The sequence below is a fragment of the Trifolium pratense genome, linkage group LG5 (assembly GCF_020283565.1).
Source record: "Trifolium pratense cultivar HEN17-A07 linkage group LG5, ARS_RC_1.1, whole genome shotgun sequence".
Taxonomy (NCBI): Eukaryota; Viridiplantae; Streptophyta; class Magnoliopsida; order Fabales; family Fabaceae; genus Trifolium; species Trifolium pratense.
In genome coordinates this window covers 29962457-30034545 of record NC_060063.1, presented here as the reverse complement: position 1 = coordinate 30034545, position 72089 = coordinate 29962457, and the positions used below count along the sequence as shown (strand labels likewise).

The following is a 72089-nucleotide window of genomic DNA, read 5'->3' as shown; positions in this document are numbered from 1 at the left end:
ATACATCAATCGAAATCTTTACATATTCAATTTCGCTAAAAACTAATAAGGATGAATCTGTAAACAGGCTCACAACATCCGAGTTAATAGCATAAAACGGCTTAATGTCTATGACAAAGCCTACAATTGATATGACAAACTTCAAATGTTCGGAATAATCATGTATCTGGATATGCAACTTTGATGATGCTAAAGTCATTGAATCTGCACTGAATTGAGATAGAAATAAACATGCAAATCTGAACAAAAATAAACACCTTACCAAGACGAAACAAACGCCGTAGTAAGACGGGAAATCAAAACAAAGACTCCACACTAAGACGGGATTAAAACAACATCAGATAAAAAAATATGGAAAGAAAAAACTTGAATAAAATCTAAAAAGTATGTGGATATCACTTATTTAAATAAGGGTAAAAGCCTATTTACCCCCAGCAAAATTAGAGATTTTTCGTTTACCCGCTGCGCAATTTTTTTTCTCTTTACCCCCTGCAATGTGAAGATTTTTTCATTTTGCCCCCTAGATGGCCGTGGGTATCTTGTTGGAACAAGGTTGGTTCTGCAGCTATCTAACTCAGGAGTTTTGATGATAACAAAATATGGAGAGAACAATTTTATGCACTAACATGTTTGTTAAGTGTGCAGAAAATATAAGAAATTTGTATCTGAAGATGCTGGAAGTAGGGGTGCGGTTTGCTTCGGTTTTGCATGCGGTTCGGTTTGGTTCGGTTGGTTTTTAAAAAGTCATCCAAACCAAACCAAACTAAACCAAACCAATGCGGTTAGGGTTGGTTCGGTTTGTGCGGTTTATCGCGATATAAAAAATATGATGATATTACCAACTTGTTACAAAATAACATTAGAAAATTTTAATTTATTTTAGTGTTTACATGATATAATATGCATATACAGAAATTTCCTATACATAAAAAATTATTTTTAATACCAATAATATAGTTTTGAATCGCATTAGATGATATGTTTTGACAACCTATTATTTTATGGACTCAATTTGGGTTGGGCTTTCTAAGTTGGACTAGGTAATATGTTGATTGCTTCTAGTTGATAGATCTAAGTTAAGTATTGCGGTTTGGTTTGCTTTGGTTCGATTTACTAAAATGGAAACCTCAAACCAAACCAAACCGTGCGGTTTAAAAGAAAAATCATTCGTGCGGTTTAAACTAAATGTGGTTTTTTCGGTTTCGGTTTGGATTAGTTCAGTTTGCGGTTTTACTTTTGGATTGGTTCGGATACGATCACCCCTAGTTGGAAGGCCACATATAAAGGACGCTGAACGAAGTGAGACTCTGACTCTGAACTATGTGAAGACTCTGAATGAGTGAAGTTCGAGTGCTGTCACTAGTGTTGGATTTCAGACACTATGCGAGATGTTCAGTTAATAATCCAATTAATCTCAGACAAGAGGAAACGACCAATGACTTGACTACACTTCAATGATATTTTCAACTAAGTCAAATGATCGAAAGAACGTTGGAAGAAGATCTTTTCCATCAATGCAAAAATGAAGTATTTCCTTTTATGAAGCATCAGACAAGGAAATCAAATATGGAAAGCTTTGCAACAGCAACGCTAAAATCATGGCAATCAACATTGAAGAGAACGACACTCCTAATTCAAATTCCAACGGTCTACTTCCTCACACATCTATAAAAGAAGATCAAATGATTCAAAGAAAAGTGCAGAAGTACATATTACATACACATACATACTTGTACATATATTCTTTTATTCTTTGAAAATCTTCTCTAAATACTTAGAAGAAAAATACTAAGTATACGAGCTCAAAAAATCATTTGTGTATTTGCTTTCAAGAAGCAACTTGTAAACACAAAGAGATGTTGTTAACCTTTCTAGGTTAAAGGGTTGAATATCTTCTTGGGGGACTTGTCGAAGTCAGAATTCTCAAGAAGTCATTGACAGGTAGTCAGTGTTATTATTGTTGTAATATGTCTAGATTATTGGATTAAGTCCTTGAGGTACAAGGCAAACTCACCCGGGTGAGGTGGACTGGAGTAGCCTCGTTATAGATGAACCGGTATGAAAATCAACCGTGTCATCCTCTATCCCTTTACTCTTGTTTGTTTCATTGTTGATTAAATTTGATTATCAAGAGTCTATCTGCTCAAATTCAGAGTATTGTTTTTTAAGAGTCCTATTGGTTGCGATTGTTCACAATCAACGCTTTCTTTGTTAAGTTTGTTTTTGGGCTTTTTCAAAAAAAAGTTTGTTTTTGGGAATTGCGAAAAGATTTTTAAATCTTAAGAAACCCAATTCAAACCCCTTTTCTTGTGTTTCTCGAACCTTCACATTAGACTGTGCATCTTTGCTAATGTGGCATGCACACATAGAAATACATTAAATTTATATTTTTTTTAAAAAACCACGTTAGTTAATAAATTATTTTAAACCAAGAAATAAAAAACAAACAAGAGGGGTGATTTCAGATCAAAATTGATCCTAAACCACCCCTCTCTAATCGATAAACCAAGACAAATCAAAGAAAGAAGTGAAGAAAATTTGCTGAGGAGAGAAAAAATTAAATTAATGATGAAATTCTGGCACGCTACTCTCTAGTATCACGATGTTGAACTCAATGCTCCAACACTGTAAGAGGATATATGATGTTTGATCTGATGATCCAACACTACGTCAACACAGTACTAGATGAACAAAAGGAAACATAAATAACAAGAAACAATATAACACAATTATTTGTTAACCTAATTCAGCATAATAGCCTACTCTTGAGATACTAATCCAGGAGTGAATCTACTATGATAGTATTAGTTCAAAGCCCTCAATAAACGCCCCGTTTATGACTTATCACCTAATCACTACCCGTGCTATACTCTACCTAGGCACTTCTAGATATGAGGTCCCACCTCACCTCCTCTCAATCACACACCCTGTGATCATAAACGTTACAGATTGTAATGAAGTCACTCTTCCAAACACAAAACAATTTCGTACTTCGAAGCTTATGAATGGTTTACAAGTTACAACTCTACTAAACACAGTCCTTAGTCTTGTATCAATGCAATACAAGAAAAGGCTCACAACAAACAATACTAAAACCCTAAACACACGCTTTGTAAAACATAATTGCGGCTTCAGTGGTTTGCACAAGATTCCAGTCCTCCTTCACGGGCTAGGTCTTGAATTGGGCTTCAAAAATATAGCAAGTCCGAAAGTTCCATCAAGGAATATTCTTGAATCAAATATTTTGTTTCCTAAAATAGTTGATGCATTCTGAAACAAAACTAGGTCATGGTTGCCTTCTAGAACATTAGGAAAAGCGCTACTTGGCGCACAAGTAAAAGGACATGGATTCCATAAATAGAACATGGCGCGAGAATGAGAAAACGAGAAGTCTCGGCCCACTGGATGTTGTATCCAATTTTGAAACATTCCATCCAACATCTTGCCTGAATATTTGTTTTAGCAAAATGAGGCCAACACAAATCTACAACAAATGAAACAAAAGTTAAAAATTAAAATTGGTGTAAAAACTTAGTTTTATTAAAGCATCTCCAATAAAACTATCAAGAAGAGTTTCATAAACTAATGCATACTCAGCAAGTTGATGTGTCCTCAAAAATATGTCAGATTTATTTTTTTGTCAAGTTAACTGCCAAATTTAACATCGTGGACCAAACTGACTAATACAATGCAGAATCAGAGACTAATATTTGGTAGTTTTTCCTCGGTCAGGGACTAGAATGACAACGAGTTGCACATTAACTGAGGGACCAAAATGGTTGTTTCCCTTTTTTTCTATCATTGGAGTTGTACCGGGCCATGGACCAGGGTGTGATTTGTTAAGGCCCAATACGAAAAAGCCCAATGGGAGCATCTAAAGGAGAAGTGTGAAAACAACCATGAAAAACACATGATAAGCGTGATCCACCATGACTTGGAAAGGAAGGAAGAAACTTGGAGAAGAAGGAAGAAGCTTGGAGAAGAAGGAAGAAGCTTGGAGAAGAAGGAAAGTAACCGCCCACTACCCATGAATTCCTCTCCAAGCAAGGCGGTTATCAAGCAACAAGAGGGAGATGTTTTGCCTATAAATAGGATCTTCTTCAAGAGAACAAGAGAACTTTTCACTGATTCTACATAGACTCACTCTCATCATGAGAAACCACCATATTTTCATTCTTGTAAAGAGATTCAATTTCTTCTCCGACATACTTGTATCAGTTATCAATCTTGAATAATACAAACCCCTATGTTCTGATCGAATTCTGACTTATAAAACTCTCAGGGTTATTGGGATTGAACTGAGTGTAATCACACCATTTAATCAATAATACAAACCCCCTTGTTTTTTACCAGAACATTTTGGCGCCCACCGTGGGGCTGCGGTAAAATCATTTGATCCCAGCCTATCACAGCAACTAGACGAAAAATCAAACATCTTCACATGGCTGGAGAGCATGGAAACAACGATAATTCTAGCGTTAACACCTTGCAAGCCGCCGTCGTAGAAATTCGGCGTTTGCAGACTCACATTGCGGCCATCAAGGCTTAAAGGGCAGATGAGAAAGAAGCAGAAGTTACAACTTGACATCTCTTTTGGATATATCTCTATGTTATTATTATTATTATTATTATTATTATTATTATTATTATTATTATTATTATTATTATTATTATAGTTTTGATCCGGAGGATTTTGTTTGGCTCCACTCATCAATAAAGAAAGAAGCGTGTATACGGAGAATCGCATCGCGTCCTCGTCTTTGCATCGCCATGCATCTGTTATCACACCATCCAAGAACCGCCACGCCGCCACTAACACATTGTTTTCTTTACGGCAACTCTGCTCTCAATCCAGGCGGAAACAATGAAGGCGCCATCGCCGCCGTTATATTCGTTAAGAAATCGCCTCCGACGTCAGTTGTGGAGAAATTGTCATCGCTGCGGTCGGTTATGGAGGAATCGCCATCTCACCGTCGGTCGTTCTGTTCATCTCGATCAGGTGTTAACGTTCTTTTCTTGCAACTTACCATTTAATCATATAGTTCTCACTCCTTCTGTTTTGATAATATGTTATTTGTACTTATAATTAACACAAAATGCTTCTTAGTTATTCAAGGAAATTGTTAGAGCACCACAAAAATAAACTGCATAGCAACATGAGATCATGTTGCATTCTATTAGTAGGGTACTGGATAAGTTGAAACAATGAAACTATTAAGCGTTGAACTCATATCATCCCTTCCTGCATTGTCCCATTTATTTGCCATGCAACTTGATCAATGTGATGAACAAATTGATGTAATTAGTGATAGTAATGTACCAATAGAAAATGAAACTAAGGACAATATTTGGAGTGGGACATTATACTGTATTGATATAGCGATTATATGCTTCTGATGCTAGAACCTCAAACTACCAAAAGTTCTATGATGTTTGGTGTTTAATCTTTTAATTTCTCGATAGTATAGCTGTTGATTATTATAGAGAACATCTGATGCATGATACTGTGATAGTTTTATTTCCTTTGTACCTAACAAAGTTATCAAGTTGATCATAGCACAGGGTAACGAACAAATGTGGAAAATTGAGATGAAAATTCAGTAATTATCACTCGGCGAGATAGAAGCCGCCAACTAATATTTCAGGTTGAAGCATATTCCGCGATGACTACCGCAATGGAACTCAGTCTCACCACGCCAAAACATAATTGTTTTTCTTGCTAGGCGAGGAGCGCCGCAACAAACCACCCATGGCGGTATCATTTTCGTTTGTTTTATTTTTCATATATTATTATTGTTGAACCTAATGTATCAAAGCTTATTTGCAGCGATCATGATTAAGTTGCGGGCTCTGAACCAAGAATAAATGAAGCCAGCCGGCTCTAGACCAATAAAGGTTAACCGGTGATGGAATAAAGGTCAACCTGATTAAGTTACGGGCTCTGAACCAAAAAAAAAATAAAAAATAAAAAAAAATAAAAAATGGTTATCTCAAACTTGAGCTCTGAATCTTTATTAAAGATCAACTCAGATGTGAGCGCTGAACCAAATGTAAGGTTGAAAGGCCTTGGCGTTACCTGTAAATCTTACGAGTTGGGGGCGTCAGAAAAAGAAAATAAAACAAGGTTGAAAGGCCTTGGCGTTACCTGTAAGTCTTACGAGTTGGGTACGTCAGAAAAAGCAAAATTAAACAAGGTTGAAAGGCCTTGGCGTTACCTGTAAGTCTTACGAGTTGGGTACGTCAGAAAAAGAAAATAAAACAAGGTTGTAAGGCCTTGGCGTTACCTGTAAGTCTTACGAGTTGGGTACGTCAGAAAAAGCAAGGTTGAAAGGCCTTGGCGTTACCTGTAAGTCTTACGAGTTGGGTACGTCAGAAAAAGCAAGGTTGCAAGGCCTTGGCGTTACCTGTAAGTCTTACGAGTTGGGTACGTCAGAAAAAGCAAAATTAAACAAGGTTGCAAGGCCTTGGCGTTACCTGTAAGTCTTACGAGTTGGGTACGTCAGAAAAATCAAAATTAAAGCAAGGTTGCAAGGCCTTGGCGTTACCTGTAAGTCTTACGAGTTGGGTACGTCAGAAAAAGCAAGGTTGAAAGGCCTTGGCGTTACCTGTAAGTCTTACGAGTTGGGTACGTCAGAAAAAGAAAATAAAACAAGGTTGAAAGGCCTTGGCGTTACCTGTAAGTCTTACGAGTTGGGTACGTCAGAAAAAGCAAGGTTGAAAGGCCTTGGCGTTACCTGTAAGTCTTACGAGTTGGGTACGTCAGAAAAAGCAAAATTAAACAAGGTTGCAAGGCCTTGGCGTTACCTGTAAGTCTTACGAGTTGGGTACGTCAGAAAAAGCAAAATTAAACAAGGTTGAAAGGCCTTGGCGTTACCTGTAAGTCTTACGAGTTGGGTACGTCAGAAAAAGAAAAATTAAACAAGGTTGAAAGGCCTTGGCGTTACCTGTAAGTCTTACGAGTTGGGTGCGTCACAAAAAGAAAAATTATACGAGGTTGCAAGGCCTTGGCGTTACCTGTAAGTCTTACGAGTTGGGTACGTCAGAAAAAGATACAGCAAAGAAAGGTGAGATTATCAATACCGCCAGAAGAAGCTTATACACAACCAAAACAAGGCGATTCATTATAACGCCAAAAGACAACAGGTATAAAGTTATTTTTATTGATTTACAATTATTATAGAAAGTCGAAGATGTCGCAGGTGCAAGGACAAAGTTTCCTAGGCGAGAACGACAAAAGGCGTTACCTCACAGCGTAATGCAAAATTCATCCGCAAAATTATGAAGAAAGAAGATCATTGCAAATAAAGGAATTAATAGAAACCCAAATAAGGGTAAATTGTTCAAGCCACGAAGGGGCATACAAATAGTTACAAAAGTCATAGAAGGGCGTACAAATTAGCTAAGAAATATCAACAACAAAAGGAAGGAAAAGGCGACAAGCAAACAAAGAATATGAGTCAGCAACAAATGGGCGACATAGAACAACATCGAGGCATAATAATTGCCAAGTGACTTCATTCAAAAGCACTTCGCCTTCTTGAAGCCTCGTGCTTGGGGGGCTGTGTACCGGGCCATGGACCAGGGTGTGATTTGTTAAGGCCCAATACGAAAAAGCCCAATGGGAGCATCTAAAGGAGAAGTGTGAAAACAACCATGAAAAACACATGATAAGCGTGATCCACCATGACTTGGAAAGGAAGGAAGAAACTTGGAGAAGAAGGAAGAAGCTTGGAGAAGAAGGAAGAAGCTTGGAGAAGAAGGAAAGTAACCGCCCACTACCCATGAATTCCTCTCCAAGCAAGGCGGTTATCAAGCAACAAGAGGGAGATGTTTTGCCTATAAATAGGATCTTCTTCAAGAGAACAAGAGAACTTTTCACTGATTCTACATAGACTCACTCTCATCATGAGAAACCACCATATTTTCATTCTTGTAAAGAGATTCAATTTCTTCTCCGACATACTTGTATCAGTTATCAATCTTGAATAATACAAACCCCTATGTTCTGATCGAATTCTGACTTATAAAACTCCCAGGGTTTTTGGGATTGAACTGAGTGTAATCACACCATTTAATCAATAATACAAACCCCCTTGTTTTTTACCAGAACAGGAGTTTCATGACATGACATAGAGGATATATCAAATTGATGATGTGTTACCTTATTTAATTGTACTGTATCATCAATTTAATATTATCTTTTTGATTTAGACAAAGTTAAAAAAAAAATAAAAAATAAAGAAGTGATCACTTGTTAGTAATGATATCCAAAGTGGGAGAATGGATTCTCTCCATTAAAAAAAAATTGAGGAAATAATATTTTAATTAGAAAAAAAATGAAGAAAAAGTAGTCCATGGTTAAGATGTAACAATTAAGAAAACTTGAGGAAAAAAAAATTGAGAGGATTCTTTTTCCCAAAATGTTATCATCATTGAAACAAAATATGTATGAGTTGCATAAGTATTAATTACATGATATTATATGAACCACTTGTTAGTAATGTATGATACATAAAGTGATACTATCATTGGAGATGCTCTTATTAAACTGGAATTAAGAGGTTCAAGTCGAGAAAAATTGGATGTAATATTAAAAGGGCAAAATTACGCAGATCCTTTATCTTATTTTTTTGTAACACTTTGATCATTTATTTTTTTTTTAACAATTTGGTTCTTTATTTTTTTTATAACACTTTGATTTATTTATTTATTTATTTATTTGTAACACTTTATTAGTATTTTTTTGTAACACCTTAGTGAGTTTAGTCCTTATCTTGAATAAATGCTAGACAAGTTGGTTTCCTGGCGCAACAAATCTGGGAGGATTGGCATGCTGTATGTTCGGTTGGCAGGCAAGCAGAACATCAAGTTCATGTGGATGCAAATATAACATGGCCAATTTAAAATGTAATGTAGATGCTAGTTTTTTCAATAATGAAGGTGTATGTGGTTGGAGTTGGTGCATCCGTGGGAGCAATGGACAATTTATTCTTGCAGGCTCAAACGTTCGTTATGAAAAACTAAACATCATTGAAGGGGAGGCGTTGGCGATTAAAGAAGCGGTGTGTGAAATAATCCTTAGAGGCTTCACCCAAGTCATGTTTGAAAGTGATTCAAAAGTGATAGTTGATGCAATTCTTTCTAGATACGTGTCTCTGGATTTTGTTCAATAATTTCTAGTATTCAATTCTTGTTATTACTATATCCTAACTTTGAGGTAAAGTCTATCAAACAACAAACGAATAGTGTTGTTCATACCTTAGCAAGAGCGACCTATTCTAAGACTAGTTGTTATATTTATGAGTTAATACCTCCTTGTATGAACAATGAACAATATTTTGAATAATAAAATGCATTAAGTTTTTCTTTGTCAAAAAAGTATTCGACAATAATAATTAAGTTAAGTAGTATAAGGTAATAAATCAAATTTATGCTTTATGTTTTCTTAAACGGCTAAAACTAGTAATTAGTTGTTAGTGTTAGTTTTTACATTTCGGTAGGACTTAAACCTCTACCTTTACCCATTTTACCATTAACTTAATTCGGTTGAGCTACCCGACCTTGGCCAAATCTATGCTTTATTATTTTCTAATGAATCATAGTCAATTTTTATTATTATTATTATTATTATTATATATATATATATATACTCCCTCCGTCCCGAAATATAGGCAAAAAAAACCTCTTTTTGATGTCCCAAAATATAAGCAAAAGACATCCTTTTTAATGATAAAGTTACAATATAACCCTTGCGTTTGATTTGCTAAAAAACAGGGGACTGGACAGGACAATTTTGTTGTACTCTGTTTGATTTGAAATTTGTTATGGGACTGGACAAATTAGATAGCAAGGGACAGGACAAAAACAAGATTTTTTGTCCCTCACTAAACCACGGGACAACTTTTTGTCCACAGTACAAATATAAAAAATACGAAAATACCCATTTTATTTTCGAATATAAAAATATTATCGTCCTATATCTTTCCAGTACAAGTTTGTCCTGTCTTGTATTATCTTGTTCTGTCTGTACTGTTCTGTCCAGTCCTTGCTGTTTTACGAATCAAACGCATCCTTAGTAATACTACTACTCCAATTCATTACTTGTAGAGTTTCCCAATAAATTCTTGAGTTCCTTAAAAAAAATAATAAAAAAAGAATTGTTGTATCCCAATTCAATCTGGCGTGCAACACTGCATAGTAGCAACTGTCCAACTTCTAATCTCATTAAATCCACCAATTGTATTCTCAATAAAAGGTTGTTGTTGTTTCTCCCCTTTTGACTTTTTGGCTTCTATCATCATAAAGTAAAAGTAAGCTTCTTTTTCCATTACCAAGAAAGTTGCATTTACTTGGACAGTTGATTTTATTTTCATTATGATAAGGGTAGTTTAGGCAACTCAATTGCTTATTTTGGTAAAATTTAGAGTTTCTTAATAAGCGTGATTTTTTTTTGCCTATATTTCGGGACGGAGGGAGTATATATATATATATATGTTCGAGTGTGGGATGTGTAGCTCAACTGGTTAAGCTAGTTGAGCTAGAGGTTATGAAGTTGGAGGTCCAGGGTTCAAATCCTGACAAGGAGAAAAAAAACTAACATAACATTATAATATATTAACAACTAACAATTTATCATTAAAAAAAAACTATAATATATATATACGAAATTTCGATAATCATTAACGATGTTGAATGTCCATTTAAATATCTAAAGAGTACACAAGGTAAATTCTATTCTCATGTATCTAAACTTTTGACTAGACTCGATCAAATAGACGAGTCATGATTGATAATTCTATTTTTTTTCACCGATAGAAATCAAACATTAATAGTATATATTTTTGGTTTAGAAAAATAGGAGGAAAGAAATGATGTGAAAGAAAGGGATATATAATAAAAATGTAAAATTTTTCTATTTATTGTTTGGATAGGAAAGTGAGGTAATAATAATTTACATCATTAACAGCGATGGAAACATCGTACAAATATTATCGTATTCTAAGAAAGAAAAGTGAGGTAAGAGAATTTTTATATATTTTTTTGGAATGTTCTAAAGGAAATTATTAACCATTTAACCTTAATATCTTGGTTAGCCGGAGGAAGTAATTTTTTTTTATGGGACACGAGAGGGGTAGTCAGGGGATCATCCATATTGCGCTTAAAAACAAGGGTCTTGTTAACATGTGCCCTTAGGGCACAAGTTAAGATATACTAAAATAGAAATTCAACATTTAATGATACAAGAAATTTAATGCTTCAAAAGTCAAAATGCACAAATTAGCATTTAATAATTTCTATTTTTGCTTCCTTAACATGTGCCTTAAGGTCACAAGTTAACATTCTCCTAAAAACAATTATACAAGTGAGGTGGACACACTACTTTTACCCAAAACCTTAAGGCGTTAGGTTTATGGGTTCTCCCATTTTCTAAGCTATGTGAGACTTAACTCACACCTTGATGACCTATTCGCAAGTGTACGAATTGCCACGTAGTAATAAAAATGAGTTGTCGATCCACAGGGATTGCGTGACTAAACAAGTTCAAAAGTGTCTATAAACATCATGCAATAATAAAACATAAATTGGGGATTTGTTTGAGTGATTGATCGGTATGAAAAACGTGCTTTGTAATAAGTGGAAAAGCGAGGTAGAATCATCGGAATCGCCTAGTCTATAGCTTAATCACATGCAATCTGATGAAGTATCAAAGTAAGTATATAATTATCGTATCCACAGGGATTGTTCCGAATCAAATAGGGGTAAATTGGTATCATACAAGAGTAATTTGCAATAAAATAAATAGGGGGAAGTGTTTAGATTTCAGACTTGAGAAAGTAATAACAAGATAATAAGGTTTTCTTTCAAGATGCGAAGGCGATTGGACCTTTTCGGTTCATCTGATCACTATTGTCTCGGATATTTCATGCGTATTAACAAATTACAAACTTAGTTCCATGATTCGATTAAAATAAATAACTATGTCCAATGTCTTGGTACATAGTTCTCTCAATTGATTATCAATCCCTAATGTCTTAGGATGACCTATAATCAATTGAGGTTTGTTTCCCTTTAATCCTTGAATTCACAATTAACAAACCTATATGTCTAAAGAATAAGTTAATTGTACAATTATCTCTAGGTCAATCAATTCGTTTCTAATGTCTTAGCTAAACAAACAATTATAATCATCAAACAATTCGCGACGTTGTATAAAGCATTAAGAACAAGAGATAATAGAATGAAACTAACTTCGTAATTATATTAAAACATCATATGAAATTCATGGTTCAAGACAATAATAACTAGAATCCCCTAGGATCCAATCATAGAGTTTAGTTACTCATAATCATAGAAACAACAATAATTAGAGTGAAAGAATTCATTACAATGAAGAACAATGAAGAAATTCGTGCTCTGATCTTGATCTCAAAAGTGCCTCTGTCGCCGTCAAAACTGTCTAACCCTAATTCTGAACAGAAAAAGTATATATATGGTGTAATCTGCGTACCGGCGCCCCGCGCCAGCCCGTCTGCGCGCCGCGCAGACTGACAGAATCTTCAGGCAATTCCAGCATCGTTTCTGCGCGGCGCGCCAGCTTGGCAGAATCTACAGACACTTCTAGCAGCTTCTGGGCGCGGCGCGTGATGCTTCCTTGGTCTAGGCGCAGTACACTTCTATTCCTTCACTTTTTGGCCTCAAATCCTTGTGTTCCGAGCATTCTTGTCATGATTCTTTTCCTCTTTATTCTTGCATAAAAACATACTAAATGGTATCTAGAAATGCCCTAAAATGTGGTTAAAACATAGTAATGACGTGAAGTCATCACAACCCCAAACTTGAACTTTTCCTTGTTGTTGAAGTACAAAAGTAAATATGTTTTTATCGTCTCCACAGGGACTGATGCGATATCGATGCCGTTCAATAATTAATATAATTTCAAGGATTTCAAAGATGGTTAATTACGAAAGTTGCGAATACATAAAATTAGTAAAGATGATTAATTTGACAGAGAGATTAAATTGCTGGGATTAGATTTCAATCACTCATTCATACATATTCCCCTAATCAGTTACACAGGTTCTAGTCATCTATCAATATTATCACGTATCGCTCGTCGAACGTTTCCGTGTCCAGATAACGCCGAGATATCTATTGCATCTATTAACCTCCGATGTCTCGGATCGTCAATCAATACAATAGCATTAAGATTCGATACTCTAAGTGAATATAAAACCTAAATTTATGTCTAGAATTTAGAGTTCAATAGATATTATCCTAGTTCTTAGATTCAAAAGGCATATGTCTATAACAATTCAAATCAAAGATTAAAACAATGAAAACAAAGATAACATCAATATTGAGAGACAACTAAAACCATATATAAAACCATATCAATAGAAACACATACTAATAGAGTAATTTACACCTAATCCCAACAAAAGTGTCTTTAACTACTCATTACCATGATAGTTTTACACAAATAAGAAGAAAAGAGATGAAATAACAACACCGGTTGATTTCTCAAACAGTTGGTGTGCATCCAACGCAGTTTCCTCCGTCGTTCCGAGCTTCACTCCCTGCGTTACGCGTTAAGCTCTCCTCCCCTGTTTCTTCTAATGTTGGGCGTGTTGTTCTCTGGTGTGTGTGTGAGAATGAATTTAATTCCTTTTAAGAAGTGACCGTACATGCCTTTTATAAGCTTGGAAGAAAACCTCACTCAAGGGTTTGTTGATTAACTCCACCGCCTCCTTTGCTAATTCCCTTTTAAAAATTCTTATCTTTGGAATTAAGAATGTGTGTGTTTGTGCCACTTGACTTCCGCTTGATTTGCACCGCCCTGTTTCTTTCTTACCACTTGATTGACTTTACTGCTCCTCTTTTTAATTTGTTACTTCCTTTTCATTAATCTATTAATTTACAAACAAAAAGATAACATTAATAATAATAGTGATATATAATTTATAATAATTATTATAAATTAGTGAAATAAGTGAAAATAGATAAAATACTAATTTTCTAGTAAAGACTAATATTTACAAATAGTTGGGGTTTTTACTTCAAATAACTTTATAAAATAAGTCAATAAGTGCTTAAAATATATAGGTAAAATTACTGATATTTGGCACTTATCACTTGTCCTCAAGGAATACCTTCATCCATCGGAAAACCTGGCACTATCTTTACAGCTTAATTCAAATACATCAGAATCAGTCAAGTCAATCATACACATGCAACATTTCAAAGATCATCCCTATTATCAATGTACTCGCACACAAATGAACATTGGAAAAATCAAGAACTTCTCACAAATATTGACCAAACAATAATCACTTCACTCCCTCACATTCTCTCCTGTTTGCATTGTTAAATTCACTCAATCAACACATACATAGCCATTCTACCATATGCTTGCAAGCATTCTAACAATCGATCGACATGCATAAAAATTCACACCTTTAGAGGACTTGAGGGTTATAACGGGGCTTAGGTTTTTAGGGTGGATATTTTTTTTTTTTTTTTTTTGGATGGTAAGCAGAAAAACTTGGAGTTTTAAAGATCACCTATTCACATGATTAGATATTTATTCAAACATCTTCCCCAAAAATCAAGCATTGTTATACTAGAGAACCTTTTTCATTTCTTCTTTTTTTTTTTTTGAAGAGATTCATTTACATTCTCTCTTGGTGTCATTTTTTTTTTTTTCACTATATTTTTCTTTTTGGTTCTCTAGTACCCCACCCCAAACTTCATCAGTTGCTAGTACCAAAAGCAACCCCAAACTTAATGATGAGCAATGTGCTCGAGTCATAAGTTATGATCTAACTCCAAGAAAATCATCTTTTTTTTTTTTATAGTTTCAAAACTTGGGTTGTCAAACAAACAAAATTTTTCATTCGGCTCAAATGGGGTTAACGAAGGATATAACATTTTTAAAGGTGGCTTCAACAAGGCTCAAGGTACCAAACAACGTGCCTCGGTGTGTAATTCAGAGCAATTAATCAATTAAGAGAACAAAAGCAAGTTCTAGAGAATTAGCTAAGTTGTGGAATCTCTCATAACAAGAAAAAGTTATGTGTTTGGGCTCGAAAACTCACGGCTAGGCCGGATTATCGAGTGGTCAATGTTTGAGAAACTTCCTCAATTTTTTTAATTATCATAAAATATAACAAGCAATTAACACAGAGACTCACAAATCATATCGCATGGATGGTAACACAGATGATCCTTAATGACATTTAAACAAAACTATTCTGAAGTGCACAAGCTTTCAAACAGACACAAGCATTCATAAAAGACAAAAACAAATTCAAGTTGAAGGGATTAAGTAGTACCATCGAGTCAATGCGGATGGGACGATCCGCTCCCATCACGTCGATCTCCGAGGCCCAGGTCCGCCTCATCAAACATACTTCTCTCCTGATATGCAGCATAATCTTGTGGCCATCTCTCTACCTCATCCAACTGTCTGGCTGCTCTCTGGGCATTCTCAATCGCATGTTGCGCCTGTAGTCGTGCCAAAGTGCCGTATCGAGGGTACAAGGGAGGTGGTCTGAAATTCGCTTCCCTTGCCCTGGCCTCCTGGTAAATAATGGACTGATCACCATAGTAAGTGTGAGGCACGTCGACTGCACGACCAATAGCCAGCTGTAACATCAAAGCCGAAACATCGTCTTCGGTATAAGGATGGCGAGGCATCTCTTGTGGTTGTTGCTGAGTTGGATGCTCGCCACTCTCATAACGGTCGATTTCCGCCATCTCCTCATCCTCCCCTTCTCGCAGCTCCTCAGGACCTCCCCTTGCTCTCACAACAACGGGACCATCGTCCAAGCCATTAAAGTACCGCAAGGTCATTCCCCTGATAGGCTTGAAACGTGTATCCAACTCAATTTCAGGAACATGGTTGTGTTGGCATAAAGCCGTAATGAGATTGCAATGTGCTAAACGGAAGATTGCCTGCCCATGGTTAGCAATTTTTCTTATGCTCTTATTTAACAACTGCCCCAAGTTAATGTCCCATTTCTTCATGATCGTCATCACTATCATCGCATTCTCTACCTGAAACTCTGAAGAATTAGACACAGGTACCACATTGTGCACAACAAACTCAGCCCAAGCACGAGCGACTGGCCGGAAATGTTGCAAATCAATCTTGGATGGGAACTCTCCTCCACTATACTTCATCCATGGAGTTCCCGGTCGACCCACGAAATCTCTTATTTCTCGTCGTCGTACTTCAGGCCATTGCGCAAAGGTAATTGATTCATTTTCATAAATACACCTTGCCGGAATGCTAGCTTCTAAAAACTCATTTATAGCCAAAGCAGAGAAGTCGACCATAACACCTCTAACATAAGCCTTATCAGTGTGTACATCAAAAGACTCTTTCCTAGCATTAGCATAAAATTCCCGAACTAATTGTGCATTCCCAATCACATTATCCTTAAGCATCAAATTATTAAATTTCAGCCAATTCCTTCTATGTAGTTCATTATAAATTGCCGGAACTGCCTTCATCTCATCACTAAACCCTTTTTCCTGAGTGAAACCAAAAGATTGTATTTGATTATACCTGGTCTTTCGATCCTCCCGATAGAACAAATCACTCCATGCCGTGTCCTGAGGGTTGTTGGCTCGAAATATTTCTGCATAGGACAGTTGTTGTTGTTGTTGAGAGTTGCCTCCTTCATCCATGGATTTTCCTCTATTACTCTTCTTCCTTGCTCTTGGTTCTTCCTCATGTGTCACCTTTTTCTTCCCATTATTGGACCTCCCCATGTTAAGGTTGAATGTGGTTTAGAGGGTGGAATTGAATTTTTCGAGTAAGGGTTTTGGGTGGTTGGAAAATTGAAATTTTTTTTTTGAGTTCTTGAGGTTTTGGGTTGGTTGAAGGCTTGGTTATGGTGTGGGTTTAAGGTTTTGAAGAGTGTTAAGATGGTTTATGGTGGTAATTTCGTGTGGGTGTGGTGATTTAGGAAGAAATTTTTTTGTTTTGGGGGTTAGGGTTTTGAAGGAATTTGGTGGATTTGTGGTTGGATTGGTGTAATTTGAAAGTGTTTAAGGTTAATTGAGGGTGTATAAGTGTTGGGTTAGAGATTGTGTGAGTTGTTTTTGGGTGTTAATGGAAGTTTGGTGATGGGTGGAGAAGAAGAAGAAGGGTTTTACGGTGGTGAGGTTTGAGGAAGAAGAAGAATGATTCAATGTTTTGCTTTTCTTTTCCCCTTAACTCGTGTCTGCGCCGCGCGCCATCCATTCTGCGCTGCGCGCAGCACGACAGAATCCACAGGCTTTTCTGGCCATCTCTGGGCGCGCCGCGCCGGTTCTCTGCGCCGGAGCGTGTCAAGTCAGTGTTTACAGGCCTTTCTAGGCCTCTCCTGGCGCCTGGGCGTGCCTGTCTCTTTGACTCAACTTCCACACTTGCTTAACCTGCAACCACAACTAAGGCATAACACGAATAGACATTAGTAACAATTAAAAACCTTGGGTTGACTCCCAAGCAGCGCTCGTTTAACGTCCATAGCTTCGACGGTCCGTGACCGAAAGGCCACGTGCTTGTTTAACGTCCCGAGGCTTGACGCTCCGTAAGATCATTCATCATCAAATAGCATCGCCACCTTGTGGCGATTGAACTCTCCTCCTTTGTAAATCTTCAGTCTTTGTCCATTAACCTTAAAGGACCTATCTTCCTCTCCTGGTGCAAAGATTTCCACAGCCCCATGTGGAAAAACTTCCTTTACAACAAATGGTCCAGACCATCGAGACCTCAATTTACCAGGAAATAGTTGTAACCGAGAGTTGAACAACAAGACTTGTTGTCCTTTATGAAACTCCTTACTTACCAAGCCTTTATCATGATACCTTTTTGTTCTGGCTTTGTAAATAACGGCATTTTCATAAGCTTGTTGCCGCCACTCTTCTAGTTCATTCAACTTTAGCAATCTTTTCTCACCTGCCAATCCTGCATCAAAGTTAAGAAATTTAACAGCCCAATATGCTTTATGTTCTAATTCAACCGGCAAATGGCACGCCTTGCCATAAACCAATTGATACGGAGATAACCCAAGATGAGTCTTGAAGGCAGTTCTATAAGCCCAAAGTGCGTCATTCAGCTTCATTGACCAATCTTTTCTTGAAGAAGAAACCGTCTTCTCAAGGATTTGCTTCAATTGACGGTTTGACACTTCAACTTGTCCGCTTGTTTGAGGATGGTACGGGGTAGCCACTTTATGCTTCACATTGTACTTTTCCAACAGATTATCCAAATATTTGTTGCAAAAGTGTTTACCCCCATCGCTAATAAGGACTATAGGCACACCAAACCGTGTAAAAATATTATTCTTAATAAACTTTACCACGGTATGGGCATCAGTAGCTGGACAAGCAATGGCTTCAACCCATTTTGTAACATAATCCACACATACCAAAATATGGAGGTTAGACTTTGAAGATGGGAAAGGTCCCATAAAGTCAATCCCCCAACAATCAAACGGTTCCACCTCAAGCATTTCATTGAGCGGCATCTCATTTCTCTTTGACACATTGCCGGTTCTTTGGCAATTATCACACCTTTTAACAAACTCCACGCAATCTTTGAATAGTGTTGGCCAAAAGAAACCGCTTTGAAGAATCTTAGCCGCAGTCCTTTGTCCACTATGATGTCCACCATAAGGAGCACTATGGCAATGCCACATTATACTTTGTGCCTCCTCCTCATCAACACATCTCCGGATCACACCATCTTGCCCCACCTTGAAAAGGTATGGATCATCCCAAAAGTAGAAGTTAGCATCTCTAAAAAACTTTTTCTTTTGTTGATAAGAGTACTCTTCCGGAATCTCATTACCGACCTTAAAGTTTGCCATATCGGCGAACCAAGGCCTTTTTGAAATCATTAAAAGTTTTTCATCCGGAAAGTCCTCATTGATGCACTTCTCCTTTATAGTCACCATGAGATTATCCAACCTTGACAAGTGGTCAGCCACCACATTTTCTACTCCCTTTTTGTCCTTAATTTCCAAATCAAATTCTTGCAAGAGTAGTATCCACCTCAAGAGCCTAGGCTTTGAATCGCCTTTTGTTAAGAGGTACTTAAGTGCTGAATGATCTGAAAACACAACAACTTTGGAACCAATTAAGTAAGAGCGAAATTTTTCCAAGGCAAACACTATTGCGAGCAATTCTTTTTCAGTGGTGGTATAATTGATTTGATTTTCATTCAAAACCTTGCTCGCATAGTATATGGCATGGAAAAACTTCTCATGTCGTTGGCCAAGAACTGCTCCAACCGCATAATCACTTGCATCACACATTAGTTCAAATGGGAGGTCCCAATTAGGTGCAATGATTATGGGCGCAGTGACCAACTTTTCTTTGATAACAACAAAAGCTTTCAAACAATCATCATCAAATTTAAAGTCATTTTCCTTCACAAGGAGGTTGCTTAAGGGCTTTGCTATCTTGGAGAAGTCTTTTATGAAACGCCGATAGAAACCGGCATGTCCTAAAAAGCTTCTCACTCCCTTAACATTCACGGGAGGAGGCAATTCCTTAATAACCTCTATCTTTGCTTGGTCAACTTGAATGCCTTTTGAAGAGATTTTGTGTCCAAGCACAATTCCTTCTTTAACCATAAAATGACATTTTTCCCAATTCAAGACTAAATTGGTACTTATGCATCTTTTCAAAACAGCATTCAAATTAGCTAAGCAATGATCAAAAGATTTTCCAAAAACAGAGAAATCATCCATAAATACCTCAATTGAATTTTCCATCATATCGGCAAAAATGGATAACATACACCGCTGAAAAGTAGCCGGTGCATTGCATAGACCAAACGGCATCCTCCGGTAAGCAAATACTCCGAATGGGCATGTGAACGCCGTCTTTTCTTGATCAGCCGGGTCTACAACAATCTGATTGTACCCGGAATATCCATCCAAAAAGCAATAATACGCCTGCCCCGCAAGCCTTTCTAGCATTTGATCCATGAATGGAAGAGGAAAATGGTCTTTCCGTGTTGCTTGGTTTAATCTCCGGTAGTCAATGCATATTCTCCAACCGGTGACTGTGCGAGTTGGTATTAATTCATTTTTTTCATTCCTTACAACCGTCATTCCACCTTTTTTGGGAACAACATGAACCGGACTCACCCAAGCACTATCCGAAATTGGATAAATCATACCTGCTTTTAGAAGTTTAAGAACTTCCTTTTTCACTACCTCCTTCATGGTTGGATTGAGTCTTCTTTGAGGTTGCACCACTGGTTTATATTCATCTTCCATTTTTATCTTGTGCATACAAAATCCGGGACTAATTCCCTTCAAATCCTCAATGCTCCAACCCATAGCTTCTTTATTAGCACGCAATACTCTTACAAGCTTCTCCGCTTCAAGTGCACTCAACTCACTACTTATGATTGCCGGTTGTGAAGAATCTTCCCCTAAGAAAACATATTTTAAATGAGAAGGAAGTTCTTTCAACTCGGGAGTAGTGTCTTTTGGATCTTCTTTAACACTTTCTTTCTCCTCTACCGCATACACATTTTCAAACTCTTTCGAAATCTCTTCCACTTTACATGCCTCCAGTTGACGGAGGCAAATTTCAATCTCTTTGTCCCATTCCTCTTCCAATTCATCAATAGAATTAACAATGACTCTTTCTAATGGCAAGGATGGTGTTTCTTCAACTGAGACATCTTCCACCACTTCCTCTATCACGTCAACCTTGAAACATTGTGGTTCATCATCATGGTGCTTCATGGCTTTGAACACATTAAACATGACTTGCTCTCCATGTGTTCTCAACATAAGTTCTCCCATCTCAACATCAATCAATGCTCTTCCGGTAGCTAAAAATGGCCTACCCAATAACAATGGTTCCACCTCGGCATCATCTTCCATATCAAGAATTACAAAATCAGCCGGAAAAACGAATTCAGCTACCCTCACCAAGACATCATGAAGTATGCCATATGGATGCACAATAGATCGATCAGCCAAAGAGAGTTGCATTTTGGTGGGTTTTGCCACAGCTCCAGGTATCTTCTTCATCATTGATAAGGGCATCAAGTTGATGCTAGCTCCCAAATCACAAAGAGCGCGACCAACGGAAATGTTGCCTATAGAACATGGTATAGTAAAACTTCCGGGATCTTTCTTCTTTTGAGGAAGCTTCTTTTGGATTATAGCACTACATTCCTCCGTCATATCAACTGTGTCATCATCAAGAGGTTTCCGCTTCTTTGTCAAAAGCTCTTTCATGAATTTGGCATAAACCGGCATTTGCTCCAACACCTCTGCAAAAGGAATATTAATTTGAAGATCATTGAGCATCTTCATAAACTTCTTGAATTGTTGGTGATCATTTGCCTTTGCCTTCTTCTTGCGCGGATATGGTAATTTGGCATGGAATGAATTTTCCTTCTCTTTGTAAACTTCTTTCTCTTCCACCCCCTTACCTCTCTTCTTTTCAACTAGCTTCTCATCACTCTCTTTTTCAATTTTTTTTATTTTTTCCATTTTCAACTAACTCCTCAATTTCAACTTCAGAATCAGCTACTATCTCACACTCTTTTTCAACTTCTCCCTCATGCTTATTTTCAACTTCTCCCTCAACATCATTTTTTTCGTTCACTCCCTCAACAGTAGACTCAATTTTTTTCTTCGTCACAACTTCAGGTGAAGGAACCACTCTACTTCTCAAATTAATTGCCTTGCAGCTTTCATGACCAGGATTGTCTTTTGTAGAACCTTCAAATCCATTATTTTGAGTGGCCGCGAACTGCCTTGACAATTGACCCACCTGTGTTTCAAGATTTTTGATTGAAGCTTCATGATTTTTGTTGGCAATGTCTTGGTTAGCTTTCATCTGATCTTGGCTAACCTTCATAGCTTCAAAATTTCCTTGAGTCACCTTGATAAATTGAGTAAGAGTATCTTCTAATTGAGACGGTTTCCTTTGTTGAGAATTTTGTGAAGATGGTTGTTGTTGAGATTGAGAAGACCCTTGATTTCCTCCCCAACCAAAATTTGGATGATCCCTCCATCCCGGATTATAAGTGTTTGAATACGGGTTGTGGTTGGGGTTGTTCCTCTTGAAATTAGCTAAATACTTAGCTTCCTCCGACCCTTCAGGAAAACATTCGCCATTTGAGTGACCTTGCCCACAAAAATCACATTTCACATCTTGAGCTGCCATGACTTGCATTTGTGGATTCGAAGAATTAGTAAAGTGTTTCAACATTGCTGCCATTTGAGTATTCATCAAAGTTGATTGAGCTAAAAGAGCGGTTTGAGTATCAAGCTCCAACATGCCTGGCTTCTTCTTTGCACCGCGATCATTTTGAACTCGGTATTCATTTTGAGCCATGGATTCAATCAACTCTCTAGCTTGAGTTTGATTCTTATTTTTCAAAGACCCACCTGCTGATGCATCCAAGAACATTCTAGTTTGAGCTCTCAACCCTTGAGTGAAGTGCTGCATCTGGGTATGATTATCAAGCCCATGCTTAGGACATTTCTTCAGATAAAGTTTGAATCTTTCCCATGTGATAGAAATTTAGCAAGTATACTAAATAGTCGTCAAGTAATAAAATTTATAAAGTTCGTATCCGCAGGGATTGTTTCAATCTCGACAAAACAATTAAATTAATTTAGGATTAATAATTAAAATGCAAAGGGGGGAGTTTAACTTGGTTTGAATTTTTATCATAAACTTAGAAATAACTTGGGATTCAAATTGATGGAAGAAAAACGATTGATCCTTTTGGTTCATCTAATTACTACTTCTCTTGGTAATTTCATGTATAATAACGAATTTACTCAATTTAGTTTCACGATTAGATTAAATCAAAAATAATTATGCCCAATGTCTTGGTAACATAATTCTCTCCCTTGATCATCGATCCCTAATGTCTTAGGTAATCTATGATCAATTGAGGTTTACAATCTTTAATCCTTTAATCTCAATTAACGATCCGAAATGTCTTAAGTGAAAGTTAATTGATCAATCGTTCCTAGATCGATCATTCATTCCTATCGTCATAGTAAAACAAATAATTGAAAACATTACACAATTGATCAAGTTATGCAAAGCATTAAGAACAAAGAATGATTGAAGAAACTAACTTCGTAATTCATTAATCATAACATATGATAATCACATAGTTCAAGAGAAATAATAATAAGAATCCCCTAAGAATTAATCTAGAGTTTAGCTACTCATGTTCATATAAATAAATAAATAAACATACAAAAGAAGAATTAACCCTGAAGCAAATCCTTCAAATATGCTATTGTTTGTTCCAATTGCATGAGGCAGCATCCCTCTCTGTCCATGTGTCGTTCTCCTCCTCTTGGGTGTGCGTGAAAAAATGGCCTTCCACAGTGCGCCGCTCAATACCAATGAATTAGACCACCTTCTTTTTGGATCGGGTCAACCAGCCTATAAGCCCATCATTCCTTTTAATTTGGCCATGATATTAAAATAGAGTACTCCACTTTGATCAAACACAATATGTCAATAACTTCACAAAACAAAAGGTACACAAAATATCATGTTAATAGAGAAAAATAATTAAGTGACTCGGTAAATCAAAACTTGCAATTTATTTAAAATTACTTTAAATTAAACACTAAACTAATAAAATTTTATTAAAACTTAATTAAAAAGACTCTAAAATATCGACTGATGAGGATCTCATCACAACCCCAAACTTAGTCTGTTACTTGTCCTCAAGGAACAAATTTATCAAATGAACAATCACAAAGGGTTGACAACTTCCTTACACAACTTCAAATACAATCAACTTGGAAATTCCTCTAAGCACTTCAATTATCAAACCTTCAATGCAACTTCTCTTCACAATGATTTCAATCCAAACAAGACTAAAAAATTATTCACAATATTTGACCAAGCTCAATAATCACTTCACTCACTCGCTTTCTCTCAACTATTTAATCGGGCAATCACTCAATCAACACAAACCAAACTATTCTACCATAGGCTTGCAAGAATTCTAACAATCAATCGATAAGCAAATTAAATACACACTTTTGAGGTCTTAAAGGTCATAATTTGGCTTAGGTAAGGTTGGATTTTTTTGGGAAGTGAGTTAAAAACTTGGAGTTAAGGACATACCCAATTCCACTTTATCTTTCAATCTCAACACATAAAAACATCAAGCAACCACAAACTATTATTCGTTCTTTTCATTCTTTTCTCTTCATATTTTTTTTTTTTGAAGTAGTCGCCTTTTTTTTCTTTTCAAAATTACAAACATTTGACTTTTTGATTTTTCAACATTTTTCATTTTCATTTTTTTTCACAATTCAAGTTCTTTAGTATACTCACCCCAAACTTATTTGGTTGCTAATTCCAAAAGCAACCCCAAACTTAAGCATTTGCAATATGTAATGAAAATCAACTTAACTCCAAGAAAATGTTTTTTTTTTTTTTAAAAAAAAATATGGGTTAAGTGATCAATCAACAAAGAAATGTAAGGCTCAAAGGGGCTAAGCAAAGGATATAAGCATGCAAGGGTAGGCTAGAAAGGCTCAAGATACCAACAAAAGTTGCCTCGGTGTGTAATCATTGCAGTCAATCAATTAAAAGAACACAAGCAAGTTCTAGAGAATAAGTAAAGTAGTGGACTCACATAGCGAGAAACAATCCAAGTGTTTAGGCTCAAAATCTCACAGTTTAAACGGCCGGATTATCGAACGGTTAAAATTGTGAATGTTCATCAGCTTGTCTTTCAATCCATCAATCGCAAAAATCCGTTGCACTGCAAGAAATTTCATTTCAGATGCTCAAATTAAAAACCAAGATAATTGTATATAGAAGTGAATGAAAAGATGGTGTCAAACAAATGGGACTTTCCAAAAGATAAAGGTGCTCATTAAGAACAAAGTAAAATGTGCAAGTGATCATCACAGTCATCCAAGATCAGTCAATTATTATAGACACTAAAAAGAAAAGATAAAAGTACTTAAATAAAAAGGTAGAGAAAAAGGATATAAATGGACCATAGAGATCCCATGGGTTGCCTCCCATGAAGCGCGTGTTTAACGTCCCAAGCTCGACGCATCATCATCCACGTTAGGGAGGATACTTCAAATTTGATTCTACTCGGCTCCTCTTTTCCTCCTTCTTCAAAGGGGTGAGCAACCTACTAACGATCACCGGTTGCTTATAATCATCTCCAAAAAATACAAATTTCCCATTAGAAGGGATTGCTTTCAAATCCGGAGAAATTGACTTTGTTGCTTCTTTCTTTGAGTTCTCACTCTCATCTTCAATGACATCCGCTTTAAAGCATTGTGGAATCTCATCTTGATTTCTCATACCTTCAAAGATGTTGAAGTTAACTTTCTCATCATTGAACCTCAACATTAAATCACCCATCTCCACATCAATTAGAGCTCTCCCGGTTGCCAAAAAGGGTCTTCCCAATAAAAGAGGCACTTCGGCATTTTCCTCCATATCGAGAATTACAAAATCCGCCGGAAAGACAAATTCGGCCACTCTTACCAAAACATCTTGTAAGATTCCATAGGGGTACGTGATTGACCGATCCGCAAGAGATAATTGCATCTTGGTGGGTTTAGCTATGGCACCGGGTATTTTTTTCATCATAGAGAGGGGCATCAAGTTGATGCTTGCTCCTAAGTCACAAAGTGCTCTCCCAACATGTAAATTCCCAATAGAACAAGGTATAGTGAAACTACCAGGATCTTTCTTCTTTTGTGGGAGTTTTCTTTGAAGAATTGCACTACACTCTTCTGTCAACAACACGGTTTCATCCTCTTTAGGCTTCCTCTTCTTAGTCAACAACTCCTTCATGAACTTGACATACATAGGCATTTGCTCCAAAGCTTCCATAAACGGAGTTGTGACTTGAAGGCTATTAAACATCTCCATGAACTTCTTAAAGTCAATATCTTTTCTCTTACTCTTCTTTTTGTGAGGGTAGGGTAGCTTTTCATGAGGTAGAACTACTTGAGCTTTTTCTCCATCTTTCAAAATTTTACTCTTAATTTTCTTCAAATTTGAGTCGTTATCGACAAATCTTGCATCATTTTTTTTCTTCTCTTCCACCTTTATCTCATTTTCAACTCCTCCCTCTTTTTCTTTTTCTTTCTCACTTTTTTCTATTTTTTTATTTTCACTCTTATTTTCGACTTCTTTCTCAAGCTCACCATTTCTCTCATTTTCAACTTCTTTTGACATATTTTCCTTGGAACGTGGCTCACTTACCGGTGTAGGCACCACTCTACTTCGCAAATGAATTGCATTACAACTCTCCTTTTTAGGATTATTGCATGTGTTTCCTTCAAATCCGCCATTAGATGACGACGCAACTTGCCTAGACAATTGACCCATTTGCGTTTCCAAATTCTTGATGTAGGCTTCATGATTTTTATTTGTTGATTCTTGACTTATCTTCATAGCTTCTTGACTTGTCTTCATAGCCTCGAAATTTACTTGTATCATCTTCATGACTTGAGAAAGAGTTTCTTCCAATGGTGAAGGTCTACTTGGTGGAAGTTGAGCTTGTGATGTTGACACTTGTTGTACTTGAGCATGAACAAGCTTGTTGGTGGTCAAATGTTTTATAAAAGTCTCCATGTGAACATTCATGAGCTTGAAATTTGCTAACAAAGCCCTTTGAGTGTCAAGCTCCAACGTACTCACTTTATTCTTAGCTCCTTTCTCATTAAGAGCTCTATATTCATTTTGCGCCATGGCTTCCACAAGCTCTTTAGCCTCATTTGCAACCTTGTTATTAATGGAACCACCCGCAGATACATCAAGTAACATGCGAGTTTGTGCTCTTAAACCTTGAGTAAAATATTGCATTTGAGCCAAATTATCCACACCATGATCGGGACACTTCTTCAAGAGGAGTTTGAACCTTTCCCATCCGTCATAAAGAGACTCGGAATCTCCTTGTTCGAAGTTTGTGATCTCGGCTTTTTTTTCTAGGAACTTGTAAATTGGGAAAAAGCGGTCCGAAAATTTGACTCTCAATTCGTTCCATGTTTTAATTGTCCCATTAGGTAAGGTATCCAGCCAATCTCTGGCTCTTCCGGTAAGAGAAAATTTGAATAGTCTCAACCTTTTGGCACATTCCGAGACACCCGGAGGGTCGGTGTAATCACACACATCTAAGAAGTTACTCAAATGCAGATTTGGACACTCTGAGTCGGCTTCAGAAAACTTGTTCTCCTTTAAAGCTTTTATGACGGAACTTCTGATATCAAAAGCTATCGGGTTTGCCGGTTGAAACCCTCTAAGATCTTGATCTCCATTTGCTCCTCTACCATAATCTCCCAAGGTTCTCCTTGGTGGTGGCGGTGGTTGCTCCTCCGCCATTTCAATTGCACCTAAGCAAACACAAACAAACAACTACCCAAGCAGCACAACAATATAAAAGAAAGACTAATAAGGCTAAATAATAGAAAGAAAAAGAAAAAAAAAAATAATAATAATAATAATAATTATGTACTAAAATCCTAAGTAAAGCTAAATTGCCTTGTCAAAATTAATCAACAATCCCCGGCAACGGCGCCAAAAACTTGATAGAAATTTAGCAAGTATACTAAATAGTCGTCAAGTAATAAAATTTATAAAGTTCGTATCCGCAGGGATTGTTTCAATCTCGACAAAACAATTAAATTAATTTAGGATTAATAATTAAAATGCAAAGGGGGGAGTTTAACTTGGTTTGAATTTTTATCATAAACTTAGAAATAACTTGGGATTCAAATTGATGGAAGAAAAACGATTGATCCTTTTGGTTCATCTAATTACTACTTCTCTTGGTAATTTCATGTATAATAACGAATTTACTCAATTTAGTTTCACGATTAGATTAAATCAAAAATAATTATGCCCAATGTCTTGGTAACATAATTCTCTCCCTTGATCATCGATCCCTAATGTCTTAGGTAATCTATGATCAATTGAGGTTTACAATCTTTAATCCTTTAATCTCAATTAACGATCCGAAATGTCTTAAGTGAAAGTTAATTAATCAATCGTTCCTAGATCGATCATTCATTCCTATCGTCATAGTAAAACAAATAATTGAAAACATTACACAATTGATCAAGTTATGCAAAGCATTAAGAACAAAGAATGATTGAAGAAACTAACTTCGTAATTCATTAATCATAACATATGATAATCACATAGTTCAAGAGAAATAATAATAAGAATCCCCTAAGAATTAATCTAGAGTTTAGCTACTCATGTTCATATAAATAAATAAATAAACATACAAAAGAAGAATTAACCCTGAAGCAAATCCTTCAAATATGCTATTGTTTGTTCCAATTGCATGAGGCAGCATCCCTCTCTGTCCATGTGTCGTTCTCCTCCTCTTGGGTGTGCGTGAAAAAATGGCCTTCCACAGTGCGCCGCTCAATACCAATGAATTAGACCACCTTCTTTTTGGATCGGGTCAACCAGCCTATAAGCCCATCATTCCTTTTAATTTGGCCATGATATTAAAATAGAGTACTCCACTTTGATCAAACACAATATGTCAATAACTTCACAAAACAAAAGGTACACAAAATATCATGTTAATAGAGAAAAATAATTAAGTGACTCGGTAAATCAAAACTTGCAATTTATTTAAAATTACTTTAAATTAAACACTAAACTAATAAAATTTTATTAAAACTTAATTAAAAAGACTCTAAAATATCGACTGATGAGGATCTCATCACCATGCATCATATAGAGTTTCAGAATCTCCTTGTTCAAAGCTTGTTATGTCTTGCCTTCTTTCAAGGTACTTATGAATGGGAAAATACCTATCCATAAACTTCATCTCCAACTCTTGCCAAGTGTTAATAGTATTCGGTGGTATTGTGTCTAACCAGTCTTTTGCTCTTCCAGTTAAAGAGTACTTAAAGAGCCTCAACCTCTTATCCGATGCGGTTACACCTGGTGGATCTGTGTAATCACATGCTTCATAGAAATGCTCAAGATGGAGATTTGGGCACTGTGTTTCAGCCCCTGAGTATTGATTTTCTTTAAGGGCGCTGAGCACTGAATTCTTGATGTCAAAAGACACGGGATTCCTAGGTTGAAAACCCAGATTGGCCAGCTCTCCGTTGTTTCTTTGGCCATAGTCACCTAACGTCCTTTCAGGCACAACTGGTGGAGGCGGTGGTGGATTTCCAGCCATGATGTTGGCTTCGTTGTCCGATGTGTCTGGACTAGAAACCACTTGTTCACTACTTTCTTGTGCAGCACCTGCTAACCGGGCAACCTCTCGGGCTAACCGAACTGCTTTTCTGTTTGCTTTAGCTGTTTTCTCTATTTCAGGATCAAAGACAAGTTCTCTTGCTGCTTTCCTACCTTGCATAAACAACCAGAAAATACCTTTAGAAGCAACTGCACTACACAAGAATGAAAAAGAAAATAAAAAAAAAAAAATTTAGAACTAATTTTTATATGTTTTTCTTCTTAGAGGAATGCTAAAAAAAATAAAACAATAAAACTATCTAGTATGGTCCAATTGCCTTGTTGATTCAATCAACAATCCCCGGCAACGGCGCCATTTGATGAAGTATCAAAGTAAGTATATAATTATCGTATCCACAGGGATTGTTCCGAATCAAATAGGGGTAAATTGGTATCATACAAGAGTAATTTGCAATAAAATAAATAGGGGGAAGTGTTTAGATTTCAGACTTGAGAAAGTAATAACAAGATAATAAGGTTTTCTTTCAAGATGCGAAGGCGATTGGACCTTTTCGGTTCATCTGGTCACTATTGTCTCGGATATTTCATGCGTATTAACAAATTACAAACTTAGTTCCATGATTCGATTAAAATAAATAACTATGTCCAATGTCTTGGTACATAGTTCTCTCAATTGATTATCAATCCCTAATGTCTTAGGATGACCTATAATCAATTGAGGTTTGTTTCCCTTTAATCCTTGAATTCACAATTAACAAACCTATATGTCTAAAGAATAAGTTAATTGTACAATTATCTCTAGGTCAATCAATTCGTTTCTAATGTCTTAGTAAACAAACAATTATAATCATCAAACAATTCGCGACGTTGTATAAAGCATTAAGAACAAGAGATAATAGAATGAAACTAACTTCGTAATTATATTAAAACATCATATGAAATTCATGGTTCAAGACAATAATAACTAGAATCCCCTAGGATCCAATCATAGAGTTTAGTTACTCATAATCATAGAAACAACAATAATTAGAGTGAAAGAATTCATTACAATGAAGAACATTGAAGAAATTCGTGCTCTGATCTTGATCTCAAAAGTGCCTCTGTCGCCGTCAAAACTGTCTAACCCTAATTCTGAACAGAAAAAGTATATATATGGTGTAATCTGCGTACCGGCGCCCCGCGCCAGCCCGTCTGCGCGCCGCGCAGACTGACAGAATCTTCAGGCAATTCCAGCATCGTTTCTGCGCGGCGCGCCAGCTTGGCAGAATCTACAGACACTTCTAGCAGCTTCTGGGCGCGGCGCGTGATGCTTCCTTGGTCTAGGCGCAGTACACTTCTATTCCTTCACTTTTTGGCCTCAAATCCTTGTGTTCCGAGCATTCTTGTCATGATTCTTTTCCTCTTTATTCTTGCATAAAAACATACTAAATGCTATCTAGAAATGCCCTAAAATGTGGTTAAAACATAGTAATGACGTGAAGTCATCACAATCTACCATATCATATGAAATTACTCAAGTGTTCACAACTAGATCAACAAATTAGTGAATCGCAATCTCTTGTCAAAATCCACTCTATTCGTTGTCGATACTCCCCCGATCTCTCGGGCGTAAGCTACCTACAACGAATGATATGAAAGCGCGTTGATCGTTCGCTACACTCTATGTTTCAATCTCTCGACCGGAAACACTCGAGTGCTTAATGCAATTCAGTTCAGAAATTAAACCAATATTCTCATACGTAACTTAACTCAAAATCATTATAACACTAATGAAGGATTATAAGGCATTAAGTACAGATTTGCATTAAGTAAACACTATGAAAAAGAGTAAATTCATACAATATAGCAGATTACATTAGATCCATCTACATCCTAAGCTATCCTAGATCCTACCTCCACAAGAAGTTTAGCTCCTCATGTTGCTTCGTTCGCCTCTTCGCTTCAACTTCACGGCGTGTGAATCCATGCGGCTGAGGTGCTTGAAGCTATCCTCTGAAGTTCCAGATTATAGATGAGCAGTAGCAGATTTTCCAACCCTTGAACCAGAAAATGAGATTTTGATATATAGTATACGCAACCACGCCGCGCGCCAGATCTACCACACCGCGCGTGGTTGCAAATCCTCTGTCCACGCCGCGCGTGTACCTGCCCCACGTCGCGCGTGATGATATCTGAAGGCTCTGATCCTTGACTTTGGCTTAGTTGCGCCGCGCGTGATGGTCCCTACGCCCCCAGCGTAGTTCAACTTTTCCATCACGTCGCGCGTGACCATCCTCCACGCCGGGCGTTGTTAAACTTGGCAAAAACACCTCTCTGGTCAGTGAATTACGCCGCGCGTGATGAGGTCCCACGCCAGGCGTAGTTCAAGTGAAATTGGGTCTTCTTTGATGCAGCTCTTCACGCTGCGCGTGGCCTGTCCACGCCCCCAGCGTAGTTCAATTCAGCAATTTCCTGCACATTTTCCTGCTTCCTTAGATAACAAGTAATCATGATTATGAATAGATTTCTCTTGAATTTATTGCTTAAAACCTAAATAAATGCATCTAATGTTGCTAAAATAGGCATGGATTAGAGAGTGTGACGATCCGTCATCACACCTGCCACAACAATCTCCCCATAAGTTTGAGTCACTCAATTCATTGTGCTTTCCCTTGAGCGAAAGTTTTCTTCATGCATACATTTGCACCGTCGTTGTTTCTGCTTCAACGGGACATGCCGCTTGACTACTTTTGTAGACTTTCGATACAAGAAGCCGGTTGAACCCTTCGTCGAACCATCGACTCTGATACCATTGTTGGGGAGTCTGGGGGAGCTCGGGAACAAACAATGAGGTCAATGCTCCAGGACCACAAGAAAGGGAGACACCACATCTCCACCAAAAACTTTAAGGTATTAGATTAATGAATCATCTCTTTCATAAATCAAACATTTTTGTATCTAAAAGAAATGACAAATCTATTATAAATTCACACAAGTAAAAGTGTCGGAGTTTGAACCCCTACCATAATATCCAACTTAATAATTACGGCATATTTTTTATCGGTTGACGTGGTAGGACTCGTAAACAACAGAAGAAACAATTTTTTTTTTTTTGTGTGTGTAAGGGAAGAAACATTTTAGTTGTACACATCATATCAGATAAAACTAATTTTATAATATTCATAAAATTTATTACGTCACAAATATGACATAAGCAAACAAACGTCACATAAGCATGATCAAATCTAGTACAAGACAAACTCCACCGATGAAACTCAATTACATATAATTCTCACATTTTCCATCATGCCTCATCACACCAATACATTACTAAATACCTAGCTACCTCTTAACCTCAAACAAAAATAAAAAAATCTAGCTTCCTTCTTCATTCTACAATATGGCCACAATGAAACCATTGGTAACCGACCTTGTTTCCACCATTAATCATGTCCCTTCAAATTTCATTAGACCCCTTGGTGACCGTCCAGATCAACTTCAACTTCAACTTCAATCCACTATTCATGATTTCATTCCCATCATTGATCTTCAAGGCCTAAATTCCTCAAATCGTTCTCAAGTCATCCAAAAAATTGAACATGCTTGCCAAAACTATGGTTTTTTTCAAGTACTAATCAAACCAAATACTTTGTTGTTAATTTATTATTATGAGTAGTAATTACTTTGGTTGAAATTTAATTATTATTGCACTCTTGAGTCTTGACCCAGTGATTAGATTTTTTTGGCATAAAACAATCACGCAGTTGCATGCTGTACTAAATTTCAGACACTTCAATTTAAAATTGGATGATTAAAATTATACAATAATAAAATCTACTTGGAATACTCTCAATTGTTAATTTGACATTTGGCAATTGAGATCCAAAATTGCGTGACGCACAAAATAAATCAAATTCGAATAGTTTGACACAATATTTAATTGGAGATTAATTTTAATGTTTTATAGGAGATTCAATTTTGTTTTAATAGTGATTGGGTTAATTGTTGATTTCTATGATTTTATTTTATTTTATTTGAAGATTGTGAATCATGGAGTACCAGAGGGGGTGGTAGCAAACATGATGAAGGTGTCAAAAGAATTTTTCAATTTGCCAGAGAGTGAGAGGATGAAAAATTACTCTGATGATCCATTGAAGACAACAAGGCTTTCCACAAGTTTTAATTTGAAGACTGAAAAAGTTTCAAATTGGAGAGACTATTTAAGACTTCATTGCCATCCTCTTGAAGATTATGTTCATGAATGGCCTTCCAACCCTCCTTCTTTCAGGTTCAAAAAATTTAACTTTTTTTTTTGTTTGAATATAATCAAATGTTTTAAATAATAATTGTTTGCAAGTAGATTATAGCTTCGGTTTCACCAAAAAAAAATAAAAAATTATAGCTGCGACATCAAGATTTGTTTATGGTATTCATGTAGTTACGATTTAGATTGTCTGATCATCAATATAGACAATTTACTTTTCAATTTTAATTGTTAGTCTGTTTGATCTAAATTTTTAGGTCTAAATTGACCGTTATACAAATGTAAGAATAACACTATAGAATGACGAAATTAAACTTTGTGCGGAAGTTACTCTCATAATTTAGTGACGGAGGCACAGTCTGTCACAAGTCCCATCATTAAATAGTGATAAAATTTTCAATTTTCAATGTTGAGTTTTTTCCTTTGTAACAAATTCATTAAATTTGTGTTGAAACTATTAATCTTAACTGGGGGCCTAAACCATTCAAGTTTATTAATTGCTGGATCAAACATCCAGACTTTTTTGCTTTTGTGAAAGAAAAATGGGACAATATGGATATCAGAGGAAGGAAGGCTTTTGTTATAAAAGAAAAGTTGAAAAAATTGAAGGAATATTTGAAGGAGTGGAACCGAGAGGTTTTTGGTTTTTTGGACCTCAAAATAGATAATACAGTGAAAGAGTTGAATGAGGTAGAAGAGTTGTTAGCAAATGGGACTAATGTGCCAAATTCAATCAATCCAAATGAGTTGGTAAAGCAATTTTGGGATCAGATTCAGTTCAAAGAAAGTATTTTGCACCAAAAATCACGAACGAAATGGATTCAAGAAGGTGATTCCAATACCCGCTTCTTCCATGCTAGTATCAAAAGTCGTCATCGAAGAAATCAAATTGCTAATTTAAAGAAAGGAGATGTTTTGATCCAAGGGGTGGCTGAAATTAAAGAGGAGGTTAAAGATCACTTTTTTAGGCACTTCACAGAAGAATGGCATAGTAGACCTTTTTTGCAAGGTATTGACTTCAACACTCTTTCATCCGAAGATAATTCGTTCCTTTTAGAACCTTTTGGTGAAGAAGAGGTTAGAGATACTGTATGGAGTTGTGATGGTAATAAGAGTCCGGGACCGGATGGGTTTAATCTTAATTTCTTAAAAGCTTGTTGGCCGATTGTGAAAGAAGATGTGATGGCTTTCGTTTTAGAATTTCAAGAAAATGCTTGTCTTCCCAAAGCTGTAACAGCCTCTTTTTTGACCCTAATTCCCAAGAAGGATCACCCTCAAAATCTCTTCGACTATCGTCCCATTTGTTTGATAGGGTGTCTTTACAAAATTTTATCAAAACTTTTGGCTAATAGATTGAAAAAAGTTTTGGGGAAATTGATTTCCAAATGTCAGTCGGCTTTTCTCCCTCACAGGCAGATTTTAGATGGGGTTGTTGTCCTAAATGAAATTATTGATCTTGCTAAACGAAGAAAAGATGGTTGTCTGCTGTTTAAAGTTGATTTTGAACGGGCGTATGATACGGTGAGTTGGTCTTATCTGGAACGCATGATGTTCAAGATGGGTTTTTCAGACGGTTGGATTACATGGTTGAGAACATGTATTTTTCAAAGTTCGATGTCTATTTTGGTTAACGGAAGCCCCACCGCTGATTTCAATGTCGGTAGAGGGCTTCGACAAGGAGACCCTTTATCTCCTTTTTTGTTCTTGATTGTTGCTGAAGGTTTAGCAGGGTTAATGAGGAAAGCTGTTGAGCTTGGTAAATTCAAGGGGTATAGTATCAATGACGACATCCAGTTTCAAATTCTTCAATTTGCAGATGATACAATTTTGATGGGAGAAGGCACGTGGGACAATATTAGGACCATTAAAATTCTACTCAGAAGTTTTGAGTTGGTGTCAGGTCTTAAAATAAATTTTGTGAAGAGTAAACTATATGGGTTGAATGTTGACACCAGATTGTTGGAAGCGGGTTCATCGTTTCTTTCTTGCCGGTCGGAAGTTATTCCTTTTAAATTCTTGGGAATACCGGTCGGGGCAAATCCTAGAAGAAGAGAGACTTGGAAACCAGTGGTGGATGCTATGAATAAAAGATTAAACACATGGAGTTGTCGACTTTTATCTTATGGCGGACGGATCACTCTAATTAATTCGGTATTGGCTAGCCTTCCTCTTTATTATTTCTCTTTCTTTAAAGCTCCTTGTTGTATATTAAAACAATTAGTGAGGATTCAAAGAAATTTTTTGTGGGGAGGTGGTGAAATGGATAAGAAACTTTGTTGGGTTAAATGGGAGCAGATATGTCTATCTAAGGAGAAAGGAGGGCTAGGGGTGAAGAACTTGGATTTGTTTAATCAGGCCTTATTAAGCAAATGGAAGTGGAGGTTTCTTTCGGATGATAATGCATTGTGGACTGATCTTCTTCGAATTAGATATGGTCATTTACCCACTCAGATTTTGGGAAGGGATATGTCGTTGGGCGATAATAAGTCATCGATTTGGTGGAGGGATATTATTGGTCTGGGAAAAGGGAGGGAACCTTACTGTTTTATTTCAAATATACGCAGCTGTGTTGGAAATGGTTTTAATATTGGTTTTTGGAATTTTAAATGGTTCGGGAACCATACTTTTAGAGACTTATTCCCTGTTCTTTTTGCAAAAGAAGCTACACAAGAAGCTATGGTAGCAGAGAGGTTATTTGGAAATGGCAGGGAGAGAATTTGGTCGTGGCAGTGGACTACACCTTTATCAGTTTGTGAGACGCGGATGCTGGATGATCTTAAGGTTTTGTTGGCTGATTTTTCTTTACAAGCGAATGTGCAGGATACTTGGCGATGGGTCCCTGGAAACACAGGATTTTTTTCGGTAAAGTCTTGTTATAATTGGTTATTAGAACAATGTCAGATAGAGGAACTAAGTTCTAATGTGTTGATTGCTATTAAAAAGCTATGGAGGAATGATGTACCTTCCAAGGTGAATTTTTTCGGTTGGAGGTTGTTATTAGAAAGATTACCGACGCGAATGGCACTACATCACATAGGTATTCTTAATAACGTGCATGAGTTATCTTGTGTATTTTGTTTTCTTGATAATGAGGATTGCAACCATCTCTTTTTCCTTTGCCCGTTTAGTAAACGAATCTGGGAAGCGATTTTTAAGTGGATAGGAAAGAGATTTCCACCGAATAATAAAGGCTGGAACCATTTTGTGCTATTTGGTGATATGGTAAAATCAAAGAAGGGTGAACGGGTTAGACATTTGATTTGGCTGGCAACTTCTTGGAACATATGGAAGCTTAGAAATAGTGTTATTTTCAAGGGAGCTCTACCAAATGCTCTTCTTCTTTTGGATGACATTTAATTCAGTTCTTGGGTTTGGTTTAGTAGTCGGTATGGCCGAAACTCTAGTTTATCTTTTCAAGAATGGTGTCACGACCCTTTGGGTTGTATTCAAAGCTTTTAATTTCTGACTTTGAATTGTAAGGGTTCGAGTACCCCTTGTACTCCTTTATAATATATATTGCTTATCAAAAAAAAAAAAAATCATCGCAAGTTGTGACAAATTAATAATTTCCTCCTTGATACTTTGCAAAATCCAACTTTTTTACGAATTTCAATTTGTCACTAAATCCGTGCTAAAATAGTTTGCTTAGCAATAATTTTATACCTTCTATTTATTTTTTATAATAGTGTGAGTCGTAATTGCAGTTACAATCCTTATCCTAAACAAAACTGATGTAATCACACTACGACTATAATTTAAAACCTTATATATATAATAGTATATTTTTTCTGGCCACTTCTAACATGAAAGAGTGAGACAAGTGGTGCACGGTGCACCACTTGTCAATATCTCGATAAAGAAAATAAATTTTATAAAATTCACCGTTGGATTGAAAGTTTATATCATATAGATCATTCATATAAATTTTTAGAAAAATTGAACATCATTTGATATGTTATTGATTCCGACCAAAATTAACGGTATTCAGTAAAAATTCATAAACCGTTAATCTTGATGAGTCTCAATAACATATCAAATGATGTTCAATTTTTCTAAAATTTTTTATGAATGATCTATATGATATAAACTTTCAATCCAACGGTGGATTTTATAATTTTTTTTTTCGTTATCGAGATATAGACAAGTGGTGCACCATGCACCACTTGTCTCACTCTTTCATTTTAGTCAAAGCCCTTTTTTCTATGTTTTATTATATATATATATATATATATATATATATATATATATATAATTTTTTTTTGGTACATACCATGTTTTATTATATTGTCTCTTTTCTCTTTTTTTAAAAGAATAATTCATTCACTTTAATTCTTATTTATTTGTGATGTTTTTAGGGAGGATGTAACAGAGTATAGCAAACAAGTGAGAAAATTAGCATTGAGATTGCTTGAGGCAATATCAGAAAGTTTAGGTTTGGAAAAAAATTACATAAACAAAGCATTAGGAAAACATGGACAACATTTGGCTATTAATTACTATCCTCCATGTCCTGAACCAGAGTTAACATATGGTTTACCAGCACATGCTGACCCAAATGTTATTACCATTTTGTTGCAAAATGATGTGGTTGGTTTACAAGTCCTTAAGGATGGCAAATGGATAACTATCAACCCTGTTCCTAATACCTTCATTGTCAATATTGGTGACCAAATTCAGGTAATTTATTTGGACTCTTGCTATTAATTTACAATTTTCTTTATTTTATTTTATTGAGTTGTGTCATTGGAAAACAATTTTCGGACACCATAGTTAATAGGAATTCTAACATAGCTACAAACCCAAATACAAAATATTTGGGCACACACATGATTGAAAAGTTTTAAATAGAAACTAATTTAGTCATATCATTTCATTATCTTTTCTATTAATTTTTTAAAAATTTTGTGTGTGCCTAAACATATAAATTTAGGCTTGTGCCTAATCAAGAATACCTCGTAGTTAACATAAAATTGTACACGGTATGATTATGGATCCGTTTGTATGAGATTTTTTTAAGAAAAATGTTAAGAAGTCTAACATCTGGTGCAAGATGGCTTGAATGTGTGTTTATACGTGAGGACAATCCTTATCTTATAAATCGATTTTGTAGGGTTGAGTTGAACCAAACTCTCAATTTTAAGATGGTATCAGAGCCTCTCCACGATCTGTTGGGCCACATGTTAATTATCAGGTTTCCGTTATCGGGCCACCCACCGTTTATATCCATGCACCAAGTCTCACATCGGTTGGGAGATGGCCTGAATGTGTGCTTATAAGTGAAGGCAATCCTCACCGTACAAGCCGGTTTTGTAATGATGAGTTAGACCCAACTAAATTCTAAGAAAACAAAATCTATATATTTCTTAAAAAAATTATTTTATCATTTTAATAGTGATTGTTATAGCTTTTTTAGAAAATCCTTTTGTAAAAAAAATTATTCTTAACTCTAAAATGAAAAGTTATTTCTAATAGCTTTTCTAGAATATATTTCTTTGAAAGGATAAAACTTATGTGCATTTCTCAAAGTGCTTTTTGTATGGATTTTAACTAAAGGTTTATCTTTTGTGGTTTTAACAAACATTTAGAAAATTATGGATTTAAGAAAATTATAAGTAATTTAGTTAAGAACCATATGAAAAACACCTAAAGAAATGCACCTAAGTTTCGTTCTTTTTTAAATTAAGGAATTTAAGTGTAGGAGTTTGACATTTTAAGAAAAAAAATGATTTTATGATAGTAAACAAACAAAAAGTTGCTTTAGATTTTTCTAAAAATCTCTAAAATTTTTTAAAACAAAATCATTTTTTTACATATATATTCAAATTAAGCTTAATATATAAAAAAAATACTATTATAGAAAAACAAAATTCTAATTTCTTTTCCTTTGTTTAAGAAGAAGGTCTCGTTAACATGTTCCCTTAGGACACATGTTAAGATATCCCAATGTAAAAACTCATGATACAAGTCTCAATTCCTTATTTATTAGTAATAAATACTTGTTTGGTATATGGATTTGAAATAGGTGATAAGCAATGATAGGTACAAGAGTGTGCTGCATCGAGCATTAGTGAATAATGAGAAAGAAAGGATGTCCATTCCAACATTCTACTGTCCATCACCAGATGCTATAATAAAACCAGCTCCTCAACTCATAGATAATGATCATCCTGCTCAATACAAAGAATTTGATTACAATGAATACTACAAGAAATTTTGGAACAGAGGACTTTCTAAAGAAACATGTGTGGACATGTTCAAGGCTTAAATTGTAGTTTCTAGATTTCACCTCCTTATTATTGAAGTTAAGACACAAATTAATAAGTTTAGATGAAATAATGTTTTTCAATCTTTTTGAATTTTAATAATAGATCTTTTTGGTCTTTATTTTTAGGCAAGATGATCCATTAATTCTTTCAGGCAAAAATATAATTTATCATATGATATATGCAGGCATCCATTAATTTATCATATGGTCATTTAAAATTTCTTCATTTTATTGATTTATTAGAATAAAAAAAAAATTCAACCGTCTTTTGCTTTGTTCACGGATGTATATAAAGGGTGAACTATAATGTGAAGCAACAAAAGTTGAACTCTAAGAATACTTTGAAGAGACTAAGCTAATATACATTAATTGTTTTTTTTCAATTCATCTTATTTGGCCTCCTAAGTATCTCCTTTTATAGACCATAATTTCTTGACCTAAAGAGCCTATCCTTGGACATTCAGGCTTAATAAGCCATGCCTCTGAGATTCATTAACATCTCGCCTACAAGGCAGGTGGAGCAAAAGCACGCATAACTCACGCCACTCATCCATGCAGGACATGTGGAAATGGAGCATGCGTAGCTCACATTACTATGTTTCTGTATAAGGCACTTCTCTTTGAACCAAATGTGAATTAATGTAGTTGATCAAGGAGGATCTCAATGTGACCTGGATGGTCAAATTGAGCTAGACATGTTGAAGGCGAAGCTCAACATGATCAAGCTGAACTAGGCATGCTAAAGGTAGAACTCATCGTGACTTGGATAATCAAGTTAAGTTAAGCATGCTAAAATTGGAGTTCAATGTGACATGTATGATCTGTGCATGTTTAAGGTGGATCTCAATGTGACCTGAATGATCATGTTGAGTTTGGCATGCTGAATTCAAAGCAGGTGACTTGTATGATCAAAGAGAGTTAGACATGCTGAAATTGGAACTCAACGTGACATGGATGATCAAGCTGAATGGTCAAAGTGTAATGGAGTTTATGTGGTATGATCTTCCATACCAGTCCACAATCCACCAAGAGTTGAGTCTATTAAGGCGTTGGTGTTTTCTATTCATGAGGTCAACTTGTACTAGTCCACAGTACTCCACCAAATGTTAAACATGTGAAGGCATTAACATTTGTTCTTTCATATGATTGACATGTACTAGTCCACAGTCCACCAAATATCGAGACTATTATTTTGTTCTGCATAATTTTATTTAGGTGTCGATGTTCTGTCATGTGATTTGAAGAGCTAGCTAGGTGGGAATCTCGTACGTGCATCTTCTTGTTGTCTGTTTTCAAGTTGTTACTCTACATTTTTTTCTTGAAAGTCTCGTAAGGCCTCCAACAATTGTCCTCTCATGTGATGATGAGATGATTGAAGGTAGAGCTCTGTCGCTGAATTTTTTTTATCGCGCCTCACATTGGACACTAATATTCACATATATATATTATATACAAGCTGTCTAAAGTACCGATATAATTAATCTCGTGGAGTCTTGTCAATTCTATTTTTAACACTTAGACAATTATGTTGAAATGTGTTGTAATTTCTATTGAACTCCACAATTTGTCATTTCACCGTCGATGAACAAATAACAAATAAGATATTGAACTCGAGTGATTAATAAGCTTCCCTTAAAAAAAAACTGTTCGGGAACATTAAATTTGATTCTTGATGGAAACAATTCTTGACTAAATTTTACTTGCGTCGCAACCGAGCTCTCGATTACCAAATTCCTCTTCTCCTAGGAAACCGGGGATTAATACAAAAAAAATACCGAAATAATTTTGTGTATAATGTGTCTAAGAATCATAGATGCAGCGACTTTTTTTTTTTTTAAATATATTTTTGACAAAAATTGAAGGAATAGCTTGATTACGTTTTTGAAGAAGAAAGCTTGATTACTTACATATGTATATATGTGTTTGTTTTTCTGTTGAAGGCTTAAAAGCCTGGTTTAACTTGAAATACCCAACTTTTTTTTTATTTTTTTTTTATTTTTTATGTTTTAGGAAATGAGATATTCTTTTGGCCGTCCTATCCACTCATCGCACGCCCTACACATTTTTATTTTTATCCTTTCGTTACTTAAGTAGCGGACGTTATAATTTTTGCGAAATTTTATAAATGTCATTAGCTACTTAAGTAACGGACGTTATAATGATAGAATATTTTTAGGAGGTATCTGCTACCTAAGTAGCAGACAGAAGTATTTTAATAAATTCGTAGGACGCACAAGAAAATGGATAAGGTGGCAAAATAAATTATCTTAGAAAAATTTATTTCGGCCAAGCCATGACAGTATACATAAGTCCAAAATAAACTTATAAGTTTTTAATATATTTAAATTCAAGCTAATAGATTTGATCTAATGGTTAGAAATTTGGATATTATATATAAGGTACTAGGTTCGATCTTCAACTGCATCGTAAACGATAAAAATAAAAAACTAAAACATGTTTAAAGCATGTTACTAGTAAGGGGGTATTGCTTGGACTAGATTCATGTTTGAGACCATAAAAAAAAAATTCAACCTTAACAATGGACACAAAATCCCAAATGCAGGGGATCCATGTTTCAACCTTAGTCGTTCTGTTATAAAATTTATTGAATTATTTTCTTTAGAGTTAAATATGTTTTTTTTTTTTTTATAAGCAAAAAATGAATTATAAGGAGTACAAGGGGTACTCAACCCTTACAATTCAGAATAGATCACTTTAGATGCGTTGAAAACAATCTAAAGGATTATTACGCCATTCAGAAAAAACTAAATTATTACAATCCTTTGAATGCTCACCATTTCCTTCAACACACAAACCGGTGCTTTAAAAAAAGAGAAGAAATAGAGAGGTAAACTAGAAAGAACTGAATTTATGAGAGTGACTCTCCCTCCAATAGATAAAAGACGACTATTCCAAACACCAAGTCTCTTTTCCATGGAATCAATAATAGGTAGCCAAGTAGCCTTTCTTCTCAGATTAGCACCTACCGGTATGCCAAGAAAGCGAAAAGGGATAGAATTCACACCATAATGCAAAAAAGACGAAGATGCGCGCAAAAAACTATCATCCAAATTAATACCATAAAGCTTACTTTTGAAAAAATTTACCTTTAATCCAGATACTAATTCGAAGCTTCTCAACACCGTTTTAATAGTCCAAAGGTTGTCCCAATTGCCTTCGCCTACTATAATGGTATCACCCGCGAAGTGCAGAGTATGAAACATTAAATTATTGTTTACCTTGTAACCATGAAAAGAGCCGCTTCCAACCGCTTTATTCATAAGTCCCGAAAGACCTTCTGCAACAATCAAGAAGAGGAACGGTGACATTGGGTCACCCTGCCTTAATCCTTTACCAACACTGAACTCCTCCGTAGGACTGCCATTGACCAGTACGGACATAGAACTCTGACAAACACAAGCATGTATCCATCGCCTCCAACCTTCTGCAAAACTCATTCTAACCATCATATAATCCAAAAAATGCCAGTTCACCGTATCATAGGCTCTTTCAAAGTCTACTTTAAACATCAAGCATTTATCTTTCTTTCTTTTTGCCAAATCTATCAATTCATTCACAACCAACACACCATCTAATATCTGCCTATTGGGCAGAAAAGTCGATTGGACGGTCGAGATTACCTTTCCCAAAACTTTCTTCAATCTTGCCGCTAAGACCTTTGACAAAATCTTGTACAAACTAGAAACCAAACAAATAAGTCGATTGATGAAAGAACAAAAGCAAGTATTTTCGTTATATCGTATCCACAGGGACTAGTGTGATATCAATTGCACATACACAAATTCCATGATTCTAAGTGCGGGTTTGTTTTGATTTGGTTTCGTAACATAAAATTGCGATAAAAGTGCGTGATAAACTTTCGGATAATAAAAGGTTGTCGGAACTAGATTCATTATTTTGTTAGCATGTATCAATCAACCTCACTATATATATTTCATTTACCAATCATTATTATTACATATCACACATCGAACGTATCCGTATCCGGATTACGCCGTGAAATCTATTATATCTACCAACGTTCGATGCCTCGAATCATTAATCGACATAATAGCATTAAGATCTGATATTTGACGTGATTACTAAACTCAACATCTATGTCTAAATATTGAAGTTTAATAAGTGATTATCTTTTACTCTTGATTCAAACAATATATGTCTATGTTGTTCAAATCTTTTTAGAAATAGACAATTAAAACAAGATAACACTTATAATGATTGATAAAGAAAACACATATATTAAGATTAAATTGACTACATGTTCACAAAATAACTACATCTAATCCCAACAACAAAGGAATTTAGCTAGACATGATAAAAGTAAACTTACAAGAAAAAGGGATGAAGAACATCTCTTGATTTCTCAAGTATAATGATGAATCCACCTTCAAGAACTCTTAAAACTAATATTACTTGTATCTTTTAACTATTACAAAAAACTATATATAAGAAAATGGCTTCTGAGCTCTATTTATAGACTTTCAGGACAGAGGAGTTCGCTAAGCGAAATTACGTTCGCTGAGCGAACTAGTTACTTAAGCAAGGGGTTTCTTGACATGTAGCAAAAGGCTTGACTCATCACTTTGTTCGCTGATGCTCGCTATCTCTCGCTAACAGACCCTTCCTCCCGGGTTGTGCTCGCCATCTCTCGCTATCTTTCGCTGAGCGAACGTTGAGTTTGCTGTCCTGTTCGCTGAATCTCGCTGAAGCTCGCCATGGACCCTTTGTCCACTGGTTTAGTTCGCTGTAGCTCGCTATGGCTTCGCTGAGCGAAGACTTCAAAACCTGCTTTTCTAGCCATTCCTAACAAAAATGCCTTGGGATCAATTCCTCTTTGATTTAATGTTTATATTTACACCAAAAGGGGTTTTAATCAAGATTTCTTCATAAAAGTATTGGTAAGTGCTCATATTTATCAAACATTATAACTAAAATTGGGCACTTATCAAATCTCCCCAACTTAGGACTTTGTTTGTCCTCAAACAAAAGGTAATATTTCAACAAGCTCAAAATTTTAAATCTCAGGAAAGGTTTGTAATCAATCAAAGTTTTTGAAATTTCTTTTCCTAAGCATGAGTAAAACAATGCCTACTCAAGACTATTCCTTACAACTTTCAAAAGAACAAAGCATGATCATGAATTGATTGCTATGTCTAAGCAAAATCCTCCACATTTTTATCAAACAATCAAGACTCAAGTGTTATCAAAAATTTCTCACCAATATATCACTCAAAGGTAAGTGTTTCACTCAATCCAAACAAAGTGTATGCAACAATTCAATTCAAACATTTATCAGAGCAATGTCACAAAACATGTCGTCAATTGTGGATCACTAAGGACTTTATTAAGCTTGTAACGGGGCTGGGCTACAAAAAATCATTGTTTTTCTTTGGATTTCAAAAGGCCTCAAGAATAAGAGAGCAATACAAAACTTACAGAAAATTCATCTTAAAATTTCACATTCATTTACTCCCTTTCTTTTCTTTCTCCCCTATTTCATTGGTGATTCTTTTCTTTCTTTATAATGACACTTTCTTTTTCACAACTTTTTCTTTTTCTTTCTTTTTGTGCCAATCTTTTATTTTCAACATTTTTCTCTTTTCAATCACCCAATCCACTACTTTTCCAAATTATTTTTATGACATTTGTAACCTACTTCTCCCCAACTTGAATCTTTAACATGACCCTAATTGAAATACAATTGCTCTCCTATCCTAAGACAAGGGTAGAGTAGTTGTTTTTCCATTCTTTTGGTTTCAGGGTTTATAAAACAAACAATTTTCAAAATTTTAAGGCTCAACAGGGGACACAAAAGATCACTATCTCACAAGGTAGGTTAAGTTTGGCCAAGTAGTTATCACTCAAAAAGAAACAGGGCCTTGATCATATCCACAACATCAAACACATTAGTGACAGCAAGATTAAGTTAAAATCAAATGAGCACACATCATTGCTGGCTCTCAAAAATTTATGTAAACAATGGAAAGTTCACACATTCTCACCCGGCTAGGTTGATAACACAAGCTTCAATCATGTTCAACAAAAATATTGAAAATCATCTTAGAACAATCAACACAATTCAAAACCATGTTAGGTTCCTAAGCTTATTTCAAGGACTAATCAAGAAGTTTTGACATGAAGTTTCACAAAACATATTCAACATGCTTGATCATTGATTTACCACAAACCTAACTTCAGATTTTTCCTAATCATGTGAGCTTGTTTGCAAAAAAAGCTTTTCACAATATTCACACTACTTAAAAACTTATCACCAAATATTTAAACATTAAACTTAAAAACTTCCAAAAGACATTGTCTCAAACATTGTCAGGTACCACACCACATGTTCATGATACAAAAGCTTAACAAAACCACATAAAACACAATTTAAATTTGTTCACAACAAAAACAACTTAAATAAACCAACTAGTAAAAGAAATAAATGACTGAAAGCTTGTAAATTTTCACTCATTTTGGTGAGCTTTCAGTCATCATCTGAATCTGCTTCTTCTTCATCCTCCTCCTCCATGCTTGCATTACCCTCACCACCATCATCTTCTTCATCATCATCATCCATACCAGCTTCTTCACCAGCATCAGCATTTGGTGCCATCCCTCCCCCAATGAAAGTAGGCCTGTCCTCAGGCCATGCAACATAGGATTGAAAATCTTGCGGTGTCATCACCGACTGCCCTGTGTGCTGATTGTAGAAGGACTGCTGCATTGCACTCATTGCTCTATACCCTGCATCATTTTGATCATATAGATGAGTAAAGAAATTGTAAAAATTTTGATCAGAGAATCCGGAGGTGGCTGGTTGAGTAGGTGGCTGAGGTGGTGGTGGCGGTGGCTGTCGTGCCCTTCTCCTCTTCGGCTTGCAGTAGCGGTCAACATAATCATCATTGATAGTGGGAATTTCCTCATTCCCAATCTGAGGAAGATGTAATTTGTTGGCCGAGCACAATCCCATAATGAGACATGGGAAAACTAAAGGACTTTTGCTTTTAACCTTGCTAGACTTAAGCGCCCTATCCGAGTGACCACTTAGAACAACTTCTTTCATCCACCTAGAAATTATTCCTGCCACATCTATTTCCAAATCCTCATTAATGTAATGGATGAGGCCGAGGATGCTCATGGTGGCATCTGAAGGGTGGGAATTAGGTTGGATGTTGTACAAGACCAGATTAAACAGCAGCACAGTGAAAGTTTTCATGTCCTCTCTCATTGCCCTCAAAGGTGTTTGAGTCGCATTGAAGACAAAGTCGGTGTTTGGTCGAAGCAGCTTACTCCTCATGGATGGAACATCCCAAGTTCCCCGATTCCGTTGTTTTTGGTACGCACACAGTGTTTCATTGTGCGGCAATGTGAAAGGGTTGCCAAGGTATGCATTGATAGCATCGCGGTCGAATCGGATGGTGCGACCACGAACCATGGTGGTGTAGGAGAAAGGTTCATCAGCTTCTGGGAGAGCATTAGCATAAAACTCTCTTACTATGACGGGGTTGTAGGTGGTTGGTGGGTGGACAATCCTTTCCCAACCCCGGAGTTGCACAATTCTTGCAAACCGCTCATAATCGCCATGTTCAAAGATGTCAAAGAATCTTTCACTTAAAATTTTTCTCTTTTCCAGTGCCCTAAACCGATCAAACTGTTCTTGCCCTTTGAAACGATTCATGTCCAAATCTTCGGTTTGGTGGGAAGAACTTGCGATGGTTTTCTGTTTCTTAGCAGCTGAAGGCTTCTTGGGTGCCATTTCCTGAAATAAAGTCTATTTAGATAGCATAATAACAAGGCACAATCAAAGAAAAATTTTTCGCAGGTTCTGCAGGTGTTCGCTTAGCGAAGGCTGGCCTAAATTTTTTTTTTCAGGTTCGCAAACCTTGGCTTAGCGAGGGCGCAGCGAATTCAAACATGAAATTTTTCTCAGGGTCGCAGGCGCTCGCTAAGCGAAGGCAAAGCGAAGGGTTGCGAACACAATTTTTGCAGAAAACATGGTAAATCACTAGATCTGGATTTTTAAGCATTCTAATCATTTCAATCATCATAAACCTTATAAAAGGAACCAAACTCATTCAAATCTTAACATGTAGAGTGCATTCAAACCTATTCCTAAGAAACTTGTGCAAAACTACCATAAATATTCACTTTTCAATATGAATTTGAAACTTTAAGAAAGTAAGAGTTGAAAAGGATTTCATACCTGAGTAGTGATGTAGAGATAGGATGCACTAAGTGATGAATGAATGAGTGGGTGTTTGTTTGAGAGTAGAAAGAAATTTTTGTGAAAGAAGAAGTTGGAAAGGAGAGGTTTGGAGTGAAATGAGAGGATAAGATGGAGGAGAATGTTGTTTTAGGGTTTGGAATGTTTTGAAAACCGTGTTTGTGGTAGTGGGTGGTGAGGTGGAAACATTTTGGGCCAGCTGTCCGTTTAAAATTGAAGTTCAGGATTCGCAGAGTTCGCTGAGCGAATATAATGTTCGCTGAGCGAACCATACCAGAAAAAATTTCTGCTGAATCCTTTGGCACAGCTTACACCAAACATGTTCCTACCATCAAAATTATTTTAAGCATGCTAAAACATTAAATTACTTACAAAATTGGGTTGCCTCCCAACAAGCGCTTGTTTAACGTCATTAGCTTGACGTTCTTTTTGGAGCTTCAAGGATCGGAAAGTGGGATTTTGGTAGTGACACGATCAAATTCACCACCAAAATAGAGTTTCAACCTTTGACCATTCACAGTCCAGGTTGCATTTGTTGCTGGATCTTCTAACACGACTACACCATAAGGCTTCACCTCATGTATTTTGAACGGACCGGACCATTTTGATTTCAACTTCCCCGAAAATAGTTTCAACCTTGAATTGAAAAGTAAAACCATTTGACCTGGCCTGAAATTTTTGTTCAAAAGCCGCTTATCATGGTAGCTCTTCACCTTTTCTTTATACAGCTTTGATGATTCATATGCTTGGTGCCGCATTTCTTCCAACTGTTGCATCTGAATTTTTCTTTTCTCTCCGGATTGGTTCTCATCAAAGTTCAGAAATTTTAAAGCCCAATAGGCTTTATGCTCTAGTTCCACCGGAAGATGACATGACTTACCATAAACCATCTGAAAAGGTGTTAGGCCTATCGGTGATTTGAAAGCTGTCCGATATGCCCATAGTGCTTCATCTAGCTTCAGTGACCAATCTTTTCTTGAAGCGGACACTGTTTTCTCAAGAATCTTTTTTATTTCTCGGTTTGAGACTTCAGCTTGTCCATTGGTCTGTGGATGGTATGGTGATGCAACTTTGTGCCTGACTCCATAATGCTCAAGTGCTTTTGCTAGTTGTGAATTGCAAAAATGCGAGCCTCCATCACTAATGAGCACACGGGGAGTTCCAAAACGAGTGAAAATGTTTTTCTTTAAAAATTTGATCACCGTTTTACCATCGGCTTTTGGTGATGCAACTGCTTCTACCCACTTTGACACATAATCAAGTGCTACCAAGATATATTCATTTGAAAACGATGAAGGAAATGGCCCGACAAAGTCAATGCCCCAACAATCAAAAATTTCAACAACAAAGATATTCTGCAGCGGCATCTCATTACGCTTTGAAATTCCGCCGGTTCTTTGACAACTGTCACACTTTTGAACATATTCATAAGTATCTTTGAACAATGTAGGCCAAAAGAACCCTGACTGCAAAACTTTTGCAGCAGTTCTTTCTCCATTATAGTGACCTCCATATGGTGAATTATGGCAATGCCACATGATGCTTATGGCTTCCTCTTTGGTAACACATCTTCTCAACAAGTTGTCTGCTCCAATTTTAAACAAATAAGGATCATCCCAAACATATTGATTTGCTTCACGGAGGAACTTTTTCTTTTGGTGCCAATTGAGATCATCCGGTATTAATCCGGATACTTTGAAATTGGCCATATCAGCAAACCATGGCCTTTCTTGCACCATAAGCAGTTTTTCATCGGGGAATTCTTCAAGAACCTCACGTTCATGTTTGGTTACCTCAGTGTTTACAAGTCTTGATAAGTGATCAGCTACCAAGTTTTCTGTTCCCTTTTTATCTTTTATCTCAAGATCAAACTCTTGTAGTAAGAGCATCCACCGAATGAGTCTCGGCTTAGAATCAGCTTTTGTAATCAAATACTTGATAGCTGCATGGTCAGTATACACAACAATCTTTGAACCAATCAAATAAGAACGAAATTTCTCAAGTGCATACACTATAGCAAGCAATTCTTTCTCGGTTGTTGCATAGTTAACTTGTGCATCATTTAATACTTTGCTTGCATAGTGTATAGCATGAAATATTTTGTTCTTTCTTTGTCCAAGGACTGCACCAACTGCATAATCACTAGCATCACACATTAATTCAAATTCAAGTTTCCAATCGGGTGCTATGATTATGGGTGCAGTCACCAATCTTTCTTTCAATTTATTAAAAGCAAGTAAACATTCATCATCAATTTGAAAAGACGTACCTTTGTTAAGCAGATTGCTTAATGGTTTGGCAATTTTGGAAAAATCTTTGATGAATCTTCGGTAGAAACCGGCATGACCTAGAAAACTTCTGATTCCTTTGACATTTACCGGAGGAGGAAGCTTTTCAATGACCTCCACCTTTGCTCTATCCACCTCAATACCTCTGGAAGAGATCTTGTGACCAAGAACAATGCCTTCGGTCACCATAAAATGACACTTCTCCCAATTAAGAACCAGGTTTGTTTTAACACACCGCTTCAGTACGGTGTCCAAATTCTTCAAGCAATGTTGGAATGATGGACCGAACACGGAGAAATCATCCATGAACACTTCGATGCATTTCTCTATCAAGTCAGAAAAAATTGCTTGCATACACCGTTGAAATGTTGCCGGTGCATTGCACAATCCGAAAGGCATTCTTCTATAAGCAAAAACACTGAAAGGACATGTGAAAGCTGTTTTTTCATGATCTTCGGGGTTGACTGAAATCTGATTGTACCCCGAATATCCATCTAGAAAGCAATAGAACTTTTGACCGGATAATCTCTCAAGCATTTGATCCATAAATGGTAATGGAAAATGATCTTTTCTGGTTGCTTTGTTGAGTCTCCGGTAATCTATACACATCCGCCACCCGGTGACGGTTCTTGATGGAATTAATTCATTTTTGTCATTCGCAATCACTGTCATCCCTCCTTTCTTTGGAACCACCTGGACTGGACTAACCCAAGTACTGTCGGAAATCGGATAGATCATACCAGCTTCAAGTAACTTTACCACTTCTTTTCTTACAACCTCCTTCATTGTTGGATTCAATCGACGTTGAGGCTGAGCAACAGGTTTGTAATCATCTTCCATCATAATATTATGCATACAATAAGATGGACTAATACCTTTGAGATCGGATAAAGACCACCCGATTGCTTCTTTGTTTTCTTTCAGAATTTGAATCAAGCTTTTTTCTTCATCAGCTGACAATGAGTTGCTAATGATCACCGGCTTCTTTTCTTCTTCTTCAAGGAATGCATACTTGAGATGAGATGGTAATGTTTTCAACTCAAGCTTCACTTCACCCGGTCTTTCTTCATTCTTAAGCTCCTCAATCTTTGCTTCTAAAGGAGTTACTTCCTTCAAAGCATCCAGCTGCTTCAGAAAACTCTCAACTTCTTCTTCTTTCTCAGGATCAAGTGCATCAAAACTTTCAGTTAGGGCTTGTTCGAGTGATGAAGGTTGATGTGCTTGTTTCCTCACATCTAAGATGGCTTCATCAGTTGCATCTAACTTAAAACATATATCCTTCTCATTTGGATGCTTAATAGCTTCCCACAGATTGAAGCTAACTTCCTCATCTTGTACTCGAACTTTCATCACCCCGTCATCAATATCTATCATCATACGAGCTGTCTTCATAAAAGGCCTTCCAAGAATCAACGGAACATCGTCATCCTCTTCAATATCCATCACCACAAAGTCAATTGGAAACATGAACTTATCAACCTTTACAAGAACATCTTCCGCCATTCCCGAAGGACGTGTGATTGATTTGTCGGCTAGCTGTAGTGTCATTCTTGTTCGGGTAACATCAAGACCACCAATCCGTTTAATTACTGATAACGGAATGAGGTTAATGCTTGACCCTAGATCAATGAGAGCTTTTCCAACATTCACATTACCAATGGTAACCGGCAACGTGACTCTTCCCGGATCTTTTTCTTTTGTCGGAAGAGTGCGTTGAATGATAGCACTGCAGCTTGCATCTAACTGGATAACTTCATCATCATCAAACTCTCTCTTTTTTGTAAGAATCTCTTTCATAAACTTTGCATACGTCGGCATCTGCTCTAAGGCCTCGGCAAATGGAATGTTTATTTGCAATCTTTTGAATATGTCGAGAAACCTTGCATATTGCCTTTCCTTGTCTTTCTTTGATGGAGCATGAGGATATGGTAAGTGTTGAACAGGTGGATTTTTCTGAATACTTTTCTCTTCTCTTGCCTTTTGTTTCTTTTTCCTCTTTTCCTCACTTACTTCTCCCTCAAGCTCTTCTTCTTTTTCATTTTTTTTATTTTTTTGATTTTCAACTAAATCTCCCTCATTATTTTCTTCAACTGCCTTCTCACTTACTTCTACTCCCTCTTTTTCTTTTCTTGTCAAAACCTCCTCTTCAGTTTTCAAATTGTCACCGATTCCCTTTCCTACCTCCTTACCACTTCGAGTTGTGACAGACTTACATTGCTCTTTTGGATTTGGTTCGGTATTTGATGCAAATGATCCTCCTTGATTTTTGTTATTCGCCATTTCTTTTGCTATTTGACCAATCTGAGTCTCAAGATTTCTTAACACCGCATCATTGCCTCTTTGGTAGACTTGAGTTTCTTGCACAAACTGATTTTGTTGTTGATTCATCACATTTTGTTGTTGATTCTGTTTGGTCTGCATCTCTATGAATGATCTCAAAGCTTCTTCCAAATTTGAATTTTGAGTTTGTTGTACCGGTGGTTGACTGTAGCTTTCATATTGTCTTTGCCTATTTGCTGAGCCACCATCTTGTTTCCAACCTTGACCATAGTTTGAGTTGTTTCCCCTTTGATAGCCAGCATTATTTGGATACTGACTTTGTCTTTGTTGATTTGCCATGAAGTTCACCTCTTCATGAGATGGAGGACAATGACCAGTTGGATGATTTCCGGTGCATAATTCACATGATGCTACTTGCTTTGCTTTCCCCGATCCTTCTTGAAGAGTCATCAATTTTGACATTTGTTTGGATAACTCCTCCACTGTGTTGGTAAGAAGTTTATTTTGAGCCAATACAGCATCTGACGGATCAAGTTCAAGAATCCCAGGCTTCCTTTGAGTTTTGCTGCGTTCACTTTGTCGATCACTAAGTGACATTTTCTCAATGATAGTCGTAGCATCTGCAGCACTTAATGATAAGAGAGAACCACCTGCTGTTGCATCTAAAAGGAGCTTTGAATCCTGCAAAAGACCATTTCTAAAAATATGAATTTGGGTTAGTTCATCAAATCCATGATTAGGGCATTTACGCAGCATTGCTTTGTATCGATCCCATGCTTCACATAGAGTCTCATTGGAGCCTTGAGAAAACACCGCAATTGATGTCTTTGACTCCATGAATTTATGATGCGGAAAGAATCGATCAAGAAACTTTTCCTCCAATGTATTCCAATTGGTCATAACTTGAGCCGGCAAATCAAGGTACCAATCTTTGGCTTTCCCTATCAATGAATGAGGGAACATTCTCATAAACACCGCTTCCTCCTCTGCTTCAGGGGCTCCAAGTGAACCGGCTATTTCATAGAACTTCACCAAATGATTGTATGGATCTTCATGTGATAAACCTGTAAAAGGGTTAGCATATAACAGTTGCAAGAGACCGGTTTTCATCTCCGTCTGTCTTGCACCTCTGGGAGGTCTTGCAAGATGAGCAAGCCTTCGTGGACTGTTGTGACATGGCCTCATACCGGCACCTTCGTTACGTGGCGGATCTTCAGCCATCTCTTCGGCTATTGAGGATGTTGAAGAAATAGAAGCAGAATTTTCTTCTTGCAGCCTCTTTTGTTTGGCTAATTGTTTCCTTTTCTTTCTTTGACTGTTATTCCTTCGAGCTGTTCTTTCGATTTCTGGATCAAACAGTAAATTCTCTGCAGAAATCTTTCCTCGCATAAACAGGACAACAACCTAACCAGACAAGTTAGCGTGCACAAAAGATAACGAATAGTAACTGAAATTAAAAAAAGTACAAAATTGCTTAAAACGATAGAAATTGCGATTAAACAACTAATATCAAACGCCAGTCCCCGGCAACGGCGCCATTTGATGAAAGTACAAAAGCAAGTATTTTCGTTATATCGTATCCACAGGGACTAGTGTGATATCAATTGCACATACACAAATTCCATGATTCTAAGTGCGGGTTTGTTTTGATTTGGTTTCGTAACATAAAATTGCGATAAAAGTGCGTGATAAACTTTCGGATAATAAAAGGTTGTCGGAACTAGATTCATTATTTTGTTAGCATGTATCAATCAACCTCACTATATATATTTCATTTACCAATCATTATTATCACATATCACACATCGAACGTATCCGTATCCGGATTACGCCGTGAAATCTATTATATCTACCAACGTTCGATGCCTCGAATCATTAATCGACATAATAGCATTAAGATCTGATATTTGACGTGATTACTAAACTCAACATCTATGTCTAAATATTGAAGTTTAATAAGTGATTATCTTTTACTCTTGATTCAAACAATATATGTCTATGTTGTTCAAATCTTTTTAGAAATAGACAATTAAAACAAGATAACACTTATAATGATTGATAAAGAAAACACATATATTAAGATTAAATTGACTACATGTTCACAAAATAACTACATCTAATCCCAACAACAAAGGAATTTAGCTAGACATGATAAAAGTAAACTTACAAGAAAAAGGGATGAAGAACATCTCTTGATTTCTCAAGTATAATGATGAATCCACCTTCAAGAACTCTTAAAACTAATATTACTTGTATCTTTTAACTATTACAAAAAACTATATATAAGAAAATGGCTTCTGAGCTCTATTTATAGACTTTCAGGACAGAGGAGTTCGCTAAGCGAAATTACGTTCGCTGAACGAACTAGTTACTTAAGCAAGGGGTTTCTTGACACGTAGCAAAAGGCTTGACTCATCACTTTGTTCGCCGATGCTCGCTATCTCTCGCTAACAGACCCTTCCTCCCGGGTTGTGCTCGCCATCTCTCGCTATCTTTCGCTGAGCGAACGTTGAGTTTGCTGTCCTGTTCGCTGAATCTCGCTGAAGCTCGCCATGGACCCTTTGTCCACTGGTTTAGTTCGCTGTAGCTCGCTATGGCTTCGCTGAGCGAAGGCTTCAAAACCTGCTTTTCTAGCCATTCCTAACAAAAATGCCTTGGGATCAATTCCTCTTTGATTTAATGTTTATATTTACACCAAAAGGGGTTTTAATCAAGATTTCTTCATAAAAGTATTGGTAAGTGCTCATATTTATCAAACATTATAACTAAAATTGGGCACTTATCATCGATAATCTGATAAAGTTTGCGGATGATCCTTCTTGGGAATGAGAGACAGAAAAGATGCAGTAATGGCTTTAGGAAGTATTGCACTATTATAAAATTCATGAAGAAAGTCTATAATATCACCTTTAATAATTTCCCAACAAGCCTTCAAGAAAGTGAAATTGAAACCGTCTGGTCCTGGACATTTGTTACCGTCACTACTCCAAATCGTCTCTTTAACTTATTCGCTTGAAAAAGGTGCCATTAGAGTTAAATATGTTTTTGGTCCCAATAGTTTCACAAAATTTTCGTTATAGTCTATGAAATTTGTTTTCACACTTTTTAGCCCTTGAAGTTTCTTCACTCAAGGTTTTAGTCCCTACTTTTAATCAAACTATTGTATACTTTCACATTTTTGAATGATCTTTTATATTCATGTTTATAATATTATAAGAACATCTTCGATAAAAATTTATATTTTTTTAACATAAGATGAATTATTTATGAATTTTTATGTGCAAAAAACTAACCAATTCATATTTAATTCATCTTTTGTTAAAAAAAAATTAAACTTTTGTAAAAGATATTCATATAATGTACTAAACATGATCGCAGAAAAAAATTTAAAATTTCGAATGATATGCACGAGTTGAATGAAAAGTAGGGACTAAAAATCTTAAGTGAAGAAACTTCAGGGACTAAAAAGTGTGAAAACAAACTTCAGGAACTAAAACAAAAATTATGTGAAACTATAGGGATCAAAAACATATTTAACCCTTTTCTTTATAGAATTTTCCACAAGTATAGCAATTAACTAACATTATAAGTGAAAGAGGAATTTGGCGAGCGATTTATGGTTAATTTGACTTTAATATTCTATTTGATAAAAAAAAAAAAAACTTATAACTTATAAGCTGATTTATAATAACAAACAATTTTATTGCTATATGAATTAAATTGGAGAGAAACAATTCTTTGAATTAGGTTGTCTCTTCTCTTGGTATTGCTTGGTGTACATATATGAAGTTCAAAGAAAGGTTTTCTTTCATTCTCATGCACCTAACTCAAGGTATATATAGTTATCAAGGAATTATTTTAACACTTCGATGGAAAACGACAAAAAATGTTATTAGTTGAGAAACTTTTGTCAAATATTTATGTTTTATGTAGAAGTTATGAATATGACATGTTGGCGGAAACCAAAAATTATATAAATTATCGTGTCAAAAAAAAAAATTATATAAATTACGATGCATGCTATTTATTAATAGAAAGCTTAAGGTTTCAATAATAATATTATAATATGAGCTATGTTGTATCTACACGGATGAAGATATGACACATATGTATGTTGGAATATTTTGTGATATTCTAATAATATTATGTGGGCAAATATCTGTTGGTGTAAGCCCTAGAGGCCAATTATTTATAATTGCATGATACTTGTATTGAATAATTCACTTATTAAATAAAGGCTTTTCTTTATTATGTTTATGTGTTAAATAATAATAGAGTCCCTAGAATAGTAAGTTCATTGAATGGAACGTTAAGTGTGACTTAATCGTGAGAATCCATTATACATAAGAACACTATTCTTAAAACATCCGTAGTCGAGCTTTGCTGTGAATTGGGATAACATCAAAACATAGAGACTATTATGTTGGTAGACTGATGATCACATCTCACGGATCATAGATAAAGAGTTATCAAGTCTTCACATAGATATAAATATTAAGAGTAATATTTATATCGGATTGACCCACCATGAGAATACTACATAGTATGTTATGAAATGTCATAAGATATTCTCATAGTGATAAGTGGTGTATTCCACCCTTCGACCTGAAACCACTATGTTCCCTAGATGTAGGAGTGTAGTACTTTGTCGCCATTCAAAGTTATCCGTAATAGGATGACTATAAAGTTGGTTGATGGGTATTCCACGAATCATACTAAGGGACATGAGTGACCTAGATGGAATTTACCCCTCCTACATAACAGGAGATATGTCTATGGGCCCAATATTGAACTTAACAAGGGTGACGTACTATGCCTTGTGTTCAATATAGACATAAGGGTAAAAGGGTAATTATACACAAGATATTTATCACGGAAAGGTTTGTCAGATCACGTGACATTCTTATGACTTGGGTAGCAGTGATGTGTTGCTAGATACCGCTCACTGTTTATAATATTGAGATTAATATTATTGTCAACGTCATAGGAACCTACAGGGTCACACACATAAGGACAGTTAATGACGGGAGAAATAAGTATGACTTATTAGTGGGGTGCGATTAGTAACAGTAGGTTATTGGGCTTGCGAAGTCTAATAACCGCTTTGGCCTGAAAACAACATAAGAAGCTCTATAAATAGAGTCTTATGCAATTCAGTCTGTGGTTACACAAATAATACGAATTTTAGAGAAACCCTAATATTCTCTAAAACCCTAACCGCACTAAATCTCCCTCTACCGTCGTCTTGCAGCTAGCACTAAGAGGTGAACGGAAACTGTTCGTGTGGACCGGCTAGAGGTGCTGCGATCGTGCGGTTCTTGTGATCAATTCAGAATCAAGGAATTGTTCTTCAAAGGTAATAATCGTAACCCTGATCATGTCCATTCGCAAGGATCCATCGAAGGAAAATTTTAATTTACGCTGCGTTTTACACTCTGTTTTAAATGCGATTTTCCTTCAGTGGTATCAGAGCCACTTGTGAAACCATGAATCAGTTTGTTGTTTATTACTGTTTTATTAATATGGTTTTGAATCGGTATTAATAATAATAATAACAAGGATTAATAAAATTTGATTGATCGGTTTTAAAATATATATGTGATATATAATTCTGATACGACGCGTCGGTGTATGTGATACACTGATCGTGTCATTCATTCGAATGTTTAAGTGGTTGGCGTTTAATTTGGATGATTGTGAGCGTGAGCTTCGGAACCGTTTATGGTGAAGCATCATATATCCGATCGTTCATCTAGAACTAGCAGTCCTGAAACGTTTTGATGAATGGTCGTTGTATTAGGGTTTATAACAATACAAGTGTTGTGTTGTTATATAAACAGAACATATTGTTCATTGAAAGTTTTAAGTGATTGTCGTGAGCATGGATGATTGTGAGCGTGAGCTTCGGAACCTATAACTGGTGAAGCATCATATATCCAATTGTCTATGATGAACAAAATCCTGAAACGTTTTGATGAATGATTACTGTATTAATTTTGTAACAATACAAGGGTTGTGTTGTTATACAAACAAAGTACGGCTAGGGTTTATATCTGAAGCATCAAGTGTTGGTGCGATTAGGATTCATTGATGAAGTGTTCATCGATTAGGAACCACCGTCCGCTGACCGGGCAGCGGAACCCCCGACTAACTCTGCGTAAGGTGATCAATCATGGTATTTTATTAATTGGACTAATTTAATAATAATAAATTATGTGTTTATTATTATTTAAGTTGCATGATGAATGGTTATGGCCTTAGTTCTTCTTTTCGTTTTATTTGGGATTTTAAATACGGCCTGCGTGTCGTGCCTCTCTTATATTCTCTTGATTTAATTTCTCTTCTCATCTCACTCCCTCGTATAAACACGAGTTTCTTGTAGTGATGTAATATAAGATTAGCAAATAGGACAGGAAGGACAGCAATGAAGATCTATCTTGGAGAAGTATAGGTCGTTCTTAGATATAGCATAGGTTCTCTCATTGGCTTGAGGGAACAATCACGCTAGGGGCCATAACCATGTCATTTTATTATATTATGTATGTTGATGCATGTTATGTATGGAGTGACGTCATTGTATGTAAGCCGTGGTAAGGTGAGATCAAACTAATTATAAAAGCCCTCAAAGGAATTAATATTAAGTTTTATCGCTTTCCAACGAATAGCGCCCTTCAAGATCAATATCGATCAATGTAGGTTTTGCCAACGCGAAGTGCATTGTCAATATTGATAAGTTGCGGTGAGGTAATTTGTTTATCCGATCGCTATTTAATGGGTCTAACTTAACTAAAGAAAATATAATAAGATTATATGACTTTAGAAGCAAGTATTGGGTTATTCCATGTGATGGATTAGAATAAGCGTTATTCACCCAATAGAAAGGATATGAGAGTTGTATGAGATACAATTGGAAAGGAGTTTCCTACCTAAATAACTAAGTTTTGTGTAATCAGCCCAACGCTGACTTAAAACAAAGTGAAATATGGATCTCATTCTCACTAGAAAATCTTCCAACGGGATTTTCCGAATCAAATGTCGAGGGTCATTTGTTTTGAGTAAAATAGTGGGAGCACATGTTTAATTAAAGGCCTAATTAAATGTGTATTAAAATTGTTCAATACTTATATTTTCACTTTTACAATTGTAGATCACCATGTCAAACACCAATACTTCAAACAATATTTTGCGAAGCATTCTTGACAAAGAGAAATTGTCTGGGACAAATTTTCTTGATTGGCATCGTAACTTGAGGATAGTCCTCATGCACGAGAAAAAGCTGTATGCTATTGAGGAACCCCAACCTAACCCTGAGGATGAACCTGCGGCCAATGCTCCTAAGGCTCAAAGGGATGCTTATCAGAAGCATCTTGATGATGCCATGGATGCAAAGTGCCTCATGCTGGCTACCATGACCTCTGAGCTTCAGAAGCAACATGAGGACATGAATGCGTTCGATATGATCGAACACTTGAAGACGCTCTACCAAGAGCAAGCCAGGATTGAGAGGTTTGAGGTTTCCAAAGCCCTGTTTTCAGCCAAGCTATCTGAGGGATCTCTAGTAAGTCCACATGTGCTCAAGATGATTGGGTACGTGGGGAACTTAGAAAAATTGGGATTTCCACTCGGAAATGAGCTTGCAACTGATCTGATCCTGCAATCGTTGCCGGAGAGTTTTAATCAGTTTGTTCTGAACTTCACCATGTCGGACATGGAGAAGACTCTGCCACAACTGCTAGGCATGTTGAGGCAAGCTGAGCAGAACATGAAAACAAAAGAGAAGTCCAACCATGTTCTTATGATTGGCAATGGAAACAAAGGGAAGGGCAACAAAGGGAAGGGAGGCAAAGGGAAGGGCAAGGAAGTTGCCAAACCTAAACCTACCCCTAAAGCTTTGAAGCCCACTGGGGGAGTTGCAAAGGAGGGTAGGTGCTTCCACTGTAACAAGACTGGACATTGGAAGAGGAACTGCCCAAAATACCTGGAAGATAAAAAGAATGGAGTAGAGAGCTCCAATTCAGCAGGTATCTTTGTTATTGAAATTAATTTATCTACTTCTTCTACATGGGTATTAGATACCGGATGTGGTTCTCACATTTGTACTAATGTGCAGGGGCTGCAAAGGAGTAGAGGATTGGCTAAAGGTGAAGTCGACCTACGAGTGGGAAATGGAGCAAGAGTTGCCGCATTAGCTGTAGGAGTTTATGCTTTAACTTTACCTAGTGGACTAATAATACAGTTAGAGAACTGTTTTTATGTACCTGCCATTAGCAGGAATATTATTTCTGTTTCTTGTTTGGATAAACTTGGCTTTTCATTTATAATAAAGAACAATTGTTGCTCCATTTATTTAAATGATATCTTTTATGCCACAGCACAAATAAGTAATGGATTATATATTCTTGATCTTGAAATGCCAATTTATAACATTGATACAAAAAGGATTAAACCTAATGAGTTAAATCCTACATACCTTTGGCACTGTCGTTTAGGCCATATAAATGAGAAACGCATTTCCAAGCTCCATAAAGATGGGCTCTTGGATTCATTTGATTATGAATCTTTTGAAACATGCAGATCTTGCTTATTGGGAAAAATGACAAAGACCCCATTCACTGGTAAAGGTGAAAGGGCAAGTGATCTCTTGGCTCTCATACATACTGATGTATGTGGTCCATTGAACACACATGCTAGAGGAGGTTTTCAGTACTTCATCACATTTACTGATGACTACAGTAGATATGGGTATGTATACCTAATGAAGCATAAGTCGGAATCCTTTGAAAAGTTCAAAGAATTTAAAAATGAAGTACAAAACCAACTAGGAAAGAAAATCAAAACCCTTCGATCAGATCGAGGAGGTGAGTATTTAAGCCTAGAGTTTGATGACCATCTAAAAGAGTGTGGGATCTTATCCCAACTCACTCCTCCTGGAACACCACAATGGAATGGTGTGTCTGAGAGAAGAAACCGAACCTTGTTGGACATGGTGCGGTCTATGATGAGTCACACTGATCTTCCAAACTCCTTTTGGGGACACGCCCTATTGACAGCAGCTTATACACTTAACCGTGTTCCTTCTAAAATGGTTGAAAAGACACCATATGAGATGTGGAGTGGCAAGAAACCACATATGTCTTACTTAAAGATTTGGGGTTGCGAAGTTTATGTAAGACGCCAAATTTCTACTAAACTTGAACCTAAATCTGACAAGTGTTTCTTTGTGGGATATCCTAAAGAGACAAAAGGATATCACTTCTACAATCCTTCTGAGGGCAAAGTGTTTGTCGCTCGAACAGGAGTATTCCTAGAAAAGGACTTTGTTTCCAAAGGAATCAGTGGGAGGAAAGTAGATCTTGAGGAAATTCACGATCCACAAAGTAATGACACACCAATGGAGGAACAAGAGCAGGATGCACAAGATGTTGTGACAGAGAATCCTACTCATGTAACACAAGAACCACGTAGGTCCAACAGGATACGTCAAGAACCTGAAAGATATGGATATCTCATATCGGAACAAGGTGATGTATTACTCATGGATCAAGATGAGCCTGTGACTTACCAAGAGGCCATTACTGGCCCTGAATCTGAGAAGTGGCTTGAAGCCATGAAATCTGAAATGGATTCCATGTACACAAATCAAGTTTGGAACTTGGTGGAAGCTCCTGATGGGATCAAACCCATAGGATGCAAGTGGGTCTTCAAGAAGAAGACTGACATGGATGGAAAGGTACAGACCTACAAAGCGCGATTGGTTGCTAAAGGTTTCAAACAAATTCATGGGGTAGACTATGATGAAACATTTTCACCAGTTGCGATGATCAAATCCATTCGGATCTTACTTGTCATCGCTGCATACTATGATTATGAAATCTGGCAGATGGATGTAAAAACTGCCTTCCTTAATGGGAGTCTCCTTGAGGATGTGTACATGACACAACCTGAAGGTTTTTGCATTCCAGGTGAAGCCAAAAAGATATGCAAATTACAGTGATCAATCTATGGATTGAAGCAAGCTTCCAGAAGTTGGAATCTTCGTTTTGATGAAACTGTAAAGCAGTACGGATTCATTCAAAATGAAGATGAGCCTTGTGTTTACAAGAAGGTTAGTGGGAGCATAGTCGCATTCCTAGTATTATATGTAGATGACATATTACTAATAGGAAACGACATCCCTACCTTGCAACAAGTTAAAACTTGGTTAGGGAATTGCTTTTCTATGAAAGATCTGGGTGAAGCAACCTATATATTAGGAATAAGAATCTATAGAGATAGATCACAGAAACTGCTTGGCCTAAGCCAGAGTACATACATAGATAAAGTGTTAAGACGCTTTAATATGCATGATTCCAAGAAAGGATTCATTCCTATACAACATGGCCTATGTCTTTCAAAGACACAGTCTCCTTCATCTAAGGAAGAAAGGGACCGCATGAGTAAGATCCCTTATGCATCGGCTATAGGATCTGTCATGTATGCCATGATATGTACTCGACCAGATGTTTCATATGCCTTAAGCGCAACAAGCTGTTATCAGTCTGATCCTGGTGAGGCTCATTGGGTGGTTGTCAAGAACATCCTTAAATACTTAAGGAGGACTAAAGACTCATTCCTAATATATGGAGGCCAAGAAGAGCTAAATGTAATTGGTTACACTGATGCTAGCTTCCAAACAGATAGGGATGACTTTAGGTCGCAATCAGGCTATGTGTTTTGCATAAATGGTGGCGCTGTGAGCTGGAAGAGTTCAAAGCAAGATACAGTTGCTGATTCTACAACCGAAGCTGAGTACATCGCTGCATCAAATGCAGCAAAGGAAGCTGTTTGGATAAAGAAGTTCATTACTGAACTTGGCATATTCCCTAGCATTGTGGATCCCATTGAATTATTTTGTGACAACAATGGTGCAATCGCACAAGCTAAGGAACCTAGATCTCACCAAAAGTCCAAACACATACTCAGGCGCTATCATCTTATTCGAGAAATAATTGATAGAGGAGATGTGAAGATATGCAGAGTACCAACACTTGACAATGCTGCTGATCCACTTACAAAGCCTCTTGCTCAGCCGAAGCATGAGGGCCACACTAGGGGCATAGGTATTAGGAGTATGCCTGATTGGCTCTAGTGCTAGTGGGAGATTGTTGGTGTAAGCCCTAGAGGCCAATTATTTATAATTGCATGATACTTGTATTGGATAATTCACTTATTAAATAAAAGCTTTTCTTTATTATGTTTATGTGTTAAATAATAATAGAGTCCCTAGAATAGTAAGTTCATTGAATGGAACGTTAAGTGTGACTTAATCGTGAGAATCCATTACACATAAGAACACTATTCTTAAAACATCCGTAGTCGAGCTTTGCTGTGAATTGGGATAACATCAAAACATAGAGACTATTATGTTGGTAGACTGATGATCACATCTCACGGATCATAGATAAAGAGTTACCAAGTCTTCACATAGATATAAATATTAAGAGTAATATTTATATCGGATTGACCCACCATGAGAATACTACATAGTATGTTATGAAATGTCATAAGATATTCTCATAGTGATAAGTGGTGTATTCCACCCTTCGACCTGAAACCACTATGTTCCCTAGATGTAGGAGTGTAGTACTTTGTCGCCATTCAAAGTTATCCGTAATAGGATGACTATAAAGTTGGTTGATGGGTATTCCACGAATCATACTAAGGGACATGAGTGACCTAGATGGAATTTACCCCTCCTACATAACAGGAGATATGTCTATGGGCCCAATATTGAACTTAACAAGGGTGACGTACTATGCCTTGTGTTCAATATAGACATAAGGGTAAAAGGGTAATTATACACAAGATATTTATCACGGAAAGGTTTGTCAGATCACGTGACATTCTTATGACTTGGGTAGCAGTGATGTGTTGCTAGATACCGCTCCCTGTTTATAATATTGAGATTAATATTATTGCCAACGTCATAGGAACCTACAGGGTCACACACATAAGGACAGTTAATGACGGGAGAAATAAGTATGACTTATTCGTGGGGTGCGATTAGTAATAGTAGGTTATTGGGCTTGCGAAGTCTAATAACCGCTTTGGCCTGAAAACAACATAAGAAGCTCTATAAATATAGTCTTATGCAATTCAGTCTGTGGTTACACAAATAATACGAATTTTAGAGAAACCCTAATATTCTCTAAAACCCTAACCGCACTAAATCTCCCTCTACCGTCGTCTTGCAGCTAACACTAAGAGGTGAACGGAAACTGTTCGTGTGGACCGGCTAGAGGTGCTGCGATCGTGCGGTTCTTGTGATCAATTCAGAATCGAGGAATTGTTCTTCAAAGGTAATAATCGAAACCCTGATCATGTCCATTCGCAAGGATCCATCGAAGGAAAATTTTAATTTCCGCTGCGTTTTACACTCTGTTTTAAATGCGATTTTCCTTCAATATCTTTATATAATTATATTAGTTATTTATTAATTATGAGTCTAAATTGATTAAGTGATCAAATAAAGTTAAAATGCTAATTAGATTTTTATTTAGAAATTAATTAATTGGATATGAGCTAAATATATGAGTGAATGTTAGGATGACCCATTTCAGAATAATGAAAACCTTAATTGGCAATTACATTATATATAGGCTATGGTCCTCAATATACCGGACGCACCGCATATTAACTCTTCTCCCCATCTGAAGAGTGCTTAAGGCATAAGGAATCCGGGTTGAGGAAGAAACCACAAGCCAACTGGTGCTTGTCATCCGATTATCTTTCTTTGTGTTTCAGGCGTGTTAATCTCATGGATTCTTCATCCAAGTATTCCTAATACTGATATTTGATAAATCAACATGTCGTAGATCCTGTTTTATATACATGCTTATATGGTTATTTGGCTTCCGCATTAAAGTAAGATTATATATTTAATCTTTATTGTTGAGCATGTTTTATATGATTAATATTAAATTAATTCCAACAATGTATTCTAAGTATGTGTGGTTCTCGATTCGTATAAAAAGTATTAAAAAAATAAAAAGTGTTAGTCATATATAGGTTTGACGTATTTTTGTTTAAAAATTTGTGTTGACATAACATTTTTTATATAATACTCCCTTTTGTCCTTTTTATAAGGAACACTTTGAAAAAATTACACAGACCAAGGAAACATATTTTACATAGTTATTTTTATTTAATACTCTTATAAATTTAAATGTATTCCATGTATACTTTTGTTTAATTACTCTTAATTTAACTAACTTACTTATTTTTAATATTCTCTCTCATAATAAATAAGAGAATAAGTAAAATTAAACATTTAAAACATTTGAAATCAATTTTAGTTTTTTTTTTCTTTTTTCTTTTTCAATGTTAGTAGTTAGGCCCAATACTCAATTCTAAGATTGTTAAGAGTCCCACATCAGTTGAGAGATGGCCTGACTAAGTGTTTATATACTAGAGGTAATCCTCACCTTACAAGCCGATTTTGTACGGATGAGTTACGCCCGATACTCAATTTCTAAGATGATATAAGAACCTCTCCACGATCCGTTGGGCCACCTGTTATCAGGTATCCTCTATCGAGCCACCTACCATTTATATCCACGCACCAAGCCCAATAGTACTTGGCGTGAGGGTGTGTGTTAAGAGTCCCACATCGGTTGAGAGATGGTCTGACTAAGTGTTTATATACTAGAGGCAATCCTCACCTTACAAGCCGATTTTCTAAGGATGAGTTAGGCCTGAAACTCAATTCTAAGATTTATTATAATTTATATTAATAATAATAATTCATAGACAATTGATTATATTAATCCTTATAATTGATTGATTAAATTTAATCTAAGAATAAGTCTTCACAATTGTATATTGTTTTTTTTAATATTTACCAATTGCAACCACAATGTGATAATGATGATAGTTTACATAACTTCAAAATATATTTCTTAAGAAATTCTGATACCATTGTTTGAGATTATGTTTGTGCGTACTACGTCAATTTTTTTTATTAAATAGACAAAATGATAAAGTCGTTGAAAATTCATATATATAAAGTGAAGATCAGAGTTTGAACTTTAGTCAAAACTTTGAACTAACAATTGACATTTCTATCGATTGAATTAGAATTTATGGACATGTAATTTTTTTTTTCTATTACACCAAATAATTATCATTTCCTCACAAACAATAATTGGGAATAATGAAGTGCACCTTATTATCATTTCCTCACAAACAATAATTGGGAATAATGAAGTGCACCTTATTATCATTTCTACAAGACTACAAGTGGTCGTGCAACATCATGTCTTTAATGAGAACGGATCACCACACACTATTTATACATTCTCCTAAGCACTTGCATTACACAAGCAACTTCAATTAATACTCTCTCTCTCTCTCTCTCTCTCTCTCTCTCTCTCTCTCTCTCTCTCATATTCAAATCTTATTATGTCTCCTTCGCAAGAAACTATTAAAGGTGAAGCATCCCACATTTCACAAGAAGGAGATGTCCAACATGAAGATGGCATAGTTTTCGCTTTGAACTTGATTTCTTCAATCATGCTTCCATTGACCGTCCGGTCTGCAGTTGAGCTTGGCATCTTCGACATCTTAGCACAAGAAGGAAAAGACGCAAAGCTCTCTGCAAACGATATGCATTTAAGATAGGATCAAAAAATCGAGAAGCACCAACAATGTTAAACCGTCTTTTGAGATTATTGGCCAGTCACTCCATGTTATATTGCTCGATTTCTGAAGACCAACAAGGGCTTACGTCTCCTCAGATGCTCTATAGCCTCGCCCCTGTCTCTAAGTATTTTGTGACGGACATTGATGGTGTGTCGTTTGGACCAACATTAAACCTGCCTTTGGACAAAATTTTCTTGGGAAGCTGGTTAGTTTTTTTTTTTTTCTTTCTATATAACAATAATATTAAATTTGGGGTATTTAATTAGTTTATCTTGCACGCATTGAAAAATATTTATTGTACATGAAAATATATACTAATTGAATATTTACTATATTAAAAAATAAAATAAAACCTATATTACTTTTTTAATATATTGAACCTAAGATTGTTGTCTTTCATAAATTTCATAATGATAATTTTTCTCAATTTACTTAATAAAGGACCGAAATGAAAGGAGCAATTATGGAAGGAGGTATACCATTCAATAGGGTTTATGGCATGCATGCATTTGAATATCCAGTTGTAGATCCAAGGTTTAATGATGTTTTCAACAATGCTATGGTCAATTGTACTACTATTGTCATGAAGAGAGTTCTTGAGATCTATGAAGGTTTTGAGCACATTAATAGGCTTGTGGATGTTGGTGGTGGTCTTGGGATCAATATCAAGTTAATTACTTCTAAATATCCTAATATACATGGTGTTAATTTTGACTTGCCACACGTCCTAGAACATGCACCTACCTATCCCGGTATAATATTTTAATTGTCATTTTTTAACTTATTTTTAACAAATATACGTATTAGAAAGGATATGAGTTTGAATCCCCTTGAAGAACTTTTTGCCCCCGTGAGTTTAGCTCAGTTTGTAGGAATATCACACTATATATGCAAGAGCCCGAATTCAAACCTGGGACACTTCACTTAAGAAAAAGTTAAAATAGTGACTGAAATTAGAGATTAAAAAAAGTAAAATTAATCGCAATATTTGATGTCTAACATTTAAAGATAAAATTAGAGATGGATTTCTCATTTTATATGTGATTAAATTTTTGTCATTATTTAAAAAAAATTGATCAAATGGGAGTACTAGTTTAAACCCTGATCCTGCTTATTACATACAATATTCCTCTTAACTGAGTTATGCCAAGACAAAATTACATTTGATTATATAGGAAGAAGACATAGGCTTTTGCTACTACATTTGAGTATATATATCGAAACTACTTATTTTAATATTGCAGGTGTGACACATGTGGGAGGAGATATGTTTGAAAGTGTTCCCGATGGAGATGCTATTTTTTTGAAGGTGGGTTAAGCTATTAATAATCCATCTAATCTTTTTTTCTTCATAAATATTCAAAATTGCTCTTAAATTTAAATTTTGAATTAATTTTACCTACATGATCATAATGTACGTAACCAACAAAACTTGTATTAAAGAATTTTTCAATATGTTTTAGTTAAGTAAATTACTAATTTAGCAACTTAATTTTTGCACTATTATAGTGGATACTTCACGATTGGAGTGATGAACATTGCTTGAAGTTATTGAAGAATTGTCATAAAGCTATTCCAAATGATGGAAAAGTGATTGTTGTGGATTCAATTATCCCTATTTTGCCTGAGAGTACAATGGTAGCTAAAACTGGTTTCCAAGCTGACCTCATGATGATGGCTCAAAATCCAGGAGGCAAAGAGAGAACAAAAGATGAGTTCATGGAATTAGCATTAGGATCTGGATTTAGTGACATTAAATTTGCTTGTTATTTTTCTGGCTTTTGGGTTATGGAATTTATTAAGTAGATATTTTCATCAAGTATGGTTACAAAAATTGCATGTGGTTTTATTTTCCTTTAATTGTTGTCGCGTTATCATTAATCTAATATCTTTTTTTGGAAGTAATTAATGGTGAGTGTATTGTCTTATTTTAAATGGTGACATTGGTGAGTGTATTTTGGAGTGAGTTTAGGTATTTGGGTGTCGGAAAAATGTGTATTTTTTAAATTTTAAATTTCGTTATGTTGGTCCTAATTGTATATGAATTGATTGATGTTGTGCACTATTTTTTTTAAAGAGAAATGCTGATTTGTGTCCTATGCTGCTATAAATAGTTTTTTTCTCTTGGAAAGAAATAAAGCTTCTATTTGCCTTTGGGAGTATAGTTCAGTTAATAGAGATATTGTATGCATACGAGGATTAATGTTCGAATTTTGATACTCTTTCTTATTCACTTATTTAAAGTATCTTGCTATAAATGTTGTATTTACGATTTTTAGATGATTTGTTTGTCAACAAAATAAAAATAAAAAAACTTATGAGTTAGAAGTGACTCAAAAGTAAATAACGAGTCAAATTCTATTTTAGGGCTTTGTCTAATGGGATATTTAACATGGACAAGTGTTAAATTTGTTCACTAGCTTTCGTCTCTCAGTGTTAGTGTTGGCCCAGTAGAGTGTTTTCGCCGTGGGTGTTCCTTCTGATCTCTACGCATTTCATCGCTCCACCGAATGTCCCCTCTGCCCCTACCATACTCTAGCTTGGTAATTTCCACCACCTATCTAGGGTTGAGCCCTAGGATTTGACGGCAAATTAAAAGCTCTATAGTTTGGTGTTTGAGGTTCGAGTGTGGTAATCTTGTTGAAAAGGCAAATGAGTGTGAGAAGTTGGTTGAGATGGAGATTAAACATCATGCTATTGGAGAAGAAGAAAAATTGAAAAACAAGAAGAATGACATGAGAAGAGTGATGAATCATGTTGATCTCTACGTGACATTTGAGTCTCAACCAATGGAATTTAAAGAGAGAAATCAGTTGCAATTTTTTTTTCATTCTTCTCTAAGGTGGGAAAGTGCAAATTCCAAGAGCTTAGTTGTTGGAAGATGGGAACAGTTGCTTCTCTATGCTAAGTTCATGGAATTCTTAACCAATAAGTAGAAAAAGAAGGATGATGTGTTCTTTCTCTCATTTAGGCCACCCTAACAGTGGTTGAGGTGTCAAGCTAATGACGTTAAAAAAGCGCTTCTTGGGAGGCAACCCATGATAGGTAACTTGGTTTTAATTTTCTTCTAATTTTTGCATTTTATTAAGTAATAAAAAGCACTGTTGAATGAATTTGTGACTACTCTATTCTTATCTTTTTGAGTTAATACTTTATGTGCGACTTGATTTTGAGCATTTAACTAAAATGTGCTTGTTAGTTTTTTTCTCCATCTAAGTAGTAACTGTCAACTTACATTATTGATTGCTCTATGGTTATATTAGTTTGTTGATGATTTTTGAGGAAATGATTTCGGTTTGTTTAACATGATTCCTAATGGCTCCAATTCTTCTCTGTTATCCTAACTGTGAGGTCTTGAGACTAAACACTTGAATTTCTTTCTTGACTATGTGAGTTCCACGTCTCTCCTATTCTCTAGAACTTGCTTGAATTCTCTTGATTGATTGATTGCGATGAATAATGCACCGAGGCACGTTTTTGTGAGCTTGAGCCTTTGTAGCCTACCCTTGAATATTATTATCCCTTGCTAGCCCCTTTGAACCTTATTGAAAGAAAAATGTTTTGATCTTACTTCTTTTTGAAAACCACATAATTTTTACAAAACAAAGAAATAAAAAAAAATGATTTTCTTGAAGTTGATCACCTAACTTATTATTTGAGCACAATGCTCATCATTAAGTTTGGGGTTGCTCTTGGGATTTGCAACCTATTAAGTTTGGGGTGGGGTACTAGAGAACTAAAAGAAAAATATTTTGAAAAAGTTTGTGAAAAAAAAATGAAGAGAATGTCCCTCATGAAAAGAAAGGAAATGGTGAAAGAAATGAAAAATAAATAAATAGAATGCAAAATGCATAACACCATGTTTGAAAAAAAAATGAATAAAAAAAAAATTTGTCGAGGGACTTCTTTGTGAAAAAAAAAAAAGTGAGCATGGAATGAGTTCAGACATTGTGAATTCATTTGCATGAGGAAAAATATTGTGATAATTAAGTTCTCTAGTATGAATGTGATGATTTTGGGGGATCAATTGATATGTCCACTTTTGTTTGAAATAGGTGATCTTATAAGCTTCAAGTTTTTTTTACCTAGTTTCCCAAAAATATCCACCCTTCAATAAACCTAAGCCACGCTATAACCCGAAAAGTCCTCGAAAGGTGCATATTCATTGTATGTCGATCGATTTTTAGAGTCCTTGCAAGCCTATGGTAGAAAGGTGTAGATTGTGTTGATTGAGTGTATGTCCCTAAACACTTGAGAGAATTTTGACTAGATTGTGTGAAGAGAGAATTGAGTTTGATGGATGAATGTTGGATGAATTGTTTTGAATTTCCGATTGGTTGTTAGTAGATGAAAGTGACCTTGAGCATGATAATTTTTGTAAAATGACATGTTTTGTTATTGATTACGGAGATAGATTAACATGAATGTTTGGTTTCATGTTTGAGGTTGAGTTGCACTCTTTTGAAAGCATTGTTCCTTGAGGACAAACAACAGATTAAGTTTGAGGTTGTGATGAATCTTCATCAGTCGTTATTTTTAGAGTCTTTTTAATTAAGTTTTTAATATAATTTTATTAGTTTAGTGTTTAATTTAGAATCATTTTAAATAAATTGCAAATTTTAGTTTATTGAGTCAATTAAATATTTTTCTCTATTAAAATAATATTTGGTGTAGTTTCTATTTTCTTGATTCAATATAATAGGTTTATGGTTAAGTGTGGTACAAATAGTAAAAGAAGAGAAAGACTTTGAAAAAGCTAGGCCAATTACAAGAAGAAAACATGGGTCATTTGCCTTGACCCAAAACCAAGAAGAAAGGGAATTAGGTTGGCACTTGAAAAAGGGGATTCAAGGACATCACTGAAGGAACACC

General features: G+C 36.0%; 2 protein-coding genes and 1 pseudogene across 2 annotated transcripts; 2 read left to right on the top strand and 1 right to left on the bottom strand.

The window, feature by feature from the left end:
* Positions 1–21492: 21492 nt before the first annotated feature.
* Positions 21493–29377, bottom strand: LOC123886416. Its single transcript, XM_045935733.1, has 2 exons — positions 28737–29377; positions 21493–22543 (listed from the first exon to the last, which is right to left on the bottom strand). Exons 1-2 carry the CDS (start codon positions 29375–29377, stop codon positions 21493–21495), a joined length of 1692 nt encoding a protein of 563 aa, XP_045791689.1.
* A 3137-nt stretch (positions 29378–32514) lies between these two features.
* On the top strand, positions 32515–39943 carry LOC123884849 (protein DMR6-LIKE OXYGENASE 2-like). Its single transcript, XM_045934081.1, has 4 exons — positions 32515–32824; positions 33237–33484; positions 37816–38137; positions 39483–39943. Exons 1-4 carry the CDS (start codon positions 32597–32599, stop codon positions 39723–39725), a joined length of 1041 nt encoding a protein of 346 aa, XP_045790037.1. The 5' UTR covers positions 32515–32596; the 3' UTR covers positions 39726–39943.
* A 26991-nt stretch (positions 39944–66934) lies between these two features.
* On the top strand, positions 66935–69266 carry LOC123884833 (annotated as a pseudogene).
* The last annotated feature ends 2823 nt before the right edge of the window (positions 69267–72089 follow it).

Coding starts and splice junctions, on each gene's coding strand:
- LOC123886416 (XM_045935733.1), bottom strand. CDS start 29,377: ATGCAAGGTAGGAAAGCAGCAAGAGAACTTGTCTTTGATCCTGAAATA. Junction 22,544..28,736: donor TCTGAAACTCTATATGATGC/ATGGTGATGAGA, acceptor AATTTCTATCAC/ATGGGAAAGATTCAAACTTT.
- LOC123884849 (XM_045934081.1), top strand. CDS start 32,597: ATGGCCACAATGAAACCATTGGTAACCGACCTTGTTTCCACCATTAAT. Junction 32,825..33,236: donor AAAACTATGGTTTTTTTCAA/GTACTAATCAAA, acceptor TTTTATTTGAAG/ATTGTGAATCATGGAGTACC. Junction 38,138..39,482: donor ATATTGGTGACCAAATTCAG/GTAATTTATTTG, acceptor GATTTGAAATAG/GTGATAAGCAATGATAGGTA.